The sequence below is a fragment of the Xiphophorus hellerii genome, chromosome 23, assembly GCF_003331165.1.
Source record: "Xiphophorus hellerii strain 12219 chromosome 23, Xiphophorus_hellerii-4.1, whole genome shotgun sequence".
NCBI classification, from domain to species: Eukaryota; Metazoa; Chordata; class Actinopteri; order Cyprinodontiformes; family Poeciliidae; genus Xiphophorus; species Xiphophorus hellerii.
The window spans coordinates 20,299,823-20,371,553 of NC_045694.1; the positions used below are offsets into that span (position 1 = coordinate 20,299,823).

General features: G+C 41.0%; 3 protein-coding genes across 7 annotated transcripts; all 3 read left to right on the forward strand.

Moving 5' to 3' along the window:
* The first annotated feature begins 355 nt into the window (after window positions 1-355).
* LOC116714504 (SLAIN motif-containing protein-like) lies at window positions 356-10,166 on the forward strand. 3 transcript variants are annotated; one of them, XM_032555117.1, is made up of 9 exons: window positions 356-642; window positions 940-1,613; window positions 4,289-4,425; window positions 4,994-5,113; window positions 6,403-6,543; window positions 6,640-6,969; window positions 7,090-7,233; window positions 8,749-9,046; window positions 9,172-10,166. In XM_032555117.1, exons 2-9 carry the CDS (start codon window positions 952-954, stop codon window positions 9,224-9,226), a joined length of 1,887 nt encoding a protein of 628 aa, XP_032411008.1. In that variant the 5' UTR covers window positions 356-642; window positions 940-951; the 3' UTR covers window positions 9,227-10,166. The 3 variants fall into 3 exon arrangements, with proteins under 3 accessions (XP_032411008.1, XP_032411007.1, XP_032411009.1); XM_032555116.1 differs by having other exon boundaries at window positions 357-642; window positions 943-1,613; XM_032555118.1 differs by lacking the exon at window positions 7,090-7,233 and having other exon boundaries at window positions 357-642; window positions 943-1,613.
* Window positions 10,167-12,029: 1,863 nt separating this feature from the next.
* On the forward strand, window positions 12,030-19,385 carry znf711 (zinc finger protein 711). Of its 3 annotated transcripts, none has more exons than XM_032554432.1 (8): window positions 12,030-12,195; window positions 13,230-13,311; window positions 13,467-13,564; window positions 13,911-14,774; window positions 14,867-15,013; window positions 15,105-15,320; window positions 16,164-16,319; window positions 16,460-19,385. In XM_032554432.1, exons 3-8 carry the CDS (start codon window positions 13,486-13,488, stop codon window positions 17,638-17,640), a joined length of 2,643 nt encoding a protein of 880 aa, XP_032410323.1. In that variant the 5' UTR covers window positions 12,030-12,195; window positions 13,230-13,311; window positions 13,467-13,485; the 3' UTR covers window positions 17,641-19,385. The 3 variants fall into 3 exon arrangements, with proteins under 3 accessions (XP_032410323.1, XP_032410322.1, XP_032410324.1); XM_032554431.1 differs by having other exon boundaries at window positions 13,230-13,307; XM_032554433.1 differs by having other exon boundaries at window positions 13,230-13,307; window positions 16,185-16,319.
* A 4,164-nt stretch (window positions 19,386-23,549) lies between these two features.
* Window positions 23,550-30,258, forward strand: kctd12b (potassium channel tetramerisation domain containing 12b). Its single transcript, XM_032554434.1, has one exon. It carries the CDS (start codon window positions 24,179-24,181, stop codon window positions 25,028-25,030), a length of 852 nt encoding a protein of 283 aa, XP_032410325.1. The 5' UTR covers window positions 23,550-24,178; the 3' UTR covers window positions 25,031-30,258.
* Window positions 30,259-71,731: the final 41,473 nt, after the last annotated feature.

Below are 71,731 nucleotides of genomic sequence, written 5' to 3' on the forward strand. Positions count from 1 at the left end.
CCTAAATTCTTGTCCTGAAATCTAAACTAAATTTAAAAGTGAATCTTGATACACACTTTTTGTTTAATTAAAAGACAAAAATGGGTAACGGATACAGGTAGCAGCAGCTTTTGTTTTGTCTGCAGCCTATTCCAATTAGCTAAATAGCGATGATTTCATAAGTCGATGTGTTTTTGTCAGTTATTTATGAGCCAGGAGAAAGCACACCAAAAGACATACATTCTGTCTCCTCAGTTGGAAACGTTGTTTGACACAGCGACACATAGCGGCTTTAATTTTGCATTACAAGTGTCTTACTGCAGTGCGAGGTTCTCCCATAGAGGGCGCTAACCAACAGGATAAGTGGAAGGGGGAGGAGCGAGTGATGCTCCGCTGCAGGTCTGCTCAACTGAACTGGGCTAACTAATTCCATCATCAAGCTAGTTAGCAGCTGTGCGATGCGCTCACCAACAACAGAAGATGGACTAGCTGCTTTCCCCGCTTCACTGTTTGGATAGTCGCTTTCGGTCCGCGGGTCGTTTTCTCGTGGTTGTAATTAGCGTCTCCATTCATGCGGTGCCCTGTGCTGCTGTGGAGGGTTTGAGCTCAGAGTGGCGGGAGGCTCAGTCACCAGCTCGCAGGGACAGCACGGCTGAATCACCGGTACGGTTCTGTTGTTAGCATGCATGCAAGCATTAGGCAGGGAGAGGTATTTGTCTCTGTAGCAACATAATGTCGCAATTTTATGCTAATAATTAGCTTATATAGCATCTAATAACTCATCTGAAGCAGTGACATTACGATAAGATAAGTGGAAACAAACGCTAAGACCGATGGGTTTGCATGTGAATAGCGTGTTTATATTTGAGCTAGTGTACTGGGTGAATACGTTTATGTAACGGAAAGAGGCAGAATTATTAAGCGTCTGTATCATATAGCATGTGTTACGGTGTCTCCCAGCAGAGTAGCAGCATGGTGGTCCCGGACAGTTCCGGTGTGGTCCCTGAGCCCGATAACGGCAGGCCCACCGGCCTCACGGAGAGCTCTGATCCCGTGTGTGAAGAGGCCGAGGAGAGGGGTCATGACCTGGCTGGAGTAGAGCTGGAGGAGGTGCGGAAGCTCCAAGAGCTGGTTCGCAGGTTGGAGGTCCAGAATGAGACGCTGCGCAACAGGGGAGCCAAGATTGTTATCCCCAGAGGAGCCAATAGCAACCTGAGTGCCGCTGACAATATCAACAAGAGGCTGACCTGTGATCAGGTCAGGGTGGGCCACAGTGGAGAACCGGGCAGCACCGATTGCAAACTGTCTCCCCCTCAGGACAACAACAGCAGTGGGGAAGATATGTCCCCTTTGCCCGTGATCAGCAGGCTGGAAGACGACGACGACGAGGAGGAGGAGGACAGGGTGGAAGAGGAAGATCTGGGCCCGTGTGGGAGCTTTCTTTCTCTAACATGTAGAAACAGCAGCGAACGGTCTCAGGGGCAAAGCCAGACCCCTGAGAGCCCCTCTCAGGAGAGCTACGAGTCAGAGACGCTCACAGAGAGTGACTCAGGTGTGGACCAAACTGCGCTGGATGAGGTGGATGTCCTAGATTTGGAAGATGAGTGTTTGGAGGTGGAGGACGAGGACAGCTGGTAGGTCCCATTTTTCTCTGTATGTTATCTATGTTTTCTAGTTATGCAAACAAGGCACAGTTAACGGTTCATTTCATAATGTCTGCGTGCCTGTATATAAAGGAGGCCCCTTCAGCCACATGAGTCATTTGTACCTTTCCATTTGATGGCTGGATTGTGAAGTGTGAAACTCCCCCACAGGGCAGAAACTAGGCAGCATCTGGATGCATAGAAAAGCTCAGTCCTGCACAACATCAAACTGGTGCCTTCTTTCTGAGCTCGTGCAGCTCAGACAGCCATATCTGTAATTTAAAAGATGAGACGAGCAAAGAAAAAAAAACATTGTGCTTGACATGTTATGGTGAGCATAATTTGACCTAAAATATATGCCATTCTCAATGTATCTCCTCAAAATAAGTAAAAGCAGTTTCAGGGAACACAAATCAAGTCAAATCAAGCTTTATTGGCTCGATTTGACACAAATTGCTTCTACCTCATTATTGTAATTCATCATTATGCTTCATACAATAACTGATGCTTGTTTACCCTTCAATCTTATATTACATGAAGAAGGATCAGCAGCATGCTAGTCATGACTCTTCTACAGGTTAACAATGGTCTTCCTGATCCAATAGAGCTCGACAGCCAAACCACTCAGCTTATTTCTTTTTCAGCTTCACATTATTAGCCATACCATATGGGCTTTGTGAGGTTATCATCGCCAAAACATGGGGTAATCCTCATTGTAGCATAATCTGATCTGGCCTGGATGTTGGCGTATGGCTAAACTGCTTTGAGGTGGATTGCACAGCATGTGATCTGAGGTGGGGGCCCCACGTGTGGCAAGACTGTTTTGTTCTGTTTTTTATTATTATTATTATTTATTTCTGAGTGATTAATTAGATGCCCCACATTTAAAGATACTGTGTTTTATTTTTAGATGCAGTGTAGCGCCGAAGGAGATGCCCATCTTTGCATTCTCTTGCAAAGATGTTCATGACCTCTTAAACTTTTTCACATTTTGTCTGGTTTCAACCACAATAGTCGAATGTTTTTTGTGTTTTTTTTATGTACGTCATGTGGTACAGCTACACAGCTTTCCCAATAATTCTGAAGTTAAAGGAACATTAATGAATAGAAATCTAAAAAGTGTGGTGTGCATTTGCACTAACTGCTTTTCAGAACCACCTGATGCTGCTAATACAACTGCAAATCCTTTTCACCTAAAGATTTAACTTTTTACCCTAAACTCAGTCTTATTGTTTAGATTTAAAGCGTTCTGTTGAAGTTCTGCTTGTATGTTTTGGATCATTGTCCTGCTCATATCTGAACCTCCAGTCTTTTCCAGCCTCATATAGATTTTTCTCCAGGATTATCCCATGTTTTGCTTCATAAATGTTGTCACCGGTTTGCCTGCCATCCTGCTGAGGAAACCACAGCAGGATGCTCCCACCACCATGTTTCCATTGAACATAATGTGTTCAAGGTGATGTGCAGTGTTCGTCATATGCCACCTTAGTGTTTTGTATGTAGGGGAGAAATTACAGTTGGACAGAACATCTTCCACATGGTACTGCTCTTCCAGATTCACATGGGCTGTTTCTATTTTTTGTCTGACTAATATTTCTTGCTAAGTCTCGCATTGTGATCTTATGTAATCTGAATCTAAAAATAGAAATGTCTGACTCCCTTTAGGATTCTTATTTCCCCCTGGGGTGATTGTCTACCTCTTTAACATTGATTATAACATTATGATTCTGGGTGCTAATGTGACACAAATGGGCCTCAAACTTTCAATTCTGTCACATGTTTTTCTGAGAAGCCTTTTGAAAAGATTTGGTAGTCATGTGGCAGGTGAAGCACTCTTACGTCATCCATGTTTTCCTTGTGCTTTAACATTGTAATCGGCACAAAAACTCACCTAACCCTTTCCACATGGGTTTAGCATTTGATGTGGTTTCGATTTCTTCGTCTTCTAAATCCCCACTCACATCTCACCTGGTGACCAGTGTGAATGGATTGAGCATTGTTGCAGAACAAACAGAGTTTCAGTATGAAAGCAGCTTCTCCTGCCACCTACCCCTCCATGTCCCCTACCCTCCCTCCCAGCTTTCTGGCAGGGTGTGTGACCTGAATATTGCTCCCCGCATTGTTGCTCGCTCCACTGGGAAACGGGACCTTTTGTGTTTGCCTAATGGGAAGATGATTTGCTGTTGATTTCTACAGAACCAGTCTATCCAGCATTGCTTTGTGTGTCTTTACTGAAAAGATCAGCCCATGTGATCGTCACCACTTCAAAGCTCGCACAGACTTCACGGCCGTTTGCCGTCGCCGGAGCAACAGTAGACGCCACAGAAGAAGTGCCCACAAGCAGCCATGGAAATCTGCGGCTGATGTCTCCTGAATAGAGGTTTTCTCAGCCTTTGAACTGATCAATCATCCACCCAGACAACACATTTGAAAAAGTCTCGGACTACAAAAGAAGGGCATCCAGTCTTTTTGTTACAGGATGCGTTTGCTTTTTGCTTTCAAACAAGTTCCTTCGTCATTAAACCCCTTAGTGACTCGCTAATCGACTTGTTGCTTTAATTTTCTGCTGTGAAGTCATGAAAAGAAGGTTGCTCTCATTTCTTCTGCTCCTACCTGCGGTTTTCTCCAGGTGTAACCCCTCGTCCCGTGTGTTTTCTCTTGCGCAGGTTGTATGTTTCTCCAAGAAAGCAAGTGGCAGAGCAAGGTCCGGACTCACCGCTGAAGTGGTGTCGGCAGGCCCTTGACCACCGCAGCCCGGAGACGGAAATGGCTTGCCGGACATTGATCAATCGTTTGGACCAGAGTACGCTTTTAACACAAAACATGCATATTTTTGCTGCAACAAATCCAATCTATGGGATTTTTTTTATTAGGAAAATGAAATTTCAGCTCATTTCCTGCTCCCCCTTCGACTCGTATTCTTACTTACAGCTCACCTCACCGAGACATCTGCACAAATCGGTCTGTTTGAGCTCTGCGGCGAAGCCTGAATGGTGCCATTCAGTGTGGATGATCCACTTTTGTGCGTGGATAGAAAGTTTGCATCTGATCCAACAGACTACATTCATTATTTATCACATGCTCAGCATTGGCTTCCTGCAAGCTGCAGGACCTGAACAACAAAGCCATTCACACCACAGCCGAACAACTGCATACAGTCATGGGTTAGATTGGATTACCTTCCCCCTGTTCCCAGGGCTGCTCTCCTTTTAAAACGACATCAACCTGATAGCAAAGACTGTAGAGTTAATCATTTAAGCAAGCACACGCGTTTTATGTGTTAATCCGATACTTTTAGCCTGCTTTTTCAGACTTGACGTCATTCTCCGTTCATGTTGGGTATCTGATCTGTCCTGTCCTGTTGCCCGCAGCGTCTCGATGGAGAACCATGTACTGCAGCCCGTCAGAGGGCGGCTCGACTAGCTCTGGCCTGATCTCTCCTGGGTACCACAAAACGACTAACAAATCCGTACTAACCTGTGGCAACTCAGGTATGGCTTGACATTAACACACTGCTTCTCTGGTGGGAATAATGTTGATAACATTCACAGTTCACATGTGTGAGTTAAAAAGTGTCGACTTTTTAGGAGCCACACTTGACCCTGTGCATGTTGACCCACTTTACTTTGGGCCTCCCAGCACTGCAAACCATTTTCCAAAATCTTTTGCATATTTTTTTTTGGACTGAGTTCTAGTTTCTGCCTGGCAACGATTTGTGTTCACATCTAATACCACAGAAAGCTAGCCAAATAAGGAGATCCTTAAATATGTCTTTGTAATTGGTAACTTAGTGCTAATTACCACAATTTTTTTTTATTTTCACCACAGACAAAAAAACATTAGAAGTAAAACTACTGATGTGTTTTTCACAACCAGATGCTATTTTATTGCATTATAATGAGTGTGAAATTTCATATGGCTGTCTAAAAATTCTTACTTTTTTTGTTTACATTTACTTGTAATTTTCCAACTGGAGAAATTTATACGTGGCTTAGTTTGTGGAGTCTGATTTCGTTTCCTATAGTTTTTTTTTTTTTTCAAAGATCTACACTATTGATGTTTCCCAACTTTACAAATAACAGACTTTTGGATCAACTTGAACATGCCTGGTCAAAGGGATCAGGTCCTGTTTAGTCTGAGATCTTTTACATAACATGTTTTGCATTTGTCTTAATCCTTTATTTGTTTGTCAGCCAGGGGACCTCATGAGGAGATTAATCTTTCTAGAGTAGTGCTGCCTTGCTAAAACAGAGTGAAATCTAAAATACGGTGGAGAGATTTAAGTTACAGCGCCTTGCAAAGGTCATACATTTTATCATGTTACAACTACACACTTCAATGTATTTTATATTACATTTACGGGATTTCTTTTCTTCCGTTTTACATTTATGTACCGTACTACTTGCTTGTAGTGCATTGACAGGATATGAACACTTTTACAAGGCACTGTAAACAAAGCAAGACAGTAAAATTTTGTAATGTTTTACGCCAACTTCCTGCTCCTGTGTTGTGCAAATCATCCTGCGAAGTGATTTTTGTTTTTTCAAGTTTGTGTGCAAACAGGGGAAAGTACCCAGGATGTGTTCACAACATCAACAAAGGATTTATTTTTTTCAAATTACAGATTGATTCTTGTACAAATGATGTGTTGCTATGCCACTGTTTGCTTTTTCTGATGTTGATTTTTGCATTTTTTTTACTCACTGTAATATTAAAATCTCAGCATCATTATGTAGCATTTAGTTTTTGCTGTAACAGGCATCACTGTCTATTATTACAGCTGTCCCCAGCATGCATTCAGCCCTGAGCTCCCAGTCCTCTATAGACAGCGAACTCAGCACCTCAGATGACTCCATCTCTATGGGCTACAAGCTACAGGATCTCACTGACGTGCAGATCATGGCTCGCTTACAGGAAGAGAGTAAGTTAGTGTGTCAAACAGAGTTGTTGGTGCTTCCTCTGCATCACTTCTGTGCGGGCAATTTTTGCTTCAGTGTGACGTCTTCTTTGGTGACAGGTCTTAGGCAGGATTACGCTTCCAGCTCAGCCTCTGCGTCTCGCCGCAGCTCCACGACGTCTTTGCAGTCCCTGCGCCGCGGCGGTACGTACAGCGACCAGGAGTTTGACACGTACAGCCTGGAGGACGAAGAGGACGAGTTGTCATCGGCTCCCCAGCGCCGGCATCGCTTTACCCCGTCGCCGCTGGGCTCGCCTCGCTGTCTCTCTCCCTCCACCTCCAACCACGGGCAGGAGTACAGCAGTCGACTCGGGGCGCCGCGCACAAGAACGCCCAGGCGCTCTCTGCAGGGTCCCAGTGCAGAGCTGCTCAAATTCGCCAAGAGTGAAGGTAGGCTAAAGCTTTGTAAGGAGTTACCATCGTGTGCGAGGCCGAGAATACTCCCGGGAAGGTTGCTGTAGTTTAAAATGAGGTTTATTCAGTTGTTGAATACATTTTGTGTGGTTGCAGAGGAGTTGAGACACAGCATGCCTAACCTGGCCCCCCGTACCAGCCTACGTTCCCTGGAGGCAGTCAGGAACAGCCGCAGCATGGAGGCTAACCTCCAGAGCTCTGGCAACCGCATGTCCCACCTGACCCGCTCCCCCTCCACAGGTAACCCCGCCCTCCTTACCCGCTTCCCTCACTCCTAAAATAGAATGTTCCACCGCCTCTTGATGTGTGCATGGCCACAAGAATGCTAAGACGAATGGACAGGAGGTTTCTTATTTTTATGCCAGGGGGTATGATTGAATCTTTTTTCTGAGGTAACATAAAAAAGGTCCAATCTTTTTTGGATCTTGTTAATTAATGTGTTAAGCACATTAACATAATTCTGGTTAATTAATGTGCTTAAAGATATAAATATTTCCAAGAATCATTAAATATACAGAAAGACATCCCTGATATATTAATTATTACAAATTTGAGGCCATTAGTAAGGACGTAGCAGGCTTGTTTACATTTATCCATCTAACATGGCATCACATCTTGCAAAACAAATTTTGTGCATGCTCACATCACATCAAAATAAGCAGCCCTCATCATGAACAATGATGGTGCCAGCACTTTCGCCTGCCAGTAGTTATGCAACACTGCAGTTGTCATTTTTTCAATAGAAATATTAAAACAAAATAATCCTGCCTAAATCTTGTAGTCACAGTTATTATCGGCTTTTATTTAAGACATTACTTGCCGCTACTGTACTAACACATGCATGATGCAACTCTCAAACAGTTGCACAAGCATCTCAGATGCTTCTCTCTCTTCCTCCTTCTTGGCCATTTGTATTTATTTTTCTTTTACTAATCCAGAACTGCTCCTCTAAAGCTTCCACAGACAACACAGGAGTCTCACTCACACTGCCTCCCAAAAGTATTCATACAATTTCATTTTGTAACATTTGTCCTGTTAAAACAACAGACTTCATTCGTTGGGACTTTATGTCATAGGTCAACACAAGGTGCATAAATGAGAAGTGAGGAACAAATTATTAATTTTTGCTGAATTAAACTTGTCATGATATGTTCTTTGTTTTTTTATGTAAACAAAAGTTGATCTAGGGACATGCATAGCAATAAATACACTGATAGCTGTTTAAACAATCAACTGAAAGTAATGCAAATCTTTTGATCTCCTAATCTGAAAATGCCAAATAAGGGGGAAAAAACAGGATCCATGGTAACTCTGGAGGAGTTCCAGGGACCCTCTGCTCATGTTTGTGAATCTGTAGACAGGAGAACTATTGGTCATGCATTTCACAAATGTCACCTTTATAGAAAAGATACAAGATGAAACCAGTTGTTGAGAGAAACCCATCCAGTCACATTTGCAGTTTGTAAAAATCCATGAAAAACAGGTTGGATGAAAGCAAGATTGAACTTTATCGCTATTTGTTGCAAAAATGGCACAAGCCCTCAAAATGAAACAGCTGGAGGCTGGAAACTGGGACGGAGGATCAGCTTCCAACAGAATTGCATTCCTAATCATACAGCTTGAGCAAATATTCTTAAAAAAACATTGAAGCCATAGAAGTTCAATCACATAGATACCTTTGTCCACAGTTTGTCTAAAATCTCAATAAACTGTACATATCAAGACTGTGTTGAAACCTTTTCTTTCCTGCTTAAGGTATGGCTTGTAGTCGTCTGCGGAGCAACGGTCAGTCTCCGCTCACGTTGCGAACTCCGGTCAAAGCCGTCAACCCTGTGGGCTCCATGTCAGCTGGTCATCAGTCTCCCAGAGGTCTCCCAGTCATCCAGTCGCTTCCTGTGGCAGGCGGTCGCCGGGTCCAGTCTCCAGGATCCGTGAATGGAGGAAGCTACGTACCTGGGAGGGCTTCGGTTGGGGGAGGAAGGCCTGCGGTGGGGCGGGGTCAGGCTGTGTCATCAATCTCCACAAGAAGCAAACTCACCCAGCCTCCCAGGAGGTCAGTGGCCAAAAGGAAACGGGTTCGGAAATGTGGATATGACGGAGAGTTTAAGTGTTTAGGGACTTTTAATTTTACACTTGTCTGAGTATAAATGGAGACTAACCTTTAATTTATTTTGACAGGTCTTTAGGCATGACTAAAATCTCAGATGAATCCTGGAAAGACGGCTGCTACTGAGTTCTTCCCGTCCTTGAGGATGCTGGAACACTAACCCCACTTTCCTGTATTTGAAGAAACTCAGCCACTGTGTCCCTAAATGAGTCTCAGAACCTCAAGGTCCTTTATTTCAGGCTGGATCCCTGGACTGCACTGGATTTGTAGTTAATCTCCTTCCTTTGCATGATACATTGTCAACCCACACATAGAGACAAAGAGAGGATGTGTAGGACGACGTGGAGTTGCACAGGCACACTCCATTAGTTACGTGGACCAACTCTGGATTTCCTACAGAAAAAAAAAATCTATATATATGTTTATGTCAATTTGACATATTTTTCTATGGTGATTTTGAGAAACTGCTGGAATTTTAGGGGTCGTATTTCTGCACTGTTGCTGTAATTGAAATGAAGACAAAAATGAAGATATTGCTGGTTTGTACATTTGAATAACTAGATGAAAGTACAGTGTTGCATGCTGGGTTTTGTTGTTTTACCCTTTGCTCAACAGTCTTCTCATCGTTGTCTTAACTGCAATATGACAAATCTTCCATGTGTTTCAACAATGATCTGTGGAAACTTACAAATGTTTGAGTGACTTGTTGTGAATTGTGTCGTGTTTGTGTTCTGCTACATGCCTACACAGCAGTGCAACTCTTCTCAACCACACTGCCCTTATTGATATCTGAAAAAAAACACATAGTTTGTGCCAAGGTGCATTAAAGCTGGAACTCTTGCATTCTATGAACAATTGAAGGTACTGAACACGACTGAACTTCACAGGCATTTTTACTGCATATCTGAAGGTGAATTGAAGGCCTGCTTTTTGTAAAACACTGTATTAAAAAACATGTTTATGCACAGAGGCCTCGTGCCTTAGTCAGCTATGCACCCTCATAAAGAGTGCCTCTGAAATTTGGGAGCTGTGATGAAAATGAATAAACTTGACCCTGAAGCAGTAAGTGTTTTCCTGGTTATTTTTAGGCTTTATTTGCCAAAAAATTAAAAAAAGTTTTAAACCACAATTTACTTGTTTACTCTGCAATCTAAGAATGAACAATAACAAAGGTCTAGCTCATTTATAGAGCATATTTATATAAAACAAACTCGATGTGCACAAATCAGTTTGAAGCTTAGAGACTTAATAATGGACCATAATATCAGGTAGTTGTATTTTTTTTCTATTTAGAAAAGTAAGTGTAAGCGTTTACTGTAATGTAAAATATGAAAGTAGTTTTTTGATTACTTTGCGTGTTTAGCTAAAATAATAAGATCATAAAGATAGAACTGGTGTAACTTGAGTTTTTCCTCATACTATTTTGTAAAGTGCACACTGTCCCCTGAAGCAAGACACCCCAACAACATGAGGTTGTCATTCTGAACGTTCCAGTTGAGATTGTGTTCTCAGAGTTGCAAGCTTTCCCTTTTTTCTCCAAATGTAAAGATGGTTAAGACCAAACACCTAAATTTTCCATACTTTCGACTACAAGAAATGTCACCACAGATTAAGAGCTCTGTGTCCCTGGATTTTTTTTTTTTATTATTATTTTGCAAACTAATGTGGCATTTGAAGTTACTCTTGAAGCAGTGGCTTCCTCCTCCATGAATGACCATTCAGTCCATTGCCTTCCATGACTTGTTTTACTCCATCTTTAGTTTTCGTTCTCAGGTTGCGTATTACGCAGCAAAGCATATTATCTGCTTCCTGAACAGTATCATGGTATCAAAAATGGTATCTATCAGTAACTTGTCATATATATATATATATATATATATACACTGCTCAAAAAAATAAAGGGAACACTTAAACAGGTGTTTAACACTTAAAGTGTTCCCTTTATTTTTTTGAGCAGTATATATATATACAGTATATATATATATAAATATGTATGCAATTTGATCATTGACTCAATGATCACAATACTATTTCTAAAGTAAGCTTCTAATATTGCGTTAACAGTAATTCACATAAATTTCAAGGTTTTTTTTATTTCGCAAATTCTATTTTAAAACATGTTTGTGTTGTTTTACCAAGCACTTTAAAATTGCAAAAATCCTAAAGTGTCATTTATAATAGGGTAACTAAGGTAATATAGCGTCTAGTCTTCTATGCAAAAATATTGATTTAAAAAAAAGTAATATGAAAGGAATATTACTTGAGTTGTGGTGCCTTGTGGTGGGAGGAGGCACCCCCAAATCAAGTTCTGCCTAGAGACCTATACAGTCTTTGACAGGCTCTGCCCAAACCGATATATGAAGTTCTTGTGTTTCTACCTTACAAAAATAATTTGTTGTCATGTTCAGTGTGTCAGCTAACAATGGGTAAAATGAGTAAAATTTATTTGGATATTGCAAGGTGATACACATTTGTTGAAATAAGTGCAAAGTTTCCCTTTAATCAACTGGAAGTTGTCGATTTAAAACCGACCAGCGTCATTGGTCTCAGAATAACTTTTGAATTTTTGATTCACAAGTGATTTTAATGTTCTTAAAAGTAATGCCGCACTAGGCTGAAGACACGGAGTGCGGCTGCATGATCGGCTCTCCAACGAGAGTGCTACGCTACCCACCCCTTGTGACAAAAATGGCCTACAGGCCTCGTCTGTGCTTACAAAGTCTGAGCGCAGATTGTGGAAGCATGAACTTAATTTTCTTACAAAAGTCAGATTTATTGTTTATATATTCAACTCTCGATACAAGTTTAATATAAAATTTTCGATTACGCCAAGGATTGTTTTAATGCAACTGCTCTCTTATGCATGACGCAAATAGTAAGGGATCAGCGGTAAACGAGGCCACGCATTGTCTGCCCCCCGCCCTCCCTCTGCTTGTCAGGGAGCAAGCTGATTGGCCGAGGCCTAGCAAAGAGTGGCCGGGAATCCAAAAACTGCAGGCCGCACTTAGCTTACCGTCAAAAATAAACCAAAACAATAACAGACAAATTCGTCAAAGGGGAGACACACCGATAGGGACAGGAGACGAAGCTATCAGGTAAAAATATTTCAAATCGACCGCAGAGGCACGGGGAATAGGACGCAAAGGCCCAGTCAAACGTAGCGGGCCTCCTTCGAGAAACAACATGGAAGATAATGCGGCACAAGCTGCTCCTCTTAGCTTAGCAAGCTAGGTAGCCGAACGGACGACCGTCTGCGCGAATATACGAGCGAAATGTTGTCTATAAATAACATAGAACATATGAATTTGTGGCTCTCATTTCTAATCTTTTATTATTTTAGTTTATATTAACGCGTAGTGGTGTGCAAATACATGTTTTATTCGGGCTTAGTAATCCAGTAAATTAGCTTTGTGCTAAAACAAAATGGCGCTTGAAGACTTTCTCTTAGCTTGCTAGCTAGCTAGCTTCAGTGGGTGGAGGGCGGTAGCCCCCTTGTTATGCATTGCATAACTGCGGTGTTTTCATTGGTGGCCATAAAGTCTGAGCATTTGTATTTTTGTGTTGACTCGAGATCTAAGATGTTTTCTAAAACGAGTAGTGTGACAGCCGAATGATCGTCTTTATCCCGGAAGGGTGTATTTATATGTATATCCTTGAAGTGCACAAACCATTACCTCAGACAGTATAAATTAATCGCATTACAAATCAGCGTAGAAATTGCATGTCGTGCAAAATAATAACGCAACATGTTCCAAAAGCCTTCGGAGCAGCTGCCTGTCAGCCTGTCCCCTGCGAACTGAGAGGGACTGTCCTTTGTGCAGGGCTCTGCCCATCAAGCCCAACCAGGTCCAGGTGTATAACTAAACGAGTGCAGATTGTTTCTGCATGTAGTATTCTTGATAAACAATAGATGGAGCTAGTGTTAAATAAAAACAACTCTTCCCCCCCCCAAATTTACAAGACTGTCTTTTATTATAGGTACTTTGTTTCTTTTGTTTAAAGCTGATTAATTTAACATCAGAAAACTTTATATAAACACAAACGTACTGAAGATATGTTTACATGATTACATAGCAGTCTGAAATAATATGCCTTGAAATGTTGATATGTTGTTTTTATTCTATCTCAGTGTGACTGTCTTCATGGAACAAGGAACTGCAGCTATCAAGTCGGTTTTAATGTAAAGGTGTTGTTACTAAATGTGAAGGTATGTATTTAGGACTGAGCATGGTTACACTGTCCTACCTTTCACTTTTGTTTTAGTAATGAAAATGTCCTAAAACATTATCTTGACTTTTTACATTTCTGAAAAAAGTAAACAGAACAAAGCAAATAATTTTTGATGTGTACAAAAATTTTTTTTCAGTTTTTTACGAAGTGAAGACATGGATCAAGGAGGAGGAGTATTGGAGCTACACACCCAGGAGCTGAAGATGCCCCATGCTATGATCATGCAAGATTTTGGTGGGTGGTTAGGAAGGTCAAATTGAGCTTAACCTAATGATGTGTAACTTCAACTTGTAGTGAATAAATGTTGAAAGTCTAATAAGACGTAAAAAAAAACAATAAAATCAATCTAGCATCACATTATTTACTAAAGTTGCATTTTTCCTAAACTGCTCAGAAAGATTTTCATTTGAGGTTTTTTTTAAATGCTGTGAAGTAACTCTAAGACAGGCTTTGGTCTGAGCAGTGAGTATTGGCTATTTTCAGTCTCATTGTAGAATTATATTTTTTTCTGTAAGCAAATAACAGAAATAAGCTTTGGGTTTTTATTACTATATTTATTTTGTTTTACTGTTTCTTGCAGTTGCAGGCATGGGAGGTTTAGCTCACATCGATGGAGAGCACATTGTGGTGTCTGTACCTGAGGGCATGCTTCTGTCAGACGTGATGACGGATGAAGGCATCCTCCTTGAGCATGAATTGGAGGTAGAAGGTCTGGAAACTCAAGTTGTTCAAGACCTGGAAACCGAAGTGGTTGAAGGCCTGGAGACTGAAGTGGTGGAAGGCTTGCATGCAGATGTGGACGGCTTGGAAGCAGAAGTTGTTGAAGGCCTGCAGACACATGTGGTGGAGTTGGAAGCTCAGGTTGTTGAGGGCCTGGAAGGCGAGGTTGAAGTGGAAGGTCTTGAAGCGCAAGTGGTTGAGGGCCTGGAGGCAGAGGTGGACGTTGAGGCCCTGGAAGCTCATGTTGTTGAAGGCCTCGAAGAAGAAGTGGAAGTACATGGTTTGGAAGCTGAGGGTGTTGAAGGACTGGAAGTGGACGTGGAAAGTCTGCAGGCTCAGGCTGTAGAAGCTCATGAACTGACGAGTGAAGACATGGTCCCCCCAGGTCACAGTGTGATCATGCCTGAGAACATACTGGGGACAGAGGTTGCTATAGAGGAGGCGTTGGACGCTCATCATCACCATGTTCTTACAGCAGACCTCATCCAGGACTCTAACCATCACCACCATGATGACATGCAAGACCAGGTGTTTGTGGCAGAGCTACTGTCTGAACACCAGGGAAACACACTGGATCACCAGCTGGTGTCAGAAGGGTTGATGGTGGCAGAAGCCAACACAGAGACCATAATCCATCAACAGCTGCCAACAGAGGAGGTTCCTTTGCAGACTGATGAGGAAGATGATGCAAGAAGTAGCTCTGAAGATTACCTCATGATCTCCCGTAAGATTGTTCATCATAAACATACACAATTGAAACAAAATTCCTCGTTTGCATTTATTTTGTCATAACTGCTCATTTTTGTGTCATTGAAGTTGATGAGGTTGGAGAGAAGTTAGACATAGGAGACACACCTCTGGAGATCAGCACAGAAGTCATGGAAGACAAAGAAATCAAAGAAGAGGAAGACTCGGAGGTCATAAAAGTCTACATTTTTAAAGCAGAAGCAGATGATGATTTAGGCAAGTCACGTCAAAGCCCTTTGCACAACATATTATAAAGCAAAGAAATTAAAACCTGAATTTTTGATAACAATTATCTTTAAATTTCCAGGTGGAACAGAAGTAATAACAGAAGATGATTATCAGAACGGCCATCCTGATCTGGAGGCCGCATCATCTGGGAGATTGGGTGTTGGTCGTGACAAGATGGTTTACATGGCAGTCAAGAACACCATAAAGGAAGAGGAGGAGGAGGCAGAGGATGATGACGATGATGATGATGACGATGATGAGAGTGACGATGATGACGACGATAGTGATGAAATTGGTACATTTTCTTTTTGTTTCTTAATTAAAGAGAGTGTGGTTTATAAATCTGGGAGCAGACACAACTGCTGTCCAGGTGCCTTTTACAGAAAGCGTATTAGAGATGCACTGATTGCAGTTGGCTCACTGATTTCCAGGCTCTGGGTTTTGACCTGCCAATAATTTTAGGCAACTCAGATTTAAGAAAAATAAAATAATCTTTAGGAACAGTGTAGAAAACATTCTTTCCAGTTTTCCTGTCTCAAACATTCATAAATCTTTTTTATATTAGGAGTAGAGGGGACATGACACAGCTGTGCTCGAGATGTAGTTCAGCATGTTATATTAATGGTTAGCACAGCCACCATTATTAAAGCATCAGATTCTGTATGTATCCATTTAGAAAACAGATTCTTGTCTTAAACCTGAGTTTTCCAAAATGGTGCCAACATTTTAGATCAGTCAAATTTTATAACAGAGAGAGGCTGAAACTTACTGCTATATAACGGCAAGATTTCCATACTCCCTTCAGCCTTCCTGTTATCATCTTTCTCTGAAAATACATTTGAATCTTTTTCACTCAACTACATTATTTACAGCTTAGAACATTGGTGTTAGTACCACGTGGGAGTGATTCGAAGAATGTAAAATTTCTCAGTTTTTGATTGATTGGTTAAGCTGAAGATCATGCGATTCCTGTCATCAGCTGAGTTTTTTTTTTTTTTTTGGATCAACAAAAAAATCATCTCCCTCATTTTGAAACAGGGTGATGCTTTCTGAAAGAATTCTTGCAATTTTAACCTTTAGCAGTTCATTCTTATGTAAAATAATTTTTTCCCATTTTTTCCCCAAATATTCATTCTAGCCGTTTACAACCTTTGTGCAGGTAATACCATTGATCAGGTGAAGAATGGAGTTGCTACGCCTTTCTTGCAAATCAGAGAGGGACTGGGCACAAATCGTGCAATCAAACCCAAACCTAAGAAGAACAAAAAAGGAGAGACACGTCAATGTCAGACTGGTACGAAAAACATGATAATGATGGCCAAACTGTTTTGATTTCAGTGTTAAAAATTTGTTTATTCCCCCTTCCTCTCAAAATCTCTTCTCTGAAGAATCATCACAATAACTCCCTGCTGTTTTCTCAAACTTCTTTTTCAGCCGTCATCATTGGACCAGATGGGATGCCTCTGACTGTCTATCCATGCCACATCTGTGGAAAGAAGTTTCGCTCACGGGGATTTCTCAAATGCCATATGAAAAACCACCCAGACCATCTGCTCAAGAAGAAGTACCAATGTACTGACTGTGACTTTACCACCAACAAGAAGGTCAGTTTTCACAATCACTTGGAGAGTCACAAGCTTCTGAGCCACAACACTGAGCGATCTCCAGAATATACCGAGTACACAAGACGCTATCACGAGTCCAGTCCCCTGGGCTCTGACAAGCTCATCGTCAAGGACAGAGAGCCCAAACTTCATCATTGCAAGTACTGCGACTACGAGACGGCTGAGCAGGGGCTACTGAACCGTCACCTGTTAGCGGTCCACAGTAAGAACTTTGCACATGTGTGTGTCGAGTGCGCCAAAGGCTTCCGTCACCCATCAGAGCTTAAGAAACACATGCGGACCCATACGGGGGAAAAACCCTATCAGTGCCCGCATTGCGAGTTTCGATGCGCAGACCAGTCCAACCTTAAGACTCACATCAAGAGTAAGCACGGTGCAGACCTGCCCTTTAAGTGCAACCACTGTCCGCAGGCCTACGCTGATGCACGGGAACTCCAACGTCACATAGAGATGGTGCAAGGCCACAAGACCCACCAATGTCCACACTGTGAGCACAAGAGCACCAACTCCAGTGACCTTAAACGACACATTATTTCTGTTCACACCAAGGACTTCCCCCATCAGTGTGACGTGTGTGAGAAAGGCTTTCACCGGCCATCGGAGCTGAAGAAGCACGCCGAGACACATAAAGGCAACAAGGTGCATCAGTGTCGGCACTGCAACTTTAACGCTCCCGACACGTTTACCCTGAGTCGTCATATCTTGTCCTTGCACACAAAGGATCTGCCCTTTAAGTGCAAGCGCTGCCGGCGAGGTTTTCGTCAGCCAGCAGAGCTGAAGAAGCACATGAAGACACACAGTGGTAGGAAGGTTTATCAGTGCCAGTATTGTGAGTACAACAGTACGGACGCTTCTGGCTTCAAACGCCATGTCATTTCAATTCACACCAAGGACTACCCCCATCGCTGTGACTACTGCACCAAGGGCTTTAGGAGGCCTTCAGAAAAGAGCCAGCACATAGCCAGGCATCACAAAGACATGTTGATGTAAGGTCGTCACATTAACACTCACGCACTCCTTTCTCAAGTCAATCTGTGTCTCTCATCCACAGGTAATTTTAGTGTATTAACAGAGAACTGGCTGATACAGGCAGTTGATATAGTAATTGCTGTTTTGTGTTGTGTCGGATTTAAACCTCTGCTCTGCAGGGGGAACACACAAAAACATTTTATATTGAGTGAAGTCTGAAAAAGGACAGTGTATAATCTAAGTGGGATGGCTGTAAATTGTCTTTTGTTGCAGAAAATTGCATATGAACATATATTCAGGGTTTCAAATGTCTATATTTTTTATACCCACTCAGCTGAAATGCTGCAAGATGATTAGTGCTTTGTGATCGTCAGCTAGTTGTTCAGATGAGGCAGGAAACGTTTGCCTCCACAGTACAAGCTAGTATCCCTAATAGCAGCTTCGACCCTGACATTTCTGCTCGGTGTTACGTGATCTTACAGAATCAGGGCCATCCATATCTAACTGGGTTTTCAGTCAGTGGCACGCATAAAGCTTTTTTATTATTTAATATTGCAACCTTCCTCATCTTGGAGTTTCCTCACAAACTTGAACACTTGATGTTCCGTTAAAATAATCTTGTATCAACAGTATCAATTATGTTTCGTCAAACATGTTAATCAGAAATATTCTGGGCCAGTTTGTTTAGCAAGAAAAAAAGAAGAGTTAGTTGTTCTCAATTGTACTTCTAATCTGCATATTTCCCACACAGAAATCCAGCATTCTATCTGCAAAGATAATCCTGATAATTTACCATTGTGTTATTATTATTGTTGTTCTTATTACCATTATTAATCTCAAATGAGCATAACAGATGGCAGGCTTCACATTTAGTAACTCCTGGAGTGGTTGTACTGTATCTGACTGCCGTTGTAAGTTGCACACATGTGACACAGATGTGCTCTCTTTGCTAACCGTCTGATTGCAGTCATGCCTTACATTTGTTTTTTTTATCCCTTAAGCACTGATGAACACAGCTAATCAGAAAACAAACGATTCTTAACTCTCACACATGCTGTATCAATGCCATTCTCTCAGAGTTCAAGTCAGTAGAAAGCACTTTAATATTTTTGTTTTTGTATTTTAATGACATGTATGGGAGTTAATTATCAAAAGATATATCTGTATATATAAAGATATATCTGTAGGGGAAAAAAAAACATTCTTCAGGTGAAGGAGAAGACTTCAGTGTTATTTCTTAACACTTGGGCACGATCCATTACTTTAAAAAATTGTCATTGAAAGACGTGGGTGAAACTTTGTTCTGTTCTATGGATAAGTGATTGGGTTTTGTGTTTTATTTGTGCTCACTAACAAGTTTTCCCACACACTAGTCCTACAGTCCTAAATAACTCAACCCAATCTCAAGTGTAGGATTATTACCTTGAAGTCAATGGTCATTATATTGGCATTAGTCTTTAAAGTATGCACATATGCTGTTCATGAAATTAATTGTGGTATACATTAAAAAAATCCCCACATTTTGTGGATCTTAGTCTATATATTTTTTTCTTTGAGTCTGATTGTGGATAAATTACTAGTGGGGACAAAAAACTAAATAAACAGCTATCTTTTTAACTTATTTGTGTTGTTTCTCAAAATATTTAAAACTAAAAATTGTATTAATAGATTGGGCTTTAAAAACTAAATTTCAAACTGAATTCGTACTTCCTAGTATCATCGTTAGCTGTCACTTTCAATAAAAACTGGCTGTCATGTATCTGTAATTTTCACTTGCAAGTGTCATATTTTAGTCCATCTGATACAATTTCTACAAGGTCTTGAAAAATTATTCAAACTAACTACATATGCAAAAGAGTATAATGCATAATTTTCAGGAGAGTCACAAACAGTAAGTGCAAAAAGTGGTAAACAGCCTCAGTTGTCTGGCTGTTGTTTAACAGTGGTTTTACCTGTAATTTTATGTTGTGGTTTCCAAGGTGCAAGAAAGCTGAATGGTCATTCATCCGTTAGATGTAGCTGGTTATTCCTATTCAGGTTCTTCAATAACAATGTTTGAGTATTAGAAATCAACCATCCGAGTAATTGGCATCTTGTTTCAGCTTTGAGTGCTGTAAAGGTGGAGGCATTTAGGTGCTAAAAGTAGGATTTTAGCACTTTGTGTTTTGGTCAGTAAGAAGGAAAAGAAAGTTGGACTTGGTCAGCAGTGCATAAATCCATGTAATTATCTACACAAATGAAAAGTGTAGTATTGAGATTTTATGTGATACAGCAACACAAAGGAGTGCATAATTGTGAAATAGAAGAAGGAAAATAATACGTTATTTTCATATTATTTTAAGGTACAAATCAAAATAATATGGTATTTAGCCCACCTTGGTCTACATTCTAAACTTCAAATGCATTCTACATTCAAATAGATTGATGGGGAATTTATTATGTCAGCACTCATTTGCTATTGTTTTAAGTGTGCAGTAATAAAAACGAAGAGAGTAATTATTCTTTTTTTAATTTGGTTTACAGCAGCCAAAATAGTGGAACACAATAGACAAAAACACAGGTGTTCAAATGAGCAACATTTACAAAAACACAACTCTGAAATCAATTACGCTAATAGGAACATTGGCATCAGTTTTTACTTATTGCCAATGTAATTGTTTTGTTTTTGTTTTTTAAGGCCTATTATTTGCACATATGGCTGTTATGCAACCAATAATGAAAAGGACAAATCATGCACAATGATTGGCACAAATTGCATAAAAACAACTAATTGTTTTCTATAAGAGTGCCAGATTTTATGTATAACTTCCTTTGCAAAAGCTTGGCCAATATAGACTGGGGTTCAGTAATGGCCATACTTCCGATTTTTATAAATCTTTACTTATTTTATGATAGATGAAAATCCAATACTTTAAAACTAATAGCTAATTTTAAATATCAATCAAGTTTATTTGTATAGCACATTTCAACAACAATGCAGTTCAAAGTGCTTTACATCATAAAAACATAAATAAAGTGATAAAAGCATCATGCAGTTAATAAATATATTGACAGTTTGCAACAAGCTGACACTCATAGCACCTGCAATATGAAAGTTTTATGTACAGTAAAATGTGATTTCTTGTTGAGGTTTAATTACTAATGTTTCCAGACCAAATTCATCTCATTTATTGTTTTAATATCAAATGTATGGCAAAATTTTCAAAGCTGGCAGTAGGGGATAAGGAAAATCACTACTCGACCAAAAAAAAAAAAATCCCTGCATGTTTATGGAGAAGATCCTATTTGTCACACTATAAAAGGAAAAACATCAAAGGATGTGGGTGCATTCACTAAAGAAAAGGAGAACACAGTATGTGATGGTAACCGGCCAGCCATGATGTTTGCAGTTGTCCTTGGACTATTAAAAAACCCTAAACCTGCAGTCGCTCAGAGCGGCTCGGTTGTGTTGCAGCTGAATCTGTGCTGCAAATCTCTCTAAACTGTTATGCGGGGGTGTCTTGTTTCACTTCCATGTCACCTGGAGTGAAAGACAAATTACTTCTCATACGGAGGGCAATGAGGCTTTGCAGACCGCATAGACACCGCCAACAATCTTACAATACAGATTCAACAGTCTCCTGATTTTTGTTGATCCCACAAAGCACCACATAAATCACTCGTTGGTGCTGCTGTCAGCAGAAACTAGTGGCAATATGCAAATCAATACATAGACATATCCATAAAACCCTCTCAGAATAACTGTTCTCTCGTTACTGCATAAACCATGCATTAACATTTCAACATTGCTTTTATTTTCTCTGAATTCCTGCAATTTTAAGCATTTTTTTTCCCCCCCCAGTAGTTATATCTCCTACATGTTGCAAGCCTGCTTTCTGTCCCCCCACACACAAACACACAATGTACCCAGCAGCTTCAGGAGGCCATCAATGTGATGAAAATTGACAGATGTACTTAGATAATCCAGATGCTTCAGAAGGTCAAACCAATTCATTTGATGTAGTCATTTTGTCCGTGTTTCTGAGTATCAGTGGTGTGGATGTGATTAGAATGATGAAGCCACCAGTAAACATCTAGTCCCCTGATGTCCATTGAATCAGTTACTGTATTTTTTTTACTAAACATATTTTTTTTTATCTGCTACAACCTACTAGTTGCTCCTGAGTGACACTGTTCGACTGTGGAGCATGTGCTTTTTCTTCGTGAGATTTTGATGTCGACCATTCTTATTTCAGTAAAGACTACATGCAAATGGAGCCGGGAGCATGTCATCAATTCGTCTCACTGATGGAAAGCTTTGCCACATCACATCCAGTCTCTATGATGGCCCACATAACCACCGTCGCTTAATGCAGGTTGCTAATGACGAGGCTGCAGTGGTGCAAACCAGCTGGAGACTGAGGTCTTCTGGGAAATCAGTGCCAGATTGGCCCGGTTGATGGGGGAAAAACGTGTCCAATTACTAGTCAGGAAGGGGCCTGTGTTGGAGAAATTCATGACGGGGTAAAAAAAAAACAAACATAAGAGGCAGCTGGCTTAAAAGGACAGTTCAGAAACTTTGAGTTTATTAGCTGCAGTAATGGCTTACCTTGGTGTCTTCATATGGTTGAAATCCAACTAATGCCAAGCCATTTTCAAGACTGCTTGCTGTACTTATAATAATTTAGTTTTCAAATGTTAAAAGACTCTTCCAGGAACATCTTACTAGAACTAAACATCATGGCAGACAGACATATGATGGACTTGGCATCACTTTGGGTTCACCCAGAATAGGCTGAATAACGGCACCAGAAAGAAGAAGCATTAATTGAGCGCCATAAAAAGCAACAATCCTAAAATAAATATTAATAAAGTGGTTCCAAATAATGAATTCTTTAAAGGATTTTAAGTTTCCTCATCATACTTTTTAAAGCTACATCTTTATACCATACAAACACTGATGCCTTTCAGGTGTGGAGCTCAAAGCAACCTCTACTTAAGGATATGAATTTGAAGTGGAGCTCTGCAGCAGTATCAGTCTCTCATAAATAATTCTGCACCCAAAAGGTCAAACAAGCAGGTAAAGTAAACAAGAGATATGTGTTTCTGAGCAAATGTGCAGTTTATTGTTAATTTATTGGGAATTTTTTTGTTATTTATTTTTTAATGAAAAGTAGCTTCATGAACTGTATGTGTGAATGAATTCATTGAGTGGTCTCTGATAACTGGATTTGAGTTTTTATTAGCTATAAGCTGCAATCTTAAATCCTTAAATATTTTACGTTTAATCCAATTGTATAATATTTGAGTTTCCCTTTAAATTACTGAAATAAATTCACTCATTGATATTCTAATCATGTTGTGATGCACCTGCTCCCCTCTAGTTCAGGGTAACAGTAAAAACAGTAAAAACTGACTGGAGCTTTTTGATCAGCTACAATATTTCTTTTTATGGCAGCTTGAAGATGTGAATACGGAATATTATGATTTTACAGCTTTAATGACGATAAATGCCGAGGTGAAAATGATCAGGAATGATCCTAAAAAATAAAGTACCTCTCGAGTTTCCTCTAGATGGCGCTGTTCTTCCATCTTCCCGTTAATCACCGTCAACAAAAGTTGCGATATATATATATATCTATATGCCATGCATTAACATTTTAAGCGCTTCTAAATTTGTGAATGGATGTGACACATAATCTGAATGTCAATTAGGCGGTGCAGAAAGATGAGATTTTAGATTATGATGAAATATTCAAAAAATATTTGGTCGGGAGATCAGAAAAACGAATTTAATAGCTTTCCATTTTTATGTCTTTGGTTAAGCTTGGCCAACTTTACACTTTCTTCACTGGGGAAAGTTCTGCACGGGGTTAAAGGCGGCTATTCTGGGCGGACTGGATCCCTTGACCTGGATCAAAGTAGCGGCGCGTCACCGCGGTGGGCGTGGCTAACCGTGAGCGATAACGCCTGTGCGCTCCGATACGTTGCAGTCTGAGGTGCAGCCTGACTCAAGGCGAGAGTAACGGAGCAGAACCGCTGTCCATCTGGGTCTGGGTCTGGATCCGGGTGATGAGAGCCACGAAGAGCATTGTTTTGACGGCGTCATCTTGTTTTTCACTGCATCATCAAAACCGCTCTCGGTCTCCTTCGCAGCAGAACTGCGGCTCTCTCCAACTATGGATTGCTTAATTGAAGTTGGGCCACCCGATCCTGTTTGCGCCAGGGCATCCCCGTGATATTTAGCGAAAGGAGAGAAGTCGTTATGAGCAAGTGTGAAAGCGGAGGATTTCCTGCGCAGAGGCAGCAATTTCATCCTGAGGACACAACATTTTCATTGTGCGTAACGGACATCGATGCGACGGAGCTGTTTGCAACTAAGTGAAATAATTGGCGCAATGTACTAGCAGTTACAGAGAGACTCCTTAGTGTAGAGAGTTTTGTTTGTGAGAGCTTTTATTTCTCTCTTGTGCGTGCAGACTGGTTACGCACCACTGTTTTAGCTGCTCCGCGGTCGGGATCTGGAACTGTGAAGCTTTTGAACTTTTCTCTGCAACTATTTTATTTTATAGCTGCACCTATGGCTTTGCCGGACAGTGGCATATCTGGAGAGGAGATCCCTTTCCCAGAAATAATAGAGCTCAATGTTGGCGGCCAGGTGTACATAACGCGCTACTCTACCCTCACCAGTGTGCCAGACTCTCTGCTGTGGGAGATGTTCAGTCAGAAGTCAACCAAAGGGCTGGCCAGGGACACCAAGGGGCGTTTTTTTGTGGACCGCGATGGTTTCCTGTTCCGCTACATCTTGGACTACATGCGGGACCAGCAACTGGTTCTCCCGGACCACTTCCCGGAGCGCGGGCGTCTGCAGAGGGAGGCTGAGTTTTTCAACCTGCCGGAGCTCGTCAAGCTGCTGGCGCCCAAAATCAGCAAGCAGAACTCGTTGGGGGATGAGGGGTGTCCGAGCGACCCGGAGGACTCCTCACCCGGGATCGACTCAGCGCGCAGCCTGGGCTCCCTGGGGGCCGCGGCGGCCGCCTGCGCCAGCCTGGTGCCCGGTGCCATGGACGGGAAGCGCTCAGGGTTCATCACCATCGGCTACAGGGGGTCGTACACTCTCGGCCGCGACAGCCACACCGACGCCAAGTTCCGCCGGGTGGCACGGATCATGGTGTGTGGGAAGACCTCCCTGGCCAAGGAGGTGTTCGGAGAGACCCTAAACGAGAGCCGTGACCCGGACCGCCCCCCAGAACGCTACACCTCCCGCTACTATCTGAAGTTCACCTTTTTGGAGCAGGCCTTTGACAAGTTGGCAGATGCAGGCTTTCACATGGTGGCTTGCAACTCCACAGGAACCTGCGCCTTTGCCCACGAACAGACGGACGACAAGATCTGGACCAGCTACACTGAATATGTGTTCTACCGTGAGTGAGATTATCGCTTTATTCCCCTGGCCCCCTTCACCCTGTCTCCAAGAGACCACCCCCCTCTCCTCCAGCCTCCAGCCATCCTGTCTTATCTCTCTGATGGCTTTGTTCCAGTAGATGTACTGTAGATGTTGTGTCCCCCTCCCAGCCCCATTTTTCTTTGCAGCCTCCAGCTTTTTTCCTTTGAACACTACCCAGCTGCTGCTCCGACTCTTCATACCTCCCTCTGCAAGTCCAGTTTGAAGCTTTTCCTTTCAACCCCAAATCCACCCCGGTCATCCTCAAGTTGCCCTCTCTTCTGTCGCCCGCCCGTCTAGTTGTAGTTCCCCAAAAAGTCAGCCACAGCAATCCATCACCCCTCTCTGCTGAGACTGATGCCTTCTATGTATTAATCTCCTTTGTATCCTGCATATAAATATCTACTAAATTTGCCCTGGTGAAGCACAATACTGTATTTTCCTAAAAACATAGCCAGAGTGTTTCTGTGTGGCTATTAAACGCAGTCATAAAGGTATAAAGAAAAGGGCTGAAAGAGTTGTAGTAATGTACTAAGCTACTCTTCCCCTGCTTACTCAAGCAGATCGGACTCTCTCCAGCTTCTCTGAACTAAATTACCAAATAATTGGACATCTTATCAGCCTTGAGGGACACGAGCAGCCCCAGCACAAGATAGAAGTGTAATCTAATTTCCTTCATTTTTTTTTTTTTTAACTTTATTCTATTAAATGTGTCCAGTACCATGTGCTTTGGGAATGTGCCATAGTTAACCTGTGCGGTTGTTGTTTTAAAATGGATGAGGTTGCTACAGCATTGCGGACTGGGGGGAAAAAAATGCAGCAAACCTGTTTTGAAAGAAGGGAAAATAGAAAGCTGACAGTACGTGGAGTTTGTATTTCAGAAAGAAGCTGGTTATGTGGCAAATATATAAGCACAAAACCTGCATGGTGAAGCTTAAGCATCAAAAGATTTTCTAGTGAGAGAAAATTTAAAAAAAAAAGATTTACTGATTTATTGATAGAGTGGAAAGAAATGTATGTTGTTTTGTTTGTCGTTTGCTTTACTTTTATGTTAAAACATTAAAAAGGTTTTTTCATACTACAAGTCATGTCTTGTGAAAGGCCTGCTTCCTGCTGTAGTCATCGTAGCTGGCCATGTTTTGAGAAAAAAAACAAAACAAAAAAAAACGTTAATATTATTCTCAATAAGCGATTCAGTATTTGAAGGTTCTGTGTATTTGTTGATAGTACTCACTTACTGTAAATGAATACCTAGTAGAGAGGGTAGGAGTACCCTGTCTGCAGGCAAAGCCAATTGTCTTCTCACAACTGAAGCAAAGGTTGCTGTAACTACAGCTGCTATAAACGGGGACGTGACAAAAGGATGGTTCTTCATTTTTACTGGGGTTCTGTTAAGATGTCTTAAACATATCGCTCAAGGCAGATTTGTACTGTCTTAAAACAACACGCCCTCAGAAATGTATTAGCTGTTTATTCAAACTCTATTTTATGAACGTTTAAACATTGGTTGGTTATTTACAAAGAAGCCGATGGTTATTTACGCCGGAAAAAGAGGTTGGAAGTTGTGCACCATCAATGATCTTCCTGTTTGAAACATACACAGAACATTTAAAGTGTTTTGGATCGAAATAAAAGTGAATCAGTGTGAAAATTAAAAATATGACTTTATGTGAACACTATTTCCTACACTGTCTTACTCTTCAAGTCAGACTGTCTGACTTGAAGCGTTTTGCATGTTCCATTCTCAGTATGTAGAAGAAAATTGGCACCTCAATTTCTGGTGTAATTAGTTTTCTGCTTCTTTATAAACAATCAAGTGCAGCAACGGTGATGCTGGTTTAAAGGTTCAAAAAACAGCTTATACATAAACCGTGAAGACATTTTAAAGACTGGAGTTATTTTAAGGAGGAAGAAGTCCATTTTGGCCTTCAGATTAGCCTTTATCTTTAGCCTTCTGGCCCAGTTCCTCTGGAGTTATGATAAATGAAGACACCAAGAAAGCTATCTACTTCAGATAAGGTAAGATATTAACTGCTCATAAGCGTTGAACAGAACCCCACTTTAGAAATCCTGAAATATCGCTTTAAAGTTTACTAGTAGAGTGTTGGGTCTGGCATCAGGACAGGTCTACTCTATCATGTACCTCAGACTAAAACACATTTAAAGCCAATAAAGCATCCAGCTGATTATGTGAAATGCTAGAAGAAGTCTAACTTGTAGATGGTTTGATCAAAAGTCAAGCATTATTCAGTCTAAGCAAGGTTGTAGTTTAATGTCTTGGTGACAATAAGTGTTTTATGAAAGATTTTAACATCACAACATTGTGTTTCAGTGTGATGCAGTGTTTTGGACACCCTAAATCAGTGTGTTGAACCTGTTGCAGTGTGTAGGTTACATTGGGGGTTAGCAGAAGGCAAACTGATATATTAAATGAAACCCTACTCTCTTCTGGTTCATTTTCATTGAAAACAAACAAAACTCTCAGAGTGCTGTTCATGAGTGAAGAGCGCACCTGCATCACGATTACCGTATATGTTTTTCATTTTCATTAGAAATTATTCTCAGTCGTAAAATAAAGGACACGGGCTTTCACAATAAAAGGATATATCATTAAATGTTTAGCTCTCTCCCCTCAGGCTCTGTTTTTCATCTTCCCATCTGCTAATCTCTTTTTTTTTTGCAATTTTTTTTTATCATTTTGTTTTTCTCAGCTTGGTCACATATTGAACACTTGACCAGAAAACAGAGCCAAGACAGAATTGAGGACATGCATAGATAACAAGCTCTCTTAAAGCAGATTACAAAACCCTTGTTTTGTTGCCAATAATTGACCCAGTTACACCACACAGTCCAAACTGTGAAGTCGACTAGATTCAAAGTTAAGGACTGGCGAAGGCCTGCTCTGCTTAAGGCTTCCTGCGGAGCAACAGTTTGCCTGTTTCTGCAGATTCAGAACAGATTTTGTGTTCAGGAGTGCATTCACAGACAACAAAGCTATGACAGATTACGCTTGGATAACAATCGGGGGCATCTTTGTGTCAGTGAAGCACTCAAATGTCATTTCATGAACTCTGACTCATATTTGCCTTTTCATCGAGACCTTATCTAATGCCAATTGCTTCAGTATAACACCTCTAAACCAATCTCAGTGTGGCCTGGATAAATGCATCTCTAACGAACCCCATTAAAGTTGTGAAACATAGAAGTGGCTCCCTTCTGGGATAACAGATTATTTTTTCTGAATGAGGCCACATTTTGTCCTCAGAGAAGAGGACAGTATATGCTGTCAGCAGAGTCTCCCAAACAAAAACAGCCACAGGCAGCATTCCTCTGGCACTGCTCTCCAGCATGCTATGGCAACACCGGGGTACCAGAGTCGGCCATTAGCATACGCATGGAAAGACGAGTCTCATGCGTAAAATTCCAGGCACCGCTGTCTGCCTTTACACCCAACAATGGCCTTGAGGTTCAACATTCAACAGAAGGCGAGTGGGGAGTGTTGGCAGTCAGACGTTAAACAGGAGCAGCAGTGATGTACACAGGCCACACTGTGATGATAAACTGCGTTTCTCAGAGCTATTGCAAAACTTGGCTTAAAAGTGAAGCATACCTTCGTGTGAGAGGCAGGCTCTCTTTGTCTCTATCCAGAGTGTCTCAATAAAGGGATTTTACAATGACATGTTGGCTTCATTATTCTCTTAAAAACAACAATCAAGGGAAATTTACCTTTGATTATGTATAAAAAAGGAAGAAAGTGTGCAATACCTTCATTCTTCTAGAACCTTTTCACATTTTGACACTAATTTCACCTGAAAGTTCAAAACTAACGTATTGTGTTGCTTTTAATGTGATAGACTGGCACGGAGTAGAGCATGAGGGCAAAGGTAGTCACTTGGATTTAGTTCTGCTGGTGAATTTGCCTTTATCTCTATAACATGTTGCTCTGACTTTATGTTCTGGATTATTGCCCTGTTGTAGGGTGACCCTCCTCATAGTGTGTGGCAAACCAAAAACTGGATCTCTGCAGCTCATCCAGAGTTACCACTGGCCTCTTGGCTGCTTCTCTGATTAATGGTTTTCTTACCCTAGCATGTCAATGTGGCTGGTTGACCAGCTGGTTTACAATATCCCATCTTCTATAGATAAATAAGACATTCAAAGCTTTGGATATTGCTTTGCAACCCAACCCTTCTTTAACCTCCTCCACCTGTCTGCTGTGTTTATGATGCTGTTTGTTCACTGATGTTCTCTTACAAACTGAGGCCTTTTTTTTTTTAAACAATTTCATCTCTAGAAGAGATTAAATTACACACGGCTGGTATCAGTGTACCACTTTGATTTCATTTAGGGGCATCAAATAGATAAAGATTTTTATTTGTAAGTTATTTTTTAAGTAAGGATGCATTATTTTTCCTTCTACTTTATGTTAGTCACTCAAACAAATAATCAATGAAACAAACTGAGGTTTGCAGTTCTGATATGATAAATTGAAAATAACTTCATCAGGTGTGAAGGCATTTCCAAATCAATGTAACACAGTCTTGTTTTAGAGTGTTCTTGTTATTGAACCCATCGTTACTGTGGCCAGCTTCACTCCTTTCATCTGATTCTTGACTCTTAGCCAGCTGGGTCACTTCTCCTGTATCTGCCGCAGAAAAAGGGAGATAGAGGAGGAGAACAGGAAGGCATGCACATCCCTTGAATGAAAAGCAAGTGGAAAATGGGACAAGTCTAAACCAAATACTTGAGTCGAAGCGAGAGGAATCTGGGAGAGTATTTAACTGACAAAGACTTGCGGCTCCCAGCTGATCTTGCCTTCTTAACAGCCCCACCATTAGCTGTCCTTTTGTTTGGAGACATTCAGGATTGTACTGATAAAGTTCTCACAGGACCAATTCTGTAATGTGTTTTTTTTCTTCTTTTGTCCAGTTTGCCACTTCCGTCAGCACGCAAAAAATTCTGTTTTCGACAACATATGGCACACTACATGCTGCAAGGCTGTGTAATAGGATTTTTAAAATTACATTTTATTTTTGCTAAAGTGAAATAAATGAGCGGATTTGTATGTTGCCCAAATAAAAGAGAACCAAATTTGAGATTTACTATGAAGAAAATACAAACCCCTATGCATTTTATAACTGAGAGGACTCATTTATTTTATAAGCCTGGATGTTTTTGGTGGCTGAGTTTTCCTCAGAATTAAAGATGAAATGTTATTTCAGACACTTGCTGTGTTTCTATTGACCATAAAATTGCACAACTTGATATTACAAAAAGAAATACTCTTAATGGAAGTATGACAATTTTAAAAAAAAGTAAAGTTTCTCCAATAAACGTTGTTGCGTTGTGATGAGGTGATTTTTCACCCATATCGAAACAGACGTAATTCACAGACCTGCTATGAAAAAACTTTTTTGCATCACGAGCCACATGATCATCAGCTGGATGTTACAACTGGCGAAAGCCACAAAGAAGATGACAGGAAGTAGTAGGAAGATGATGGTTTATTTTTGTTTTTGTGTTTTTGGATAATGCGCAGCTGGCTTTCACAGCATCACATAGTTCATAAAAAGTCATTTAAACGTCTTGAATCCGTAGCTCTTCTGTAAAATCATCCACTATATTCTCCTTATAACGATGCATATGTGGTCACTTTCAAATATAAGCGGCTTGTCACTCTAACCCCTGAATAAGAAACTGACGTCTCCTCTGATGGATGATAAATTAGCGCTAGCAATACGGCTGAATTATGATTATATGTCATGTAACTATTTAACTAAGTACAAGATGTTCAATGCTCAGGTTTTTAATGACTTATTGCGTGAACAAGCTTATTCATGTGTGATTTTAATTTAATTTTCTATTTAGTGGCTACACCGCAATTGCAAAATTGTGTTATTTCTACATTAGTAGTGGATAGGCAAAGATTTGCACAAATTTCTTTTGGAAACGCAGCTATTGCTACTGATCTTTGAATAATTTGGGATTTTTTGTGCAAAACCTTCCTTCAATGCATTGGTTCCCAAATGTTTCAACACAAGATCCACAAACTCAAAAGACAGCAAATGTTTGTAGAGTATAGAAGCAATTCCACTGAATCAGAGTTAATCAAGGTTACCTTGAAAACACAAACAGCATCAACAGCCAACATATTACTACACAATTACTGGGCAAGTAAGTATTTTGACCATATCATTGTTTTTAGGCATATTTTCTAACAAGCTAGATAAACTTGAATGCTTAATCCATTTAAGCATAGCAGGGAATGTGTATCTGTGCAATGAGGAAGAGTGTGGCCTAAGGAGGTCAACGCTCTATCAAGGTGCGCATAATTATTAGACAGCTTCATTTTTTTAGGCAAATTGGCCAAAAAAGAGAATTTAACTGACTGTGAAAAGTCAGAAGTCATTAAAAGTCTCCTAGAGGGATGGAACACTATCAAAATTGCTAAGCTGTTGGGGTGTGATCACAGAATCATCGAATGTTTTGTGGCTAATAGTCAACAGGGTGGCAGGAAACGTGTTGAAGAAAAAAAAAAAGAGATGTAAATGAACTGCCAAAGATTTGAGAAGAATCAAGCACGAAGCCACTATTAACCCATTATCTTCCAGTTCTGCCACATTTCATACCTGTAACCTCCCTGAAGTTTTCTACAAGTACAATATGTTCAATGCTCAGAGACACGGCCAAGGTAAGGAAGGCTGAAACTCGACCACCAATGAATGAGGCACATAAGCTCAAGTGTCTAGACTGTAAAAAGAAATATCAGACAGATTTGTCAAAGGCTATATGGATTAATGAAATGAGAATGACACGTGGCTGACCAGATGGATGGTCTTGTTGATGGGTCAGTAACAGACACAGAAATCAACTTTGAGTAGTGTTGTAATAATTGTGCACACAGTGTAGTGTTAGCTGCTGTGGGGATAAACATTCACTTCTTCCCACAGTTTATTGCTGATAAGCAGGCGACAGATTTTCTCATTTGAGGAACTTAAGATTATGCTGCATCATTCACACTGCCCCTACTGTCATAAAAACTTAGATATTCATTGATAAACAAAATCTGTCTTGAGTACAAAGCAGCATGACAGCTGCTCTGATTATTAGAACCTCTTATGTAGCTCTTGATTGATCATTGAACTACTACTTTATTTCTATCTTTACAAAAATCTTAGACGTTATTTTTATTTCCTGTGGCAATTCTCACTCTGTAGCATTGAATTCCAGCGTTCCCTCCCACTCCTACTTTTAATAATTAATTAGAAAAACTAATGCAGAGTTCAAAAACTGAAGCGACTTTGACTCCTTTGACATTGAAAGATGCAAAACGCAAACATTCTCTCACTTCTCATGTAAACAGTGAAAATATCTGTCATATCAAAGTGATGATAAAGTCCAGCTCTCTGTTTTTGTTTTACATCAAAAAGAGTGAAAAGGATTTTACCACTGTGATGAAATCGCACTTTTGCCTCATCTGCGAGTGAACTGAAATGTGCCTTTGAAGGTTCCCTTGCTGCATATTTTTTTCATGAATGCACGCAGCACATGTGTTACAGTATCAACGCAGAGTGAGTCATCCTCCCAGCCTCCTATTCCGGCTGTTCAGTCAGATTTGTCTGCACGCTGTTGTTTATGTTTTGTCAGAGCACTCGGCTGCGGACCATCTGTGACTCGTTGCTTACCTATGTTTTCTGTCGATCTCAATGCCTTGTCTGCTTTTAGATCTGTATACCAGCATGCTCCAGCTCCGTCTTGTTTTGTTGTTCTCGTGTTTGTGCTTACATAGGTTTTGCTGAACAGGTTGGACGGGTGCGTGGCCCACACAGTATTTTACTGGGTCAGAGCTGGAGTCGTAGGACAGCCAGGTGGGGAAGCGGGGCAGAAATATGTTGAGTCGCTTCACTTTCAAACAAGCCGAACAGGCAGCTGGCATCTCTAATCTTGAACAAACGACACAAACATGCATCAAGGGAGGGAAGTTGCTAGGAGAACCATGCCTCCGTTGTGAATCAAATGACTCGGAGCTGTGAGTTTTTGGATGTAATTGGCTGCTTTCTTTTCAGTCTTCTCTAGAAAAGGATTTCAAACACGTAAAACTAGCAAAAGCCAATGAGGATACGTGGAGAGTACGAGACGAAAGCATACAGCTCAGAAAACCTCTCACCATCACCGCAGTGTGATTTCTAATTTGCACATGTATGCAACCTTACGTGAGCTTTAGCAATATCATGGTTCAGCCATGCTGCCATGTAAGCACACACACACACGCCCACCCCCCCATCCCTACACGCACACACGCACAGTACAGTAGCACTGGCCTGAGGCATCTTCATCTCACTGTCGGTTATTTATAGTGTGTCGGGCATTTGGGCCAGATGTGAACCTTAGTCACCATATTGTTCTGTCTGTGGCTTGGGCGCGCACAGATGTTCTGTCACCTTAACTTCACTGCCACATCCTGCGAAGAGCGACTGTCACAAAACGGACTGCAGCCCAAAACAGCTGAGGCGTCAACCCTCATTGTTTTGGAGAGACAATGCAGTTAATGGTTAATGAATACATGAAGAAAAGTGTAGGAAATTAACAACATGAAATCTACTATTTAAAAATAAAACTGGATATAAAATTTGATGTGTGCTCTTAAGCATTGGGGAAGCTTGTTGAGTTTTTCCTGCTTAATTCAGCCAACATGTTGCTTTCATACAGAATCCAGTTAGTATGTCACAATGCTGCTATGATAGATCAAAGAACAAAATATTTTTATGTTCATTGTGGGAACAGGGTCAGGTTAGCCAGGTCACCCTACAGGCACAACCTCTGCATGTTTTTATCATTTCCCATCAACCCCCAAGAGAATTGGCTAAAACAGAAAAATAGAAATCTGTTTGTTTCACTCTTAAAAAGATAACATAATCTCCGATATTCCTCATAAGACATAAAAACAGTTTTTACACATAGAGTGAAATTCTTTATGCCTTTTGTTCTTTGAAATTATGGCTAACAGATAAGCAAAACCCAAAATTCAGAGTCTAAATATTAGTAGATAAGACCATCAGGCTTGTATTCAGTCATATAAAAAAAATATGTCAATTTCTATGCACTCACCACTTGACTTTTTTTCTTTTTTGAACAAATTGTTGCATGAATGTGGTGTGGGATCGAGGCAATCATCCTGTGGTTCAGCTGTAGTGTGATGAAAGCCTTTAGTTCATCTGCATTGTTGGGTTTGTGGTCTGTCATCTTCCTCTTGACGATACTCCATAGAGTATGGGGTTCAGTTCAGGCCAGTTTGCTGACCAAACAGTTACACCACGGCTGTTAAATCACCTTTTGGTACTTTTGTCTTTAAGGACAGGTGTTATGTTCTGCTGGAAAATGAAATCAGCATCTCTATGAAGCTTTTCAATACAGAAGGAAGCACAAAATGCTCTAAAATATAGACTGTGCATCGACTGTGAGCTTCAGAAAAACCAGGGGAGCCCAAATTCTCACTTTCTGTGAAAACGTCACAATGGACTTCAACCAATGTGGATTCTGGGTCTCTCCACTCGTCCTCCAGACTCTGGGACTTTGATTTTCAATTAAAATGCTTCACTTTCGGGCGTGCTGTGGTGGCGTAGGGGATAGCGCGACCCACGTTTGGAGGCCTTGAGTCCTCGATGCGGCCGTTGCTGGTTCGATTCCCGGACCCGGCGATATTTGTCTTCCCCCCTCTCCTTCCCCCTTTCCTGTCAGCCTACTTTCACATAAGGGACACTAGAGCCCACAAAAGACCCCCTGGAGGGGAGGGGGAAAAAATGCTTCACTTTCATATGAAAAGAGCACTTTGGACCACAAAACAGTTCAGTTCTCTTTCTTTTTAGGTAAGTTACTTGTTTATGTGCAGGATTTGTCTGTGTGTAGTGGCTCTTTATGCGATGACTCAGCCTCAGTTCATTCCTGCAGCAAATCTCAGGAATTTTTGAATTTTTTTTTTTTTTTCTGAACAATCCTCTTAAGGCTGCAGTTATTCTTGCTGCTAGTGCACCTTACCCTACCGCACATTTCCTTTCACTCAGTTTTTAAAAATAAAAATACCATCAAGTACTAAGCTAGAACTTACTGAACTCCTGGAATAACCCATTCTTTCACAAATGTTTAAAGAAGAAGCAGTCTGCATGCCTGAATTTTATACACCTGTGCGCATGGAAGTGGTAATAACAACTGAATTTAATGAATGCGCAAATACCTTTGGAAATGGAGTGCCCAAAAGTTGTCTCAAATAGAATAGCTTTATTTGTGGTGTTCCACTCTAAAAAAGATCTTGAAGTGGGCAATGACATCAACTTCACACGGTTTAATTGTATGCCATCAATCTCTATAAGTAAAAGGTTTATATGTCTTTTGTACTGTGGTGTAACCAAGGAGTAAGATGTTGTCAGAGGTGTTGTTAGGACGGGATTCACCTCGGCCATCTGGAGCCTTAGGCTTTAATCTGATCGTCTAATTATTGGTAATCTGTGTATAGCCAGGATTCTCCTTGTTGCTGCTGTTAAGAATATAGAAGAGCTATAGTAGGTTGCTGTCAATGATCCTACCTTAAAATTATGTAAAATAAGGAGGCTACACTTTTTCATAGGTTGAAATATTTTAAAATTTAAATATTTAAATATCTATATTTAAATATTTTTAAAATAATACAATTCATGCTTGTTTGTTAGTCATTCACGTCTCGCTCACAAATTTCCTTGAACATTTCCTCCGACCGTCTCTCTCGTGTTTGCTTTCTACCATTTGGCAGCTGCACTCGCTCTCCAGCTGTTTACGTCAGACATTTCCTCCACATTATGTAGAATGACAGATTTGTAATTGCTCCGAGACTTGTGAGTGCACTCCCGAGATTTTGATACGGGCAACTGTGCTCATACACCAGCATGTCAAGTGAGTCTGTGGGAAACATTATTATTATTATTATTACCATGTCTTATCACGCCACCCCTCCCCGTATACATTTGCTTGACAGAAATGAATGCGAAAAGACAATGAATGAGAGCGCTGTAGGAGGCGAGCCTCGCTCTGTCATTAGGCACAGATCATGTCTCAAAAACAGGGTTGGGAATTCGAGCTGAATATGTTGTGATTAGTTTGGAGACAGGCTGCAGTTACTAAAACACTGCAGCCTGAGCTCCTTCCACAACCCCACGAAAGAGCCTTACTTACCCTTTCACATGAAATTCTACTTCTACTCAGTGAAACATTGCTATGCATTTGTGGTGCACTTCATGGTGGCGTTACCATGGCGATGGCAATGTCCTCTTGTTTGCCATGTCTCCCCCTCTGAGGGCCACATCACCTGTAAGTGATGGGAGTGAATTTTAAAAAGTAACCTGAGCGTCATTGATCAGGTCATACTGACTCAGCTACAGTCCATATTAATACGATGCTTATATTTGAATTTCACACTTAAGCTTGAAATTGTTTGAAAAAAATATGCTTGGCTTTTTACACGTTTCAGCACATTACAAGTCTTTTCGATGCAGCTGACAATATAAAGTCTGAGCTGAAGCAAATGAAAATGTCTTCCCAGCAACAAGACTTCTCCTGAAATAAACCAAGTCCTAACATGACGAAAGCAACCTTTTTTCAAACACTGAAAAAGCTCCAATTTGTTGTTCTAAACATTTGAGCTGCACAAAAAAAGTAAAGAACTATTTGACCTGGAACTGCTTTCCTTTATTGCTGGCAGGGGCTTCTCCTCCTTTGTGCAAGCTACTCTCTCCTAACCCCATTCCACCAAAGCTTTTTCGGCCCATGCTCTGCTGCAGGGCCATGTGCTTCCAGTGGCCATAATCTGCCAAGCTCTGCTCCCAGCACTTTCAGGCGCAGATCTCTGGCAGCACATCTTTCCCATGCAGGAGATGAAGCCCTGCACCAATTCTGGTTAATGCCAAAAACTGGAGTAGGACAGGTGTGGAACAACTGAAAGGATATTAGACTAAATAAATGGTTTGCTGTTATGATTAAATAACAGCAATCATAACTGTGTGACGGAGATTATTATTGTTTTTTAAGTCTTTAAAGTCTTTACAACATAAATATATTAAGAGTTAGGGCAGGAAGAAATAATCCTACATCACATCATCTGTTACTTTTTGTGTATTCTGCTCTGTCTTCTCAAATCCCCAGTCGGTCGTCGCTGACGGCTGCTTGCTCTGAGCCAGGTTCTGGTTCTGCTGGAAGTTTCTTCCTGTTAATGGAGAGTTTTTTTTTCTCTCACCTGTTGCTAAATGCATGCTCAGTAGGAGGGGTTGTTGTAAAGTCAACAACAATTAACCACAATGTAAGTTCATGGATTTTCTTCCACGGGGCTTTTTGTTGACAAAGTTGCAGAAATACAAGTCTGTCTTTATCAGTTTGGCCTTAGATTCTTCAGCCACATTCATCTTTATTCCTCCTCCCTCACTAACAAAGATGGTAATTTAACTACGGTTCAGAGGATCAATCCTGTTTCACTTTGGGTGTCGTGGTTAAGACACACTTGTTGAAGACATATGCTGAGCTTAGTCTGATTGCTGGTGCAGATGGAAAAAGCGCAACAGGCTGTCATGTTTGGACATGTTCAAGCTTTTTTTAAGTCAGTGATTATTGAAGCGGAGGACAATTTTTTATATATTTTTTTTACTTTCAGATTTAGTAATTTAATGGCACCTTTAAATAATTATTTCATAAGTTATTTATTTATTGAACTTTGGCACTCTTCCACTCTTAATGTCCCAACCCCTGCCGACTATTAAATTGTTTTCAGGAACTTTCTTTCAAACAATATCCATTAAATGTACGTCACAATGTCTTCCAAAGTTACATGCCTAATAATGCCTTCCGGAGATTGACGTTTCATTTCTGTCAAGTTTCATTATGAATGGAATGCCAATTTTAAAAAGCACCTCATTTATGTCCCATGTTATACTTTATGACTCCGCGCATGAGAATACTGTACATGTAATACATGTTGCAATAATTTCAGGTAAACCCATTACGAACCACGGAGGACACATTTTCAAACTGAGAGGTGTTAAACCCTGGCAACAGGGACACGTTAGCGTCACCATTAGCAGTAATGATGGTAATGAAGGGCTCTGAAACGCTAAACAGCTGGGGGAGGCTAAAAGAAGGCAAAAAAGGGAGGGCAGGGGGTGTGTATGCGTGTGTGTGTGTGTGAAAAGGCTTTAGCTTTTGCGTATATCCCTGGAGAAGTGGCCCGTGGAAAAAGAGTTGAGTGCACTCTTTTTTTTTTCTGTTCTCCTCCATAAGGCTTAACAGAGAAGGAAAGCGCGGAGCCCATCCCCCGGTGGATTATTCCTCTGGCACACTGTTAAGCCCCCCCATACTCCCACGTCCAGGCAGTTTTGAAACACATGTATTCATTATGAGAGACACTTAATGCACCGAACATGCAGGCAAACACACATCAGAGAACATCTTTCAATTCAACCCCCTCCTTCATCTGCATCTTTTCTGCAACTCTGCCTTTATTTGTCCCGTCGTACGCTCCAAGCCACCCACACGCAACCACACCAACACATACAGCAAGCAGGCTTATGTTTATCTGTGCACGCCTGAGAAAACACACACAGGGCAGTCAATTACTCTGATGCACTGGCTTGAGAACCTCTGTCATTTTCAGGTGTTCAGAAATCCAAGTAAGAGGGGAGAATTATCTTTGACCACTTCTGTTGGACACAAGCAGCTTTTCCTCTTATATAAGGCAGGTTGATGAGCCCTTTTAAAGGAAAGCAGGACACTCCTGTGCTCGCATAGGGTGCCCTCAGCTTTGTCTGTGGCATATTGCGTCTCTGCATGAACATCCATGAAAGCGTGTGACGGAGATTAGCTATTTGTGTGCATTCTACACAATGCAGCATGCAAATTTCTGTGTGACTGCTTCACAGAGAGTCACGTCTGTGATTTAATATTGCATGTCTGCGACTTTACGAACGATGAATGAACAATGCTTATGCTAGCAGCTTACTAGGTCTACACCCCATGACCAAAATCCTGTGAATGACTTGGAAATTGTTTAGGAATTGGGTCAAAGCTTCTGGAAAAAGAATCTACACGCACAAAAATATTTAATAAAAGTTCCTTACAGCAACTGTTCTGAAACTGTCCCCACAGTGAAAAACATACAGCGCCTCTCAAAAGTATTTTTTCTGTTTCACTTTTGCTATGTTACAACAACTAATGTATTTTCTTATAGACATGACTGTTTTAAATTTTTCCAGCCAGAGCCAACAGAGTTTATGCCAAGACTTGAAATCGATGTTCACGGATATGTTACATTCAATACAATTGAGCTTCTGTTTTCCAACCAGAATGTACGGAAATACAATTGTTTAGATGTGCAAAAACACATGCAGCTGTAATTACAACAAAATGTCGTGCTGTAAAACAAGATCAGGACTGAATACAAATACCCACCACACTTTTAAGAGTTGTAGTTGTAAGAACATTTAATAGACATGTGTGCTTTTCTTTTCATATCACTGTATAATACTTAGTGTTTGGTATTTTGTGTAAAATTCAAGTAAAATACATTGAAATTTGGAGTTGTCGTGTAACAAAATGTGAAAAAAACTCAAGGGGTATGAATATTTTTGGTGTTTGTTGTCGTTTCATATCCAGGACCTACTTTTGGGATGAAAATAATATAAGAGAAGTATTCTTAAAGTTCTACTTTAGAGAGGTGACATATGCAAAGTAAGACCCAGGGATCCAGTCTGACATGTGTCACCTTAGAGAAAATAAAAAAAATATGTGGAAAGAAAGAATTGCATTACTAACTTGCTGATCTGAAATCAGTATTTTAGAAACACAGAGACAGCATGAACTTTGGTCTTCACATATCTCGAGTTGCAGAATATATGTAATCCTCTCTTTCTGAGAAGTCCCTCATCAGCAACCTCTGTTCTCACACAGGGATGACATAAGAAATCAACATGCTGTAAAAAATGATTCGTCAAGCTTTGGTCAGGAGGTTTCAACCCAACCGTGGAGCCACAGTTTTCCATCCGATATAATATGCATGCCAGCAAAAAGGGAAGAGGGTTGGAAAACAGGTTGACTACGGTCAGATGAAAGACAAGAGTGTCTCTCGCTACTCTTGTCTTTCATCTGCTATCTCCTCATGCTGAGCTGCTTTTTCTGCTAATTTCTGCTGCCATTCTACACACTGTTCCAACACCATGCTTACTTTTGTACTCAGACAACTGTAAAGTTGAAGGCTCAGATGGCAGTTGGTGAGCCAGAAAGCAATTTCCGTACTATTTTCTTCACTTTTTTTGCGTTAAAGTATGACATTTTTTTGGAAAGAGTGTATTTTGCAAAATAATAAACGAGACTTCAGCACCTGTATTTTCCTGAAAGTAGAGGATTATCAGCAAAGTGTAGCTGTGCCAAACTGTAGAGGCTGGAAGGAAATGTAAAATGAAAGTTTCACCCATACAAATTCAAAATAGTGTATAAAGCTCAAAATATGCCCAGTAAGCTTTCTCTCATACTGAGGTGCAGGAAAGCAGTGTGTATAAAGTGCTCCTAGGAAAAAGTGTATAGGAAATACTGTAATTATTTAATGAAAAACAGCAATGTAAATAAACATTTTCAGAGTGTAATGTAGTAATGTAATGCTGCCAGTCCCTCTAAAGATGCAGGGTAAAAGTAACATGAGGTTAATTATATTTACCCCAGGGTTGAAGTAGGATTCTGTTAAGAAGTGAAGAGCAATCAGTATCTTTCTTGCAGTAGATAACTGATAAAATACTCACAGTGGTGACACAGATGAAGAGCAAAGCAGACCTCCTACTTATTGAAGCAGGTATAAGCTAAAACATGTCAGAGACGTACCAAACAGCCTCAGCCTCCAGACGAGTTTAACAGGGGTGGACATCGACTTATTTATATATAATGCTCTTTTGCTCCTACCAAAAGAGTATTTCATAACATTTTACACTAATGTCACATTAGTCAATTATGCACAAGGAAGTTTGTGACCTTGTTGGTCTCCAATTAGTAGTAATATCATTACCCTTAGAAACATACACTACAAAACTAAAACAAGATATATCTTTCAGGCCAGAAGTAACTGATTGCGACTAACAAAGTTGTTTTCCAGTTGAACCTTTATGTTATTTTTTCAACTTCGCTTTTGTAACAGAAATCCTCGTTACATGCAGTGAACCAAGACGATGGGTTTCCATATCAGTAACCTTCTGAAGGAATTTTAAATGTAAAGTAGCTTTCACCTGAACAGCATAAACTTTTTTTTTTTTTTTTTTTTTAAAGGATTGTTTGGAGAACTGTTAGCTTGAGAACTGCTTCCTGTTTTGTTAAAATTAAGCACCTGGAGCATTATCAAGTTATCGCCAAACAGAGCCCCTATTCAAAAAATATGCAATAAGTTTTAAGATGTTTTCATAAGTACAACACAGTTTAGTAAAAAAGAAAGCCATTAATAATCTTGAAACCTAATCTGGTCGACTACGGGTTATATTTTGGGTGTAATAATGTACCAGTGGCCTCTGTTTTTATCACTAACAGTAAGAGCATTTAATTTGCAAGACAATCAATACTTCCTGATGTCCATAATAGTTAAATATTTTTCATTGAAATCTTCTACAACTTTGTCAAAATGTTACTATTTTGTTGAGCTTTAACATGCTGAAAGGTTTTGCTCCAACATGGAGGCAATGTAAAACTCAAAGAGATACTGTTTCTAGCTGTTTTATTTATATGGTAAAGGTAACAGGGACCGAGTAGACTGTGAAAGACGGGTAGCGTCCTGTTATCCAGGTTATTTTGTTGGCTGAAACTTAATCAGATTGTTGTTTTAAAATTTCAAAATTAGCTTTCAGTTTTATTTTGGCAAGTTATGTTCACTCATTTATAGGCTAGCCAAGTTTATAACGAGTGAACCAGAGCTGGCTCACAGAAAGCTCCACCATTAGGCTAATTATATCCATTTTTAACAGCGCCAGAAGCTGTTTCTACCTTGTAATAGATGAGCCTAAGCTAGGATATTTTATGAAAACAAACAGGCATACGGTATTTCAACACATATTCCAACTTTCCATGTGTAAGGTGGGAGCTGAAATACTTTCAGTGATGTTGTTTTTAAAGTTTTACTTAATACATGTTTGTTTCCCTCTGCAGGCAGTTCCTCTGCCATTCCTGAAGCAGTCGCCTCAGATCCACCAGCTCCTGACGAAGCCGTTACGCCCAAACCTGCCGCCCTTCTTCACCAATCAACCATTGTGGAACTCGGCAGCACCGGCAGAACCAAAAGCCTCCCAGAAACCGGCTGCAGCTCCTCTCTAGACCTCCATAAACCTCTCCCTCCTCCTCTGACTCCCCCTCCTCCACCTCTTCCTCCTACTGCAGACATTCCTGACCTTCCTCTTCCATCACCCCCCATCCTTCCTCCCCCTCCGCTTTCCACCAAGTCGGCTTCCACCTCCAGCCCTCCTCCCCCTCCAGTGCCGCCCCTGGGCGACAGCCCCCAGCGTCCCACCACGCTCAACATAAAGACACTTCCGCGCTCCACTGCGAGGGAGAACGGTGGCCCTCCGCATCGGGTCGACGATGATGAGGATGAGCGGAAGCTGCTGGAAGAGGATCTAAAAAAATGCATTGAGGACTTCAAAAAGATCCGCTTGCCCACGGTGTTTCCAGACCGCAAGAGGCACTGGCAGAACGACCTGCTCAAGAAGTACAATGCTTGAAGAGCCTCTCTGTGATACTGCTGTGAACAAACCTGACTAAAACCTTTAGAAACTATGCTGTGGTTGGTGAAGAGAAGCTCAGGTTTACAGTAATGTAAAAAAAAAATATAATATTTGCACCCAGTTTTTTCCGTTTTTACTTCTTGTTCTCACAATTAAATGTTTCAGATCATCAAACAAGCTGTAACATCAGATAAAAAAAAAAAAAAGCAAAAGCAGAGTAAACACAAAAGCCAGTTTTCAAATAATGACCACATATATTAACAAAAAAATTTATCCAAACCAGCAATTTCCAATATAAAAAAGTAATTAAACCAGCAACAGCGTGACTGGGATACCTGTCAGTGAGTCCTTCACGTTGCATTTAGAGCCAGTTAGCTCTGATTGTGTGCTAAGTGTGCTTTTGGATCGCTGTCCTTCTGATTAACTCATGTGTGGCAGATCACAAACTGACTTTTATGGTTCCATCAAATTACAGCAAGTTATCCAAAATCTGATGCAGCGTAACAGTCCCAGATCATGATACCGCCACTACTTTTGAGAGTAAATCTGACGTTCTTTTTCTAAAATACCTTATTACTTTTTATATGAGACGTAGCCGAGCGCACCTTTCAGAAAGTGGATTCTTTTGTGACACCCTGCATGAGACTTCAGTGTCCTCTTTAAGTAATTTTAGAAGATGGTCCCCTCCTGGGAAGGTTCAACACCACGTTTTCTGTATTTGTGAATAATGGCTCTCATTGTGGTTCACTGCCATCACCTTAGACGTGGTTTTGTAACCTTGCTGATGTGAATTGCTTGTCTTACTCCGGTTATATTTAACATTAAAATATGTTTGGCGATCTGAAACACCTCAGTGAGACAGAAGAAATGCCTAAGGGGGCAGATACCTTTTCACAGCGCTGTAAACACCAGAAAGTTGACTTCACCTGGACTTTTAAACAACTTTTCTATTTGTCAGAGAACGTGTCGTGCTCAGGTTAAAACTGAAGGCAGTCAAAAGACACTAAAAGTGTCCGTTTACCTCAACGAAAACCCATATCTCTGTAGAACCTGAGCGACTCCTTCCACGTGAATCTCGTGAAACATCGAAAAAGGAAAGAAGATAAATGTGATGTCATTCATTAGGTATTAATGCTTCCCTCTCTGCAACCTGTCTGCTGATCAAGCAACTGGAAAATGCCAGCAAACTGCCACGCTTCTAAAGCATTTGACCTTAATGACGCAAAAATAAAGGAAGGGAGTGAAATTTCTGGATTTAATCTCTATGAGTTCACCTCATCAATATTACATGGCTGGCTTCAAAGCCTTTCTACTCTAATACATGAGCTCCACATTTTGCTTCATTCTGTGTTTATCTTCCAGTTAGCGATGGAAAGAATTCAGAGAGAGAGAGAGAGAATGGAGCCTATCGGAAGCAGAGAGGGTAATTACAGGCAGGACTGAATGTGGAATTAGAATGGCAGTAATGGCTAGATGAACCACTGTACAGCCCCATTTGTTCCTCTGTCTGCACTGCATAAAAAGCTCATCCAGCTCCACTAATGAATTACCAGGTGTCTGTATGTCCCTATTTCCTTCCGTCATTGTGGGGAAAATGTGATAAGCAAGCCGGTATGAAATGAAAGAATAATTGCCTTTTGTCTTTTCAATTGTTCTGAATCATGCACTGTGTGCATTGAACTCGGCGGTTGTAAGCTTAGCGCCTGAAAAAAAAAGAAAAAGAAGAAGAAAGTGCATGAGGAAGATTCGCTATATTTTTTAAAAGTGGATGCACAAGCCAAAATATTGCAGAAAAGAAATGATGACAGCTGATTGAACACAGAGTTACAAATGACAGTCTTTGCTGAAATCACATACAGGCTCAGGGAAAGTAGAGGAAAGGCAAGTTTGTTAGTACAGCAACATTCACACAAAAAACAATTCAAAGTGTTTTACAGATAAATGGAAAAGACAGTGGAGTACAGGAGCTAGAATAAGGCAGAAACAATTGTATTCAAAACAAGAAATTTATCGCATGATAAATGCATAATTCAAATATGACATAATTAATTTGAAAGTGATCTTTAACCTTTATGGAAGAGCCACAGTGAACACTGCTATTTTCAGGCCTGTTTCTGCAGATCTCAGGTTTTCAGGAGGTTTGTTCAGGAGCACAGGAGCAAAATTAACACAGTAAGTACAATACTTGTTGGGTAAAACCGTTTATTTATTGACAGAAACACATAAATCATGACCTAATAAAGTCTCCTCTCACTACATAAATGTGAAGAAATGCAATAATCCTCTTTTAAATGCAGAGTGGTGCAGTTAAACTGCTTTTTTCACACTGTCATCTCACTGAATAGATGTTTGCTACACATCACTGTGTTATCTGTAGGACAGGAAAGCAGAAAGACACGTAAGATGTGGACTTGACGGCAGCACAGGACACAACTCCGGACAGCAACGCTGTAGTCACTCATCTGACTGACATGTCATCTTCAAGGATTTACTCACCGAGAGCAGCAGTGGTCTTGTTGGGTTAGTATGACTAAACAATGGTGGCTTGACATCTGTTTGAGCTAATGCAAGTTGACTCTATTGAAGGAAAGGTTCTTGTGACCTCTGCTGAAATGACTTTGTTGAATTCCTGAAGGAATCTTACATTGTCTTAATTTGCATTAAGCTTAGGGGAAAAATGCAACTTGAGCAGAGTAGCTTTCTCAATAAGAACACACAAAAAACTGATTTTCCACTCCTCTCAGCATGAATTAACCTCTTTTAATACAGAGTAATACCTCAGGAAACCATAAACCCACAGTTCTGTTACAACTCAGTTTAGAAAAGGAGGTGGTGGATCCTTGAATCTCCCACGCCAGCAATTCGGTGGTGCCTTAATCCAGGACAAGATAAGAAACAGAGTGAAAGCAGCTTAATAGAAGCAACAGTTTTACCACCTCCAACTGATGCAATGAACATGCCCCGATCAATAAATCAGCGGAGGAGAAGATTGTCTCCTGACAGCCAAGCATAGGATTACTGTTCTTTTTTAGGGGGGGCGATGGGGATGCTCATGCTCAGCACTGTAGTTTTAGCTTTTTTATTTTGTCTTCAAAAGTCTGACTAATTACCACTGCAGCTTTCGTCTGGTATGTTTTTCCTTCGTATTATGTTTGCGGTCCTCTTGAATTTAGATGCACCTTTGATGTTTCCCTCCATGTCTCCGCTAGCCTCCTCTCTCCAGAAATAATCACTGACGCATGAGACCATCCGATTGCTGTTTTTGTTGGGATTCATATAAAAATATCCATGTATTATTTTGGCCTCATAAAAAATAAATTAAAAAAAGTCTGGTGAGCAACAAGCAACAAATAGCACACACAGCCTCCACTACAATTACAATGTTTCCCATCTCGGTGGATTTATTTATTTATTTTTTTAAATGTTTTGCTCATTTTATCCACCCCCTCTGACTCATTTAAACCTAATAAAGTCAAACTTCTCTTTGTTCGTCATGCTCCCATTGGATCTCCACTGTGTCTCGCTTTAGGTTTTATGATCCTGTCTCATCTTGGAGTTTCTATCCGCATTGCACCTTGTTTCTAATTCCTTTACAGCAGGGGTCCCCAAACTTTCTCCTGTGAGGGCCACATAACTTGTCCCTTCTCTGATGGGGGGCCGGGGTCAATTTGTAACAGAAAAAGTGTGACGATTGTAAGAGTGCTAAACATAAAAATTTATTGTTTTTCAGAAAGCACAATCAAATAACCTTTTCTGGATTCTTCAGAGAACAAAAGTCAGGAAATAACACTATTTATGAAATAAATAATAACCAAATAACACTGGGTTCTCCACATAAAAAAAAGGGTTAGGGTCAATTATATGCATGTATAAAATAGTTACTAACTAATTGTTAATAATAAATAAAGTTCATTACTAAGGAAAATTTTATTGCAAAAGTCCAACTTATCAAATAAAAATGCACATATATGAAAATACTCTGGTATTGTTCAGGGGGCCGGACCAAATGTGGAGGCGGGCCGCATCTGGCCCGCGGGCCGTAGTTTGGGGACCACTGCTTTACAGCCTTAAAATCAGAGTTAAGAAATCATGAGATGAATTGTTTAGACAAAGAGAACCGTTTTTTTCCAGGTGGACTGCTAACCTCTAAGATGCAACAGCTACATTGTCTTGTTCTGAGTAGCGGGGGATTAGCAATAGATTAGCGTTTGTCACAGCCTTAAAGACTGCATTAACAGTAGGCTACTCTTCTGAGAAGGTAAACTGTTTGGACCGTTTACAAATCAGTCTTTACTAAAATATTTTATAACAACCCAAACATTCAGCTCTTTTCCAGCAGGCCGCAGACTAAATCTCTAAGGAGGAATTGCTCTTTTACAGTCATTAGAGAGCATTGCGTTCATTAGCTTCTTCTTTATGGTATTTTTCATCAGCAGCTTGTAGTGCGGCAGCACTGCGACTCAGATCCGTGGTGTCATTATGCTGCATGCTGAGTCAGAGTCCATGCGGAGGATCAAAAGCTGGTCGTTCACATTCAAATCCCCCGTTTACGGTTTCAGATGCTGCAATGTTCCTGCAGACAAAACATGCATCCCAAAAGGAAAGTGTGTGCTTTAAATTTGTGTTTTCTCAAATATAAGGCAAAAAAAAGAAAAAAAAAAACTGTTTCCTTCTTCAATTCTCTTTCATCTTTTGTCTCTTTCTGGAACAACTTTCAGAGTAGACAACTTATTACGAATGCTCAATGAGAATTTAATCTCTGAAGTCGATATGCTGAGCCCTGCAACAAAGAGAATCCTTTTCCTTTGAAATGAAGAGGTAAAGCAGACTGGTGGGTTCAAGATGGGCAGGAAAATAGTCTTTGACAGAATATTCTAGCCAGTGAGATCAAACCAGGAATTGTAGCAACAATCATTAGCATTAGACAAAGGCACTGAACACCAGGTGGGTTTCTCCAGTAATGTCTTGAAGTTGTAAGTAGATTGAAACTTGATGTTCTGTAAGGGCAGACTTTGATTTTAGGCAAAGACGTTCATTGGTTCAGGATTTCCCTCAGTTAAATGACGCCATGTTATACACGAGCCTCGTTTTTTGAGGAGATTTAGCCAAATTATCCAGACAAGGAGCAGGACGGAAAATGACGTCCCTCATTTATTAATGTATAATTTATTTTTGTGTTTCTACCTCTATAATCTACGGCGCCTTACATTTGCGTGAAGGAGCACCTTGCAGATTTCTTTGGAACGGACAGCAATACATTAACATCTCATTTCTTCCGGGCATGAGTTATCTTCAGTGCAGTCTGCTCTCTTGACAATTAAAGCAGAGGCTGAAAAGGATCCGTGTAAAAAAAAAAAAAAAAAAGGAAAAAGAGTAATACTCAGAGGGTCGTGAGATATTTTAGTATTTCAGCTATCAGGAAGAGTTTCACACTCAAAGTTTGTGTGCGATGAAATGTGGTTTCAAGGGAGATAAGAAAAGAGAGGCCTAATTATTGGACTTGAAATGGGGCTGGAAAAGAAAGATGAAGGTCCAAGACAGCAAACTGTTTATATTTTTATTCTGCAGAATTTTTATTAAAGAGTTGTCCAGAGGATTTGCCTAATTTAAATACAAGGAGGGAATTTCTTTGACGTAAGAACAAAAGACTCCATGTCAAACGAACTTTGACCTAGATCAATTGAACTAATACGAAAAATTTTTATGGCATTATGTCAATAGCCAACAAACAAAATCAGTGCCAGATCTTGCACAGTCACACAGGATGACAAGCTGCCTCAGACAGAGAAAACTGTGTCTCCCATGAGGAGGTCCTCAAGAGATAAGTGCTAAAACAGAGCTTTTCAGCCTAAAAGAGGAAATGCAAGGTCAAAAGTGAGCAAAAGTGCACAAATGGTAAAGTAAAATACTTTAGCAGCCATGTGAATTATGTGATTTAGCTTGATAAGACTATTGAGCAAAAAAAAAAAGATGTAAAAGTTAAAAGAAATTCCTTCACCTGTCTTTGCTCCTTCTCTTGTTTTAAGAGACTCCCCACTAAAGTCGAAAGTCTGCATGAAATCCCAGTTCGCAGCTCTGGGTATCAGAGTCTCCCACGGATCAATGCTGAGTCTCTCGCATATCACCAAGGGTTTCTCAGGAAGCAGAACTTCAGCTGCTTGAGGTCAGGAATCGCTAATGACAACCCAATGGAGAAAACAAACAAAAAAACAGTTTCACTCACATACTTGTACTCTGCTCTGACCTCGTCCTTTTTCACAGAAAGAGCAGTGAATAAGAACATCCAATCGTTTCTTTCAGTGACTTGTAAAAGAGTTTATAACCTTGAACCCTTTTTGAATTTGCCTGTGTGTGTTTATTCAGGTCTAAGGAAAAAATTGAAAATCCAGACCATATTGCTCAGCAAGCGTTACCGTGCTGTGCTGCTTTGGCAGGCGTGCTTCGGCACATAAATGTTTGTTTTTTTTTAAAACAACCACATGTAATTTATTGGAGAACAGGGATGGCTGGTCATGCAGGCAGTGAATGGTACATGCTGTGGGGGGAGGCAGTGAAGAGAAGAGTGCCAGAGGGAATGTGTCAGACTCCGTTCACAGCTTTTCCATTTCCATCATTAAAACCTGGAGCCTAATCCATGCAGCTCCTTTAATCTCTTAATTCTGTTCCCATTTTCTCTGCAGACTGCGCTCTCCTGTTCCATTCTCTCTGCCTCTCTCGTTCTCTGTCACTAATTCAAAATCATATGCGTTTCTGGACGCAGCGTGCTAACTCTTTCTCCTCTCACATACACAAACTCCACCTGTGGTTTTCACTTTACTTGCACCTTAAATGCTTTACGTGCCTCTGCGTTATTCATGCTCATTTTTTTTCTTTTTTTTTTTTGCCTGTGTCCTTGATTGTTGTCAGCCGCTAAGCATGACTAATGGTATGTAAGAGGATATACAGCTGCCACGTCGTGGAGCTGAGCAGCGACATGATTTGGATGGGAGCATTAGATGACTCGATTACCAAGACTGACATAAAAGAGTGAATTTTTGCGAGGTGGCAAGACAGATGGCCTGACAGTCCGATTCTGAGCCAGAGAGCTTGGCCCGCTACTTTCATGACATGGCCTGTCTGAATGTGAGGCATGGTGCCGTTTTCCTGTGTTTTTTTTTTCTTCTTCTTTTTTTTTTACAGTGACTGCTGTGTGACTGGAACAGCCTCCGATGCGTTGCATGGGAATTATAATTTACCAAATATAGAAGCACATATCAAACAGGCTCAGCCTCCTGCCAGAGTGTAACTTATTCATAAGACATTGCAATAACTACATAAGCGCACATTAGAGATGTAAAAGCCTACTTAGGACATCGTTTGAATTGATTAAGATTCACCCTGATCATTTCGACAGCTCAGACGCTCATTAATGCTTTCCGTAGCTCACGGCACTGCATTGCTTCCTCCATAATTTCCTCCATTTTCCAAACCATTGACTGTCGATTTCAGCATGCCATCAAATGCTTAGCTCACATGTCACTCTGAAGGTAGTCTGCACCCAACATGCAGATGTGTGAGGAGGAAGAAACGTTTGGTCTGTACTTTTCTCCCAATTGGTTTCTCTCTTTTTTTCTGCTTTTCTGACCTACAGAATATTAATTAGGTGAAATCAGGCTGGAAAATAAAAACCCTAGACAAATCAGAGCACAGTGTGTGACTCGAGGCAAAGTTTTCTGCAAGTGGAGCTGGTTTCTGATGTCTCTTGGAATTAAAATGAAGCAGAGTGAAAAAGTGTATTTTGTACCTTAGTAAGAATATATCCGCCTGGCGTGAAGTTCCAAAAGAGAAGGATTTGATAAAGATGTGTGCACAAACCACTCATAAGATTGTAATGGTAAGTCAAAAATGTTTATTGTTTCAAAATGATCAACAACATTGATAACCTACATTTAAAGTCTGTCTGCCCGTCTGTCCATCCCCTTCTTATTAATCTAGATTGCCGGAGTAATGAATGTGGGAGTGAAACCCAGATATCGCTCTCCCCACTGTCCGTGTTTTTCCGGCGGTGTTATAAAGAGTTCAAAAGGGATATGTTTTCCCTCTAGCGAGTTCTGAGTCTGGCCTGGATCTGTTCCTGGTTGACCACGACAGGGAAACCTCAAAATAGAAACGCCAAGTAGGACTCTGGATCTGATGTAATGCCTGAACCTCCAAAATCAACTTCTTTCAGGCCTGGCTCCATCCCAAGATTCCTCTGGATGATGGAGCTCCTCACCCTATCACTAAGGCAGAGGGTGGCTACCACATGGAAGCTAATTTCAGCCACTGTTGTCCAGGATTTTTTTTGGCCACAATATTTCTGGACCTTAGATGAGGGGAAGAAAACAGACTGATTGGTAGATTGAGAGTTTTGCTTTTTGATTCGGCTCTTGACTCAAAACGGGACCCAATAATGCGAGCGAGGCTCCAACATGTTCATCCTTGCTAGCAAGACATTAAGACGTGAACTTCTCCACTGGAGACAGAGACTGAATCACAAAGCAGAGTGAGAGAAGCACATTTTCCCAGATGAGAACATATCAGCCCCAACACTTCCAAACCAGATACTCTCCTCTTCATAACAAGACCTTAAGATCCAATCCATGAACACCACAAACAGGATGAGTGACATGAAGAAGCAATGGAGAAGATGAACCTGAGCTTACAACAAGCTGTTCTGGGAATCCAGACACAGGTATTGTTTTCGTCATAGAGGGAATAACTGGTCCTTAAAAGCAGCCAGGTATGCCCCACATCACCCCCTCACAAAATTGTAAAAAGTCCCCACATCAACGAAATACATTCGTAATGGTTAAACCCAACTCCACTGACCTCCTCAGCAACTCTGCAAGCATAAAGCTGTGAGCCATTATCTCATAAAAGCTGCTGCTGCTCTTGCATCTGATATTCGGCAATTAGTCAGCGCCTCTATTCCGACATCCTAGAGTAGACTTTCCCATGGAGGCTAAGAAGAGGCATCCCCCGGTAGTCGGAAAACACTCATCAGTCCTCTTGCTAAAAGTATGACCAATTATTTGTCATCTCATTGTAAACTGAAAAGCATAAGAGGAGACGGTGTTTCTCAAAGATATGAGGTAGATGTGTAAAAACCTGTGAGAAAATTCCTGAATAGACAATAGAAACACAAACAGATAAACCACTTAGAGGAAGTACAGTAATGAAGGACATAATTATGAGAGTGGTTTAGTGTTTTACCAGGTACAGATAGTTGTTCAGCAGGATGGTGGTTCTGCTGCTGCAGTATTGTTTTGTCTAATGCCAGCAGCTCAGAGGGTTTACGGAAAGGCTGTGAAGAGTTTCTGACAATCGTCCAAGCCACGTTTCTGAAACCGCTCTAAAACAAATCCTTGTGACGTTACCTGATCCCCTCACTATCCTCTCCAGGGCCATTTTATCTGCATCGTTGCAGTGGTCTTGAGGATGCTGATAGGGAGTTTGTTTCAGCTTCCTCAGAAAGTGCGGCCTGTTCAAGCAGGCGAGGCCACCAGAGTTCTGTACTCTGATGAACTTCATGCTATTCCCTCTGCTGTGCGGCTGCTGATGCTGAGAACTCTGTGTTCAGTTTGTGACCTCCAGACGTCAAAGATCATCCCCTTCATTTTGTCCAAATTGAGCTTGAGGTTTTCCCTGCACAGATGTCTTGTGGTTTGATCCCTTCTCAACATTGATATATCGTTCTCATGAATGAGCTCTTCCCACCTCACAGCAACCAGAGAGAAAGTTGACATTTAACACCAATTAACCTTTAATCCCACTTTGCCAGACTTCACCTTTAACGGCATTTTAAAGACTCTTAAAAGTGCTGCCTTATCGGCAAAATAGACAAAACACAAGCAAACCTGTTATTTGTGAAGATGGTGGCAAACATTTCTGCAAACTACAGAATTTCTACCTAGAATCAGATATTCTAGATAGGTTTGTTGCAGCATATATTTTTGTAGGGACCCTTGCTACAGTAGAAACCTGCTTCTTTTCTATTTCTGGTGTAATGTCCCTACTGTTCCTGTTCCCCACAGTAATCAGTCTTACTCCACTTTCTTGCACATCCACTCCTTCACTTTCCTTGTTGATGTTTAAGGTCACACCAGTCTTGAGTTTTTGCTGTTTCAACATTCAAGCCACTTTGAATGCTTTGATTTTATTTTATCTCACAAAAAACTAAACTTAACTTTATGCTAATCCTGACTTCCCAACAAAAAGCGGCAGTCATGCATTTTTTATGCCGTCTTGCTGTGTGAGGCACAACTCTTTTAGAGACAAACAACAGAATAGTAAAAGCGTGTGTCTATATCTTCAAAAGCCACAGCGGAAGTTGATTTAATAAGCTCACACTATTAATACTTTTTAAAATTTTTCACAATTTTTGTATTTTAAGCTCTTTGACATCCTGCAGGGATTGTTGCTTCAGTCTTCATATGTTCCTTTCTTTCCTACTGTCACATTTCAATGTGAAGGTTGCAGAATAACAAGTCCTTTGTGTTATTAATACTAACTAAATATTTCACCATGATCATCTGAGCATCCAAATGTTCCCTTTGACTTATTCAGCAAGAAAGAAGAGACTATTAGTCTCGTAGGGAGTTGAGAAGGAGATCAAACGTAAAGTCTGACTTGCAAACGTTCAACACTCAGGCATTTGAAGAAGCAGATAGAGTCCATTAAGCAACATCATTATTAACAACAACTCTATGGAAACCTTTGAAAAGAAAACCCCCACAGAGGCGCGGAACTGCCGTCTTTCATGCAGCAGAGGCGTTGTGGCGAACAGGATGCAGATAGTAGATTTCTTGGCTCCGTATACCCGCTGTGTCAGCCTGAGTCACCGTGCTCTGTTGGCACCGTGTACTGCTGAGGAGGCTCCTCAACACACCGGGGCTGTACATCATCATCAGTCTCTGTATTCTGTGTGTGCGTGTGTGTGTGCGTGGACATGCAGGTTCGCTGCAAAATCTCCCAATAGGCCCCACTGACTCTGGGAGCAACAAACAAACACTGCGGCAGCAACAGACCCAGCTCAAATTCCCTGCTGTTCCCAAATATACCAGGAGGATTGTTTTCTTCCATCTCTTCTATCCGGAGGCGCTGTGTACCACAATATACTGCAAGCACATAAATATTCTGAAAAAGAAAAAAAAGGAAATTACCACTAAATAACATTTCTTTTTTTAAAATTATATATAGAGTTATTTTTTTCCTTTTAATAATGAGGCTTACCATTTAATTCAGTCATTCCTTTTATTAGGAATAAAATCTACCAGTGCCTTTTTTTCTGTCTAATACCATTTTAAACCTTAATTAACTGTCTCAGTGACTAACGTTCTTGAACAACCTAGAACCCAAACTAAACAATAACTTTAGTTGGATTTAAAACCCCGCTTGTAGTGCTTTTCCATTTGTGCACAACCCCTTGATTTGCTTAACTTCCTTTTAGTTTTCATGTGTCCTTGTTGTTTTCTGTGACATAAACCACAACAGTTTGTTGATGAGTGTATTTTAAGAGAGATCAAAAAAGTCTTATACTGAATCAAATCAAAGTTGTAAGGTGTAATATAATTATAAACTATATAAAGTTTTTTTAAGTGATGCAGTGTAAAAAGTGTTTTATAGGGTTCAGGAGACAACATAGGGTTAAGTGAACTTTGCTTCCTGCTGTCACAGCAGGAAGCAAAGCAGGTTCAGATACTAAACTTTACATTCGTTCACTTTTAGGTTTCAATTTCTTAATTAGATTGTACAAATAGTTTAATGTTCAGTTTCACTAATAAATGTCTGTGAGCATAAGCTGTTGTTTTCCATGTCCTTCTGAGATTGGTATCCAATTCCAAGCAACCGGCTTGACAGCCGGATGAATGGATGCTACGTCCAGTGTCACGTTTTCCACCTGAGATAGAGAACACATTTTCAGCGCAGCCGGCGAGCCGAAAATAAATGAGCTGTCTCTGAAAAGCCCAGACACTGAGGCATGCCTGTTGACTCGGGTTCAGACCAATTATAATTTGTATTTCGTGGCCTCTAGGCACCGTAACAACCAATCAAATGATTACATTGTTTGCTTAGGTTATTTGAATTTATGTGAAGTGAGTGTGAGTCTCTGCTTTTCTATGCTGGTGTTAATTTCATTTGCCCCTTTCACATAAAACAATGTCAGTCTGCTGTTGCTGTTTGTTTTACTTGCAGTTTGGCTCCTGGAAGCTTGTCAGCGTTGACTACAGCGTTCAAAGTGTGGTTCCCACTCTCAGAACCGCTGTTTCACTTCGATGATAGTAGATAGCATTAAAACAGGAAAAGTTCTCCAAAATTCAAAGGCTTCACTTTTCTGAAGGATATACAGTATCTACGTTATACAATCCCTGCAATGACAGGATTTCTAGTCACCATTTGTGTTGTAAAAGAAAACTAAACTGGGCTGCTTTAAGAACATGTCCGTGAGAGCAGCTCGTCTGTTGAGTGTGTTTTTTAGTTTCAGCAGAAGGAGCAGTCCCTCTCAGGTGGCTCGTGTTATTAAAGTGCCCGAGGAATAATTACCTCTAAATTAATTGGGTGGGAGGAACAATGCACTTTAGAGCGGACTCCTTTTGTGTTATCCATTACGTATAGGCCCGCTGACGGCTTTGAAGTGATCATCACACCGCTGTATTCCTCCACCAGAGTCGTGTGAAGTTCTTATTATGGCCTTTGGGTGTATCCGTGTCTGCAGCACATCAAGGTGAGTGGAGAGAACACTCTCGCCTGCAACCACCTTATGGACAGGATTCAATTATAAAAAAACCTCCAACAGAACTCGCTGGAATTACTGAGATTGAATCAGTCTGTCACGCTGGAAAAACTCCGACTGAATGCAAGCAATTAACGGAAGAATGAATGAATTAGCGGAGGCCTGAAAGAGTGAAATGCTAATTGTGCTCAGGCATTCTCTAAGCTGCGCATTTGTTCTGATGTAAATATTTCAATAAAGTGCATTTATGATTTAGCTTTCCAGCAGCTGCTGGAGCCCACATCTGAGTACACAGTAACGATCACAACAGAAAGACATATGTGAATGTTCATACTAGGTTTGGCATACTAGGCTGTCGCAAAATGGTAATGAAGGATTTGTGTCATTAAACCACTCACCCAATTTCATATCTAGTTAGTCTAAGCCCACTGAAAATACATTTTGCAAATGTAAACTGGGTGTTTATTTTAGAAACTTGAAATGCTTGATAACATTGTTTTAGCCTTATGTGTCAGCCACTGGCATATTTTTCATCCAACTAGACATCACGGAGTAATTTTCTGCATTAATAAACTAGATGTTCAGTAGCCTAAGCATCTGAAAATTGCACTACATTTGCTTTTTGGCATCTGGTGTAGATCTAGTTTATTGCTTAAATACCAAATTTTTTTAAAACTGCCATAATAACGTTTTTTATTTTAATTCTAACTTCTTTTTCTGATATTCCCCTCACTTGTCATGATCATGCTCGTTGCTTCTTCTTCCAAAACGACACTTTCTGCAAGTCTTTTTGACATCGCTGCAAACACCCTACATGAACTGAGCTATTCATTGCAATAAAACCATGTTTGTGTCTTTTTCTCTTAAATCACAAGAATCTACAGGCAAACATTGACATGTTTGTGTTTTCTTGTTGTAGTAGCTTCACTGTAAAACACGTGTGTGGCTTCAGTCCGAGCGCTGCGCTTAAAGGACAGCAGGCAGCGGGATTGTCAGGATCTGTGTTTTCTGTGTTCATTTAGAGTTTTTTGTGTCCTTGCGTCTCTTCGTTGTCCTGTCCTCCCCTTGATTGTTCCCAGGTGTGTCTCGTTCTGTCATTACCCTCCCATGTATTTAACTCCACCTGTGTTCCTTGTTCCTCGTCGGGTCCTCGTCAATGTCCAGTCTAGTCGTCGTCTATGCCTTGTCTATTCGTTGTCAGTGTGTCCTTGTGCCTGCTGCTCGTTGTTTGGACTGTGTTTCATCATTAAAAACATCATTATTCATCTAACCTGGTTCCATCTGCGTTTGCCTCACCACCTCAACACCCGCACTTCATGACAGAAGGACCCGACCATACCGAAGGGTGAGGCTCGCTTTAAAATGGACCCAGCTGGAGTGAGGTTACCTCCTAAAGGGCAGAGCGGCCCGAGGCGGAGGTCCGGCAGGGAGGACAGGGAGCTGGCTGAAGCTCTCGCCGACCTGCAGCGGGAGCTTTTCCGGGGAACAAGGCTAGTGTTAGCACCCCCCGGATACGGCCCCCGTCGGTTCCTTCGTCCGGGAAGCCAGCGACGTGAGCCGCCGGTGGAGCCGGCCCCTCGTCGCCTTCCGGAGCCGTCACCTCCGCTGTCTGCCCGGAGACAGCGACGTGAGCCGCCGGTGAACCCGGCCCCTCGTCGCCTTCCGGAGCCGTCACCTCCGCTGTCTGCCCGGAGACAGCGACGTGAGCCGCCGGTGAACCCGGCCCCTCGTCGCTTTCCGGAGCCGCCACCTCCGCTGCCAGCTCGGAGACAGCGACGTGAGCCGCCGGTGCACCCGGCCCCTCGTCGCTTTCCGGAGCCGCAGCCGCTTCCAAGGCTTCGCTGCGGCTCGCCCCCGCAGCCGCTTCCAAGGCTTCGCTGCGGCTCGCCCCCGCAGCCGCTTCCAAGGCTTCGCTGCGGCTCGCCCCCGCAGCCGCTTCCCAGGCTTCGCTGCGGCTCGCCCCCGCAGCCGGCCCCGAGGCTCCGCTCCGGCTCACCTCCAGCCGGCGCACCCGAGGCCGAATCAGCCGGCGGCGCACCCGAGGCCGAATCAGCCGGCGGCGCACCCGAGGCCGAATCAGCCGGCGGCGCACCGGAGGCCGAATCAGCCGGCGTTCCAGCCGGCGCACCGGAGGCCGAATCAGCCGGCGTTCCAGCCGGCGTTCCTACCGAGACTCCCAGTGTTCCTACCGAGACTCCCAGTGTTCCTACCGAGACCCCCAGTGTTCCTCCAGAGACCCTGACCCTCTGCGTTCCTCCCGAGACCCTGACCCTCTGCGTTCCTCCCAAGACCCTGACCCTCTGCGTTCCCCAGTGTTCCGACCGAGACCCCCAGTGTTCCGACCGAGACCCCCAGTGTTCCGACCGAGACCCCATGTTCTCCACCAGAGACCCTGCCTCGGGGGGCTCGTCGTCGCCGTCTGTGGGCGGCCCCCGGGGTTCATCGTCGCCACCTCCAGGGCCGCGGACGGCCGCCGGACCGCCTCCGTGGTTCCCGCCTCCGGGGTTCCCGCCTCCAGCGCCGCGGACGGCCGCCGGACCGCCTCCGGGGTTCCCGCCTCCAGCGCCGCGGACGGCCGCCGGACCGCCTCTGTGGTTCCCGCCGCCGCCAGACCACCTCCGTGGTTCCCGCCTCTTTTGCCTCCGCCCACCCTGTGGGTAGTTTTTTGTTTGTTTTTGGACTCTTGGCCCTTCCTGTGTTTCCGCCCACAATGGTGGGTTGTTTTTTTTTTTTTTTTTCTGGACTCTGGCCCCCCACCCGGCGCCCCTCCGCCCACCCTTGTTGTGTTTTTTTTTTTTTGGGCGTCTGGTAGCCGTCCTTGAGGGGGGGGTACTGTCAGGATCTGTGTTTTCTGTGTTCATTTAGAGTTTTTTGTGTCCTTGGTCTCTTCGTTGTCCTGTCCTCCCCTTGATTGTTCCCAGGTGTGTCTCGTTCTGTCATTACCCTCCCATGTATTTAACTCCACCTGTGTTCCTTGTTCCTCGTCGGGTCCTCGTCAATGTCCAGTCTAGTCGTCGTCTATGCCTTGTCTATTCGTTGTCAGTGTGTCCTTGTGCCTGCTGCTCGTTGTTTGGACTGTGTTTCATCATTAAAAACATCATTATTCATCTAACCTGGTTCCATCTGCGTTTGCCTCACCACCTCAACACCCGCACTTCATGACAGGGATTCTCACTCTGTTCACTGAAGATAAGTAGTTACATTTGTGCGTGAGTCTGACACCATGGGATTCCTTCGTTCAGTCGTGATTACAAGATATCTTTGCTCAGTGTTGCTCACACGATGGCGTCTGCATTAATGATGAAATCTGTATGGAAAAAACATGGATCTAAATGTGAAAAGCCTTTCCTAGATAATTCACAAGGCCTTCGTCCTACTTGCATACGTTATCTGTGCTAAATTTGTACTTTTCCGCTTGTTGATAAATGTCCCCCAGTAGGCCTCCTTCAACCTTAATTATGCAGTATTAGCTTTAATATTTTTTTTTCTTTATCCATTCAGTGTCGGAAAAATATATTCAAAAGAGGACAAACTTTCATCGTGATGTGGCACATGCAATAGAGCTGCAACATCGCTGTGGTGAGTCTCCGGCTTCAGACTCTGCACGCTCCTCCGAACAAAGTCTTTGGAAGGCGGACGAAGGCCTCCCCATATTGGTTTAGCCTGTTATGGCATGAATGTGACCTTGCACAAGCTATTGATCTGTATCTCCACTCATTCACGTTTTCAAAAGGCCCGTTGAGTCATGTCAGTCATTTCAATATCACACCTCTCTTGTGGTTTCTTTTTCTTTTTTCCTGTGCTGTTTTGGGTCGAGCCCAGATAATTGGATTTTCCAACCACGGCCTGTGTGCAGAGTCAGTCAGAGAGAAGGGGTTGGGGGAAATTAAAATCTTCCGTGTGGAGTAAATCAATGTTAAAACACTCCCTCTTACTCTCAAAAAGTGCTACACGTGCACAGAAAAGCAATTAACCCACTGCAGGAATTGATTTAGTCCACTACGGCTTATCTCTTTTGGCATGGTTGAGATTTTTCACACCCACGGGGACGATCAAAAATCTTTTTTTTGTCTTGTTTCAAAACCCAGCGGCATTTTGGGATTAGCACTGATTTTTATCTTCACCAAGCAATTATCTGCTATGGTAATCAATGCCGGACTGATGTCTTTAATAGTCTATATAGCATCGCCTCCTCAGCAGGCTGCGCAAATTACAGTGATTCATCACCAGAGCATCTCGCTGCTCTGCTGGAAATGCTGAATCAATTCTCATATACTGAACACACATACAAACCTTCCTTCCCATGATGCGACTCCAGTGGCAGCAGCTCTCTGTATTCTGGCAGAGGTCACAAACACCTTGCTGCCTTTAAAAGGAGGCATTTCATCAGGAATGTTTGAGTCAGGATTTCGTAAGTTTGAAGCTAGAGTGGCTCTGTCATGAACTTGTCTGGTGAGGAAGTGCTTTACAATTAGAATCCTGCAAGAACGCATGTTCACCCCTGCAATCTAATACATGAGTGGGCGTGCAAAGAGCAGAATAAAACTCTCCCTCTCTCTCTCTGATACATTGAAATAAAGAATTTATTGCTCCTGCACAGCTGGGCGCTGATAAACTAAGGGAAGACAGCTTCTGCTCCACTGAGCCGCAATGAACACATCTGCAGTTCTCCCTCGTCACTTTTCCCCCCCTGTCTTCTGTGCGCGCACACCCTCGGATGGAGGAAATCGATAAGTGTTGTTTCTATCTCCGCGTGACACCTGCCAACTCCTGCAAAGCTGATGTCTCACATGCAGACGTTTTTGACAAACACGCCGCAGCTGAGGAAGGTTCAGGGGGAAGGAGCCGAGACAGGCGAAGTCAAAACAGGAAAGATGGCTGATCATCAACTCCTGACAAGATGGACACACGTGGGGCGCAAGCGGTGGTAATAATAGATGGATGCATGACGCAGTGATCCACTCAGGCAGCAGGGACGCTTACTCATGTGGCTGAAAAATATCACCCAAGATGTGATGTCATCTGAGCCGCAGGGTGGTGTAGTTATTAGAACAATAGTATTACAGCAGGAGAGACTTTTTGGACATTGTTTTTTCTTTTTGACTTTTTGTACTTGCCTCCGTTGTCTTCTGGTGGCGCAGCTTCCTGCCAGAGTTGATTTAATCAATGAAAGCCTGTCTCTTTCCACCTGCAACTCTTTGTCAGAGTTGATGCAGCTAAAAGTTGTAAGTTGTTCAGTAGACTCAATCTCTTGTGCAAAACTTAAAGTTTGGAGTATAGAGTTGTGGCAAAAAGAACAATGTGTTGTGAATTAATGTAAGCCGTGTCATGGCATTACATCTCCTTAAGGTGTCCACATAGCTGTCTGGGTCTGCAAGATACTGAACCCATATGAAGCACCTGCATCAATATTTAAGAAAGTTCATCTGCAGTGTTCTAAGTCAGCCTCGTAGGAGGCAATAATGCACTTTTTATAGCAGGAGAGTAACTGTATATTTAAAGGAGATAAAAAAGAAAGAACTGAACTAAATAATAAAGAAAATACTGTGATTTTTGTCCTAGATGATACTGTTTTTGTGGTTCTTAGATGAGTTATCCAAAACAGCTGTATTTCTTTAAACAAACAAGGGTCGTTACTGTTATTCTTCTTCTATGTATCATCTAACTAAAGCAAGAACAATTTGTCAGAATCTTTTTAAAAGATTTATCAGTTGTTCTTGATATTTTTGTATCATTTGATACATGAAGCTGCAGTCGACTTTTCACATGGCTGGCACTTTAAAAAGGAATCTGTAAACTTTATTTGCCAATTATGTGTTTGATACCACAAATCCTCAAGCTATAAAATGGAGAATATTTTGTGAAAATTACTTTTTGTAAAAAGTAATAATAGTAATAAAAAACAACAACAACGAGTCACTGGCAGGATCTGAATACATTGATTTAGTCCCAATGTGCTGAAGTCAGGAAGTCCTGCAAGCAAGCAAGCAGTACTTCAGCCTTATTGATGTTTATGTTGTAAAGCCTGGATATTTACAAGTATTTAAATATTATTTGCATTTAGAATGATCTTAGTTCATCCAAATACATTTCCCCATTTATCCAAAGGGACAGAAAATGTTTAACTGACTAAATTTTGACCATAATGTGATGACATTACTCACAAAATCTGACAATGAATTTAATTGTCACATTAGGACAGATTTATTTTCTCACATCTCCATCCCCATTGGCTCCAGTCTGATAAGACTAACCTATAGCTCCTTTGATTGGTAGATTACATTTTTGATGTCGTTCTCTACATAGGAGCTGTGCAATGAGCATCCTAATCTTGACTCCACTCTTCACAAATGGAAACAATATCATCCTGTTTTTTAGCAGCACAAACAGATTGGCGGATAAACTCCAAATCCACGAGTAGTTTTTCAGTAGCGGTAGCGTTTATCCGACATTTTCTTTGGTTCTATCCCCGAGAGCGAGGGATCAGCTGTGTCTGCGTGTGCCGTCCAATTTCAGATTTTTATTATAAGACAGATGCTGCTGATAAAAGAGCACTTACTGTGTGTGATGTCTCTATATTCCCGTTCAAATTATCAAAACTCAGAAGCAATTACCAAGAGGCCTTTTTGTGCCAAAACACGTGTTTAGGCACGAAGCAAGTCCCGCAGTTCTGTTCACATGAAAATGAATCTGAAATGATTAAATGCATCTGCCTGAGAAAATTGTCTCAAAGACTCCAAACGGAGCTCCTCGGGATGAATCTTTCAGAAGTTAAAAAAATACAAAGGCACTAAAACAGAGCAATCAAAGCCCACTAAAAATACAACAGCAGAAACAAAGAGCTAAGACTGTAGCAATGATTGCAGGAGGAAAAAAGAACCACTGAAGAGACTTAAAAGACTTTGCAAAGACTTAAAGTAAAATTAAAGCGACTGCTCGGATCAAAATGACTGAAGTGCCAGAGTCGAAGGGGTTTTAGAGTCTAAATGCATGGAGGAGGAAACTGTTGACTAAATTACTGGGTCTGGTTTTTATGTGTCCACCTGATAGTGTAGAGATCTTTAATGATGCCCTGTTCTCTGAATAGAGCAGCTCTGAAACAGTTTATAGGCAGATGGTTATGGAGACATGGATCATTTAAAAATACTAACGCTTACAGCTTTTTGGTGTAGAGCTGATTTAACTTGCAAAAATAAGGTAAATAATAAATTAGTGACCTTTAACATGCTGCCGAATGAAAAGCTAACCCCAGCATTGTGTTGTTTAATGTTTTACAGAACAAATACTCTGGTAAAAACTTACTTCATACATTGACTCTGGACTCTCGGCTATTCAATAGAGTCTCTGGAGGCCTGGACTCTATTGAAGTTTTACATTATGATGCTATTATAACATTCAACTGTGATGTATATAAATCGCCAGCTCGATCATGAAGGAAGCTACGCTATGAAGCTTACTGGAAATTATGTTTCTCTGTAGAAAAAGACATCATCCCCACTGTAAAGATGCATCCTAAGAAACCGAGTTCAATGGGACAAATCCAAGTGACTGGAACACAGAGAGATGAGAATCAAGCGATTGTGTAGGAAGGCAGTAGCCAGGCTGCAGAACAACCCAACCAGGTTTCTTTGTTTATTTAAATATCCAGAAAAACTGGATATTTTTGAATACTGTCTAAATTTAATAAACCAGTGTTGAGAAACCTTTCAATCATGAGACAATTCACTGTATCTGGACAGAGGAAGGGGCATTTAACAATAGAAATGAATATGGTCTTTAGGGATGAACTCAGTGAGGTAAATATTTTCATTCTTGTGCTGTCCTGTCTTTCTGAAGGTGAACGTCGGCTATTTTCCCCTATTTCCCCCCCATCACTCCTGTTTAGTTATGCAGTCAAGATCTTTCACCTTCAATTCTCAGTCAATCAGCCTATAATTTATTCTTTATAAATTGTAGGCTATTTCAGTTGCTCTGCTCTTTAAGATTGTACTTATGCAACCCCTCTCACCCCATCTTCTCTTCTTTTGAATCAATCTCCTAATGTTGCCAACACCGGTGAAGGTTTCTACTTAAATAGTTCAGCTTTAAGATTTCAGAAGTCTTTCAATTCAACTTTCATCAAGTTCAGTCCTCATCTTAAGCTCTAATCTTGCCATGTTTTCTGTTTTGAATGTGGATACTAGCACATAAATAAACCACAAAACCTTTAACAGAGTTAATATTAGAAGGGGAGGAGGGAGTTGTGTAACATTATCTTTTTCGAGCTGTTCCATCAAAAACATACCCGAAGTGTTACTTTGATTTTTTTCATGTATGTTTGAGAAACCGTCTAATCGTTCCCGTGTCAGCAGTTCTGGGGGTGCCTAAATGCTTGCTCCCACAAAGCGGCAAGAGCAATTAGCAAACCTGGTCAGCTGAGCTCATCATAGGAACTACTTCTCAGTCAAATGTTCCTGAGAACTGTTGTAAACGGCGTAATTAACAAATGCTATGATGGCATGCTGATGGTGGAGTGTCAGAGTAGGAAAACAGGCTAAATTTTAAGGCGTCAAGCTGCGAAATCACATTTCTTTTAAGTTATATACAGTGTTTTTATAACAACTGAAGGTAACATAGTTACTTGATTGTGCTATAAAATGGCACTATGTACCTGGGAGGTACACAATGCCTCCCCTTTGAAGAACCTCACTGAGGTAAATGTGTTGTGGATTATTAAATGAGATTGATTGAGACTCGTAGTGCTTGGATTGTGGATTTTCCAAAGGAACCATTCTGATTGGGGCCTTCGATCTGCAGATGGTGATAAGAACAAGGTCAGACGGGCAGACAAGTTACCTTGAGTGGATTGTTCACAGAGGACCCACCAGTAAGTGGGTTTAAGTCCCGAGGAAACAAGGCACAAATTATGAGCGACCTCCAGGAACAAATAGGGTCCAGATTACGACACCGTAGTTGGACAACCTGGCACTGCTTAGCAGGCCTCTCGGGCTGTTGCTTGATGAATTGGTCATTTACAGGCAGTGAGCAGCACAGCCTGCTGTGGAGCAGACAAAAAGACAAGAGGAGATAAAATGAAACACAGACCAAGTTCACACCAGGATATTCACATCTTTATATTAAATTGCTTTCATTTTCATTTATCTTTCCTGCATATTTGTTAAATAAATCCTGTTACCACTGATTCTGGTTCTAATTAAATTTTGGACCAGGTGATTCTTATGGGAAATCTTTAGGTGTTTGCCAATTTCTGATGACTTGGCTTGGCCTGGGCTTTCTTAGTATTAACAGTATAAGCCATTTTCAAGCTTTCTAAGGGATTCTGTTAACATTCAACCTGTATTTTCTGGGTGCAGGAGGCACATAAAATAGTTATGCCGAGTGTCCTAAGTGTCCTATCGTCTTAAGTCATTTTAAGAAGCTATAAATTCTCAATAATGACATCCAGAGGGATGCTAGCGGTGCTTTAGAAACCCTGGCATACTACATCATTCTACTACAAAATTTAATGTGCTTTTTGTTCACAAACCTAATCGAAAACAGGCTGAAACAACAAGCAAAAGCAGCTCGCCAACATTTGGCTGAACAGTGACTGGAAAGCAAAACACTCTCACAAATAAAATAAATATGAAGTAAAAAATGACCCACGGAGAATAAAGCTATTGAGTAATTTTACTCTGGAATAAGACCAGAGTTTCTTGGACAGGAGTTTTGCATTCATGTGCCTTCACCACATAGATTTCCATCCCAAAATTGGATTTTTTTTTTCTGTGTTTTTACACCTCGCTTCTTCTCTTGCAAAACAACTCATACCATGAGGATGAAAACCCAAAGCACAAACTGTCAGGGGAGAGCTGACTGGAAATATAAATATCCAAAATGACAACAAGGCTTGACATCATTTTGTTCTCCCCAGAAACTTCTTGCAACTCCAAACATTACTCCAGCTCCATAGAGTCAGAACATTTTAACTTCAAACAGAGTTAACATGCTTGATCTGGATAAATCGGGCATGTTATTGCTCACATTGAAATCTAAGGCATCCTTGGTGTTATGTTGCTGCTGGAAGCTGTAGTTTGGCTGTATGTGAGCATATCTGTCAGTGCATTCCCTGTACAGTCCTCAACTTTGTGGAAGTCTGAATACTGAGTTACAAGAGTGGAAGAAAATACTGAAATTACAAGTATTAGCTCTGGATATTTATTGCCCATTGTCACAAGTAAATAAATGCTCTACACAGATTGTTTTGTGTGGATTTTGTGGAAGAGAACATTACCAGGTATGACTATATTAGGATCTTGGATTAAGTCCCTTTAAGGGTATCGTTGTAAGGCTCAATGAAAGTCTTGTCTAGTTATATAAGCCCCAATAAAAGGAATCAGCGTTTGCTGTTGTAAGCTGACAAAATGGATAAAAGCGCAACAGGTATTATTACATGGTACCAAATATCTCGGATTAATGTTCAACTCTTACAGCTCTATAAAACTGACTTGAAGAAAACAAAACGTGAAGGCAGGCTATCAGATCGGACATGTACAAAGAGTTAAATTCTTGTTTTAGTTACAGGCTGGAGGCGTTTACACTGCCTGTCCACAATGACGCAAACAAAAAGTGAAAGCAGATGTACACAGTGATGCACCTTTCCACTGTTTACAGGGGCTGAGAAGGGCCTTTTGGCTGTTTAGCCTCTATAGGAACATGCATACCAGCCTAATTTCTGAAGTGATAACATTTATTTAGCCGGAGCTGAGTGTTAGCAAAACATGTCAGGATGTGAACACAGTGCAATGCATTTTCCTGCAGATGGATGGGAGCATTATTCTGCACTCAGCGCTTCCCTGAGTAACGACATCTCGCATCTTCTGCCCCACAGAAAATGAAACTTAATGAAACAATTTGCAATCATGGGGCATTCAGTCATTGGCAGCTGGTTCTCACAACTTTTGTTTCAGGCACAGCTCAATCTGTGTTTCGCGTAATCTTTTCCTTTGTGCCTGTGGGGATGTGTCGGGTCCTCAGACATAGACTTAGAGCATGACAGGGCCTGTGCCAGATCAAAGCAGCCTTCACTGTCGTTCAGTAAAAGGAAGATAGAATGCGGACTGTCACATCTGGCTCACCGGCTGCTGCCATTTCTGCAGAGCCTCACAATCACTCCGACATCTTTGTTATCTCTGTCATCACATTATTCCCCTCCTTCTGTTCTCCTGCAACGCTCCTGCCTGTCTCCTTTCTTTGTGTCTTCACAATGAGCAGAAGCGAATTGCCGATCTGAGAACATTAACGCTGGTAAATTCCACAGGAAGGCAGAGGACGACTGTTTACATAGCGGAGCATGTCGGTTTATAATGAAATTGTCTTTGACTTGCCAAACAAAAGAAGGCCAGAGGTGGCCTGAGACTGAAGAGAATTGCTGTGGACTGAGTTATGAAGGTCCAATACAAAACAACAACAGCTCTGTTTGCTGAATTCAAAGAGAGACGGCATCCTGGAAGCACTGTGATTTGTTCTTCTGCAAAGCAAGTTAGCAGCAAGAAATACTAATGTGATGTGATAGCTTTACGATCTCGCTGGTGGCAGCAGATATTTTCCCTTGATGTCAACTGAAAATAAATCTCCTTCCCATTTTCTATCCACTGGCCTGACTCCGTGCTAGATAACTCCTTTTTAGAATCAGTGAAACAGATAACATCACTTTAGGAAGAAGATGTATTGCTCCATTTCCTTGCTTCCACATACATAATGTAGACAAGATACGGAAATAGGTGAGAGCTATTTATATTCTTACTAAAATGACTGAAAATGCTTTATTCCAATGAATGCTGATGCTGGGTCGAGATAGGAGAGACAAAAGGGTGTCTACAGGTGTTTATGTATGTACAGCGCAAACCAGAAATTTATATACACTGTAGAAAAAGTAACATAACCAGTTATTTAATTATCATTACTGTTGGAGATTAAATCTAAACATTTTCTGATTTAGATAAAGATGATCAACAATTCCTCCTGTTTGCTAATACCTGAAGTACAGAGCAAGACAATTTGTATTTCTTCTTCAAATTCAGAAGTTTACATTCACAAAAACTACAATGTTGTCACAACATCTGGGAAAGCCCAGAAGATGATATCAGGATTTATGAAGTTTCTAATAAGATAATTTACAATATTTATGCTGATTGGAGACCAAATGTTTTAAAGCAATCTGAGGCTAGTTAAACATGTTGGCCTAAATGTGATGTCATTTTCCTTGAGTTAGAAAGTGGAGCTCTTTACAGCAAACTGTTGGATCGGTGTTTCCACATAGCACCAGCAGAAACAGTAGCTTTTTCAGTCGACTCTGCCCTTCATCCGTTTGTCCACCTCATTTTCATTTCCTCACACGGAAATTATTCTAACACTCCTAATATCGTAACCCAGACATATCCAAACAATATCAGAAAATCCAATGTCACAGGGAGGAGGGGATGTTTACAAGCGATTCAGAAAAAAATTTCCTATAGCAGGCATCTCTTGACTTTGCACTTTGCCAAGCCCAAGAGCTTTGGCTGCAGATGTTTGGTTTGTTTGACGCAGGTAGCCTCTGTTCCCCTAGGAGAATTGCCGGTAATGACTTAGCTGCAATGGAGTGTAGGTGTATGGGTGGGCTGGGATTAAAAGAGAAGGGAATAAAAGCAAGAGCGGGGAGCTAATCACCAAAGCCTAATTAGGCTTTTAAATTTATGCAGAAGTGGCCAGGTTTCTAGTCTTCAAGAGATTGCATTCAATGTGCATGATTTCAAGGTAACTCTGGCAATGACAGTCTTATTCATTACTGTCAAATTACTGCTGCATTTGAGTTCTCAGAAGCAGGTGATGGATTTTAGCTGCAGAATAGGACTCCAGGCTCGAGATTATTTAATTATGGAAATTTGTGCTGCTGCTTTTTGTCATAAAGAGGAAAGATAATGCATCATTTTAAAGCACACATGCTCCGTTGAATAAGAAGTCAAATAGTTTTTCCACCGATTTATGGGTTATTTCCTGAACTTTAGAGATGCTAACAGCATTACCTGAGAAGAATAGAAGAGTAGTATAAAGAGTAGTATATCTCCTACATTTTTTATTTTGTTTTGCCTCATGTTAACATGAAACCACGATGTACTTAATCGGGATCAAATGAGATAGAACAACATGAAATAATGCTTAATTGTGCAGTAAGAAATATGATACATGACATTCATTGCATTCATTTTGATTGAAAGCCTAGACTTTGACTAATATGTCATTTTGCTATTTGTTCACTTATGTTCTCTACCAAATCTTTTAGGTCTTGAGAAGACTTGTGCCCTTATACTCACATGAAATTATATAGATTGACTCTTTTTTACCTATTATGTTATTTCTTAAGGCAAGCGGATGCACTTTATTTTATTAAAAGGTTTCACAGTAAATGGAAATTGATTACATGTATGCCACAATCCTCAGATATCAATTTGAATACAAACCATATATCATTTTCTTTATGCTGGTCCATCGCACAAAATTCCTCTAAAATACATCATAAATATGACCAAAATGAATGAAAGCTCAATAACAAAGAATAAGTAGCATTTAAATTGTCAGTATGACTGTACAATCCAGGAACAAAACATGTATATCATTGCTAGCTGCCTGGAAGTTTTAGAGATTCTGGTTGGGATAACTTTATTCCACAGTGATCAGATTCCTGGTTTAGGTTTTAAATATAAGTCATTTAATTAAACAGTACAGTTTTAGCAGAACTTTAAGTTCAATCCAGGTGTAAGAAAATTAGGTTTGGGTCATCAATAAATTGTAAACCATGGATTTACTGTAAGTCTTGGCCGTCTTTCAGGAAACAGTCACACACGAGAGGAAAGGAGATGTAGTAACTTAGTGTGAGCATCAATGTCCCTTAATGCCTGTTTTCTGGTGCAAACTGTTTTCAGACTGCATGTTGTCTACACCATTTTTTTTGAAGCAGCTGTATTTGAAGTAATAAAACCCATGCACACAAGAAGAGCGGGAAAGTTGCTTCCCAATCATAATAAAATAGCTTAATAGATCCTAAATGTGATCCATTGCTTTCTGCTACTTTTGAACATCTGTTATGATGAATAACTCTGAAAAAAGGGAAAGTTATTTGCATGCAGAAGGAGCACTAGAATTTTTTCAAAGACAAATTAATTCTCAAATTAAAAGACTTAAATCACAGAGTAGCTGAATAGGAGATGGAAGATGGTGCAGAAGTGCAAGAACAGCATAGAAGAGACCAAAAATGAGGAATTTCCCCCATTTAAACTTTAATCTCTTCTAACAATTTGTTCAGACCAGGGGTGTCCAAACTGTGACCCCTGACCACAATTCAAAGATAATACACATTTGGCCCACATGTACGGGTGGCTGAACCAGTCGGAGAACTTTTATTTTTCAAAAAGGGCAAAATTATTACCTAAAAACTTAAATCTTCTTACAATATTAAATGCAACACATAGTATTTGTCTTTTAATAAACATTCCCTTTTCTTTTGTTTTAGTTTCATACTAAATAGTAACTCATCTGTGCAGTGGCTTTTACGCAAAAGAAGAATTTGGAGCATTGAATTTCCATTTAACAAATTCATTAAACTTAGTTTAATACAGCAAGTGTTTTCAAACTAAACATTTTAGACTATTTTAACAGAAGCAGTACAAAGAATAACAAAAGTAAAGGAGATGGATTATTCAGATCATTCCTGCCTCAAAACACTTTTGCGATATTGGGTAAACATAAAGACGTGCTGTAAAGAGTCCCAACACTGCACCAAAAGGGCAAAGGAAGCCACAACAAGAGTAAAGATGCAACTGTACTATTTTTTAAATAAAATAACTCAAATAGAGAAGATGAACATAGCGTAACCAGAGAATCTCTGGGGCAAACCTCAGACTGTCTTTGCAGAAAAGAGTCAGCAGTTGCTGTCATCACATTTGTGTAATAACTATTTTTTTTTTGTGAAAAAAAAAATCAAAAATTGTCACTTTCAGTATCAACAGTATGTTCATCCAGATTCCCTGTACAGTGGAGGCCAACACCAGACACAGATAACGAAGCCAAAAGATGTTAAAGGTCAAAAAGAGTGTGTGTGCAATACAGATGAGAAAGGTAGAAAAGACAAGGCATCAAATCTGTTTCTGTTTCCACACCTCATCCCTTCTGCTGCTCTGGTGGAGCCTGGTGCAGGCAGGGAGCGAGTATAACCGTGGATTAGCATGAACAATACAGATGAGCAGAGGAACACACAAACAGCTTAAATTTGTTTTTTTTTGGTTCCCTCTGTCTTTTCTCTCCAATCAATGTGCAGGAAAGCATGGCTGCATAGCAGCACAGATGCTGTTCTTAAGCAACTTAGGTTACAATAGCCAGGTTGGCTGCATTTAAATATGTTATCTTACTTTGTGGCCTTCCAGTGAAAAATTCAGACTTATTTTGCTTCATAGCAAGTAAAACTAACAAATGTGTGACTAAGGATAACTCTGCTTTATGCAAGCAAGGAGGGAATTGAACAGATGTAAATAATGTCATAAAAGGCCGGGTTTCAGATTCTGCATGATGATGTAAATGACTGTGATTTTAGCTCTGGATGCTTAGATAGTGAACTAAAAAACATGAATCGATTCATCTTGAACCAACTTAAACTGAACTTAGAACTAGTTCTTAGTGTTTTCTGCTTTTCTCATCCTTACTGTTTGACCTTAATCATCCATAAAAATCTCAACAAAAAGGTAACATGGAGATTTCCGATGAATATTTGATCCTTTCTTTGCACACAGTAGAATCATTAAACTCTGCACATTACTGATATGATTTATTTAGCAATAATCCTGTTCCTGCAAGGAGTTTTAAGTTTTAATATTGGCCTGTTTCACTCTGCCGTGCTGGAGCGTGTCCCCACTAGCCACTTTTCCAGACCAGGTTTTTATGTGCCGAACTTGGAATAGACTAGTGTCCCTCATGATGGTTCCCCCAGAGGAACTTCACTGTCTGCCCAGCATCTGCTCCCTGTGTGTAAGCCTTAGCTGTGGTGAGATAACAGCAGAGCATTTTGGAGAAATAACTCTAGCTTATTTAGAAATCATAGCACTCCCTGCTCTGCTGTCATTTCCACTCTCTGCTGTATCGAGGAATGGTGTGCCACATTTCACA

Excerpts from the sequence above, each read along its gene's own strand:
- kctd12b (XM_032554434.1), top strand. The coding sequence starts at position 24,179 with ATGGCTTTGCCGGACAGTGGCATATCTGGAGAGGAGATCCCTTTCCCA.
- znf711 (XM_032554432.1), top strand. The coding sequence starts at position 13,486 with ATGGATCAAGGAGGAGGAGTATTGGAGCTACACACCCAGGAGCTGAAG. Across the intron at positions 13,565-13,910 it reads TATGATCATGCAAGATTTTG|TTGCAGGCATGGGAGGTTTA; the intron begins GTGGGTGGTTAG and ends TGTTTCTTGCAG. Across the intron at positions 15,321-16,163 it reads CGACGATAGTGATGAAATTG|CCGTTTACAACCTTTGTGCA; the intron begins GTACATTTTCTT and ends TATTCATTCTAG.
- LOC116714504 (XM_032555117.1), top strand. The coding sequence starts at position 952 with ATGGTGGTCCCGGACAGTTCCGGTGTGGTCCCTGAGCCCGATAACGGC. Across the intron at positions 4,426-4,993 it reads GATCAATCGTTTGGACCAGA|CGTCTCGATGGAGAACCATG; the intron begins GTACGCTTTTAA and ends TGTTGCCCGCAG. Across the intron at positions 6,970-7,089 it reads CAAATTCGCCAAGAGTGAAG|AGGAGTTGAGACACAGCATG; the intron begins GTAGGCTAAAGC and ends GTGTGGTTGCAG.